The following is a 72089-nucleotide window of genomic DNA, read 5'->3' as shown; positions in this document are numbered from 1 at the left end:
GTTCATGCCTATCTAACTAGGTGTTATGCTTTTTGTTGCTCTCTCTATCCAAGCACTCTTGCTATGCTCATTAGAAATCTATTTTAAAGAAATGCTCACTATGTTTATGCTATTTTCCGCTACACACAAGTTACTAGGCCATTAAATGTCATTGAATTCTACTATCGGCCAAAGACTTCCGCTATCGGCCAAAGACTTTCAACCACCAGCCATTGACCATCGGCCAACTGACTGGCCATTTTTCAATCACTTTTCAGCCAACGTTCAGCCACAATATTGCAACAATCGATTGGTCGGTTGACAATGGACTGGCTATTTTTTGATCACTTTTTGGCCACCGTCCGGCCAAAATATTCCAACAAGAAAGGAATATTTTGGAAAATTTTTGGGTCTCCAGCAAAGCTCTTGATCGGGCATGAATTTTTTTATTTTTTGAGGAGTGATTTTTCTCACGCACGATGGCTTCTCCTCATAACGGGGGCCTTACAAATGTACATTTTTGAGACTAAAAATTACAAGGTGTGAATCAAGCGCCATACTAAATAGAACAATCATGTTAGATGTTTAAAATGAAGAATATCACCTACCATATAGAAAAGATTTTAAATAAAAGTAAACAAAGAAACAACATTTTAAGTTGTCTTAGTATAGATAATAATTATACATGCAGTAGATCCCAAATCAACAAGCCATCCAAAATCTGCCAATGTATTGTGTGCCATCGACGAGCAAGATATCTCCATGTAAGAGAATTCCAAGGCTCTTCCCCTTTTGTTCTTTTTTTTCAAAGAGTATCAATACGTTTTTGAACAGTCTCTGGTAGTGCTCAAAGATAATCTTCATGGTCGGTCGCACAAATATTTGAGCAATTGACCTCATCTCTTAAGTAAGAAGTAACCACAGCATGTGTGTTCATGCCATGAAAATGTATTAAAAACAATTTAACATGTGCCAAAAAATATGGATTCACCAAATAACACACTTGGTTTAGTATTGCACTTACAAGTTCATCCTTTAAAGACTTGTCAAAACAAAGAAATTTTTTATACCTTTGTGGCATCAATGATCATACACAAAACTCTATCATTCTCGTCTTTGTGTTGAAGAGTAATACCCAACAAAAATTTTACTACATATACCTAATCTATGCAGTTATAATCAAGAAATTTGTTCATTTCAATAAAATCTTTAAGCTTTAACACTTGATTCTTGCTAGACTTAACACATGGACCATGCCATCTCTTTATGTGGTCAAATCATGTAAATCTTGTGCCAGGTGCAAACCGATGAGACACTATCCAAAATGTCCAATGTTGATGCGCGACATGTAAGGACGGTGCCAAACCTGAAAGGCTAATTCTATGAACATATACTAAAGATAAAAATAGAATAATGATAATATCAATTGTTGCTTTGCAAATTCAATGAAAAAACATTATTTACCACTAGATATTCTTTCATTATTCTCATGCTTCAACTCCGGGACACTACTCTAAACTATCCCCCATCAACATGGGACAATTTTGAGCAGTGTCCCAAAAGGTTCATTTTATGAAAATGACGCTAAGAATAAATATAGCTTATCAATTTCAAGAAAGATAAGAGAAATTTTCAAAGAGAATTCCCTTCATCATTTGCATAACCCATACTCAAACAAAAATCCCATCCCCAATTCGAATCCATTTTTGGACAACACATTTTTGGGCAATTAGTCTCATGTATAAAAATCAATCTCTCTCTCTCTCTCTCTCTCTCTCTCTCTCTCTCTCTCTCTCTCTCTCTCTCATCTAGCAACAAGAGCCAAGAGATGCACAAAACATCAAAAGTCTCAATGATCCAATTTTTCATGTTAGCCTTAGAGCGTTCATCAAAAGGGCAAAAAAGAAAGACAACTCAAAATCATATTGGCGACTGTAAAAGGAGAGCAAACCTTCACATTCTTGGGAGGGTATAACAGAAGCAATCAATCCCTTGGCACTCGTAGGACCTTCACTAGAGAGAGATCTATCTCAAACTCTCAATAGGGATAGAAGATCACACATGCTCCCTGATCCCTCAGTGTTGCTAGAACCTTCAAAATTACTACTTGGATCTCCGCCTCATGTTTTTGCATTTCCTCTTTGATGTACGCATTCTTTTTTTCTTCCACTTAGCCCTCATTGTCAAACCAAGAGTTGATTGACTACACAACTTCTATCTTGCAACTTGAATCGAGTCTCTCTCTCTCTCTCTCTCTCTCTCTCTCTCTCTCTCTCTCTCTCTCTCTCTCTCTCTCTCTCTCTCTCTCTCTCTCTCTCTCTCTCTCTCTCTCTCTCTAGCATTCCGGATGAGTGTTGAGTCTATTAGTATAGGGTCATTGTACATGTGTTAATCTTCTCAATCCTACCTATCCAAACACGGCCCTTCAGCATACCGCGTAAACGCAGAACAAGCTAATACATGATCCCAATTAACAAAACATGAGCTAATGATTTCATTGTAAATCATTAATTAAATGAACAAAATGGCATAAAAATATTTATTTATTGCTTTATCTACCAGAAACACCATATTAGAGAGTTTAAGACTTTAGAGCTAATTTGGGAATCACCAATGTCTTGAAGATTTGGCCATATGGACAAATATCAAACTATCCTTTTAAGACCAAAGCCTTCCACAAGATAGTACTTTAAAAGCTCTTCCAAGCCATGCTCTCAAAAGTTTAGCTAAGATTTGTCCATGTGGTCAAATCTTAAGCTTGTTTTGAAAGTGGGAATTGGAAAATTCCCAAATTCTCTAATATGATGTTCACATGTAAACCTTTCTTCCTGCTTTGACTCGCTGACCTCTGGAGTTTTGAAAACAAAAGAAGTACATTTTTGAGGCAGGCCCCCTTACCTTGCTTAACACCGTACTCCAATCCTTTTCTACCCTAAAATGGGACTTTACCCTAAGCTCAAAGGCTTTTACTCCCACCTCCTTGGTGCCCATGCCTCCTCCTCCTCCCTCTATTGTGTGTCCGCCACCTCCACATCTTAACGACCCACCTCATAACTTTAGAATATTCACAATGTTTTGGAACACACACACACACACACACACACACACACACACATACACACCGTAAGGTCTCCACCTTTCTAGCTGCAGAGGGATGAACTCAAATTTTTAGGGGAAAGCATTGGACTTAAAAATAGGTAAAGCACTATTTTGAAAGCATTTTAAAAATGGTATTTTTGGAATGTTAAGCACAACAAACCCCGGGCTAGAAATTTTCAAATTTAAATTTGGACAAAAATTGACCCCGTTAGTCCTTTTTCCATCTTCAATTTTCATCTAAAATTAGAATAATTTGACTTAGATAAATATCTATACTACTTTTCTAACCTTGGCATAATTATCACGGCTTCTTTACCCTATAATATAGCTCTGATAAATAGCATGTAATCATATAGCATGATTTACTAATTTCCCTCTTTAGTTTTTAGCTAGAAATAGTATATTTTGACTTAGATAAATATCTATACTACTTTTCTAACCTTGGAATAAATATCACGTCCTTTTTACCGTATAATATAGCTCTGATAAATAGCATGTAATCATATAGCATGATTTACTAATTTCCCTCTTTAGTTTTTAGCTAAAAATAGTGTAATTTGACTTAGATAAATATTTATACTAAATTTCTAACCTTGGCATAATTGTCACGGCCTCTTTACCCTATAATATAGCTCTGATAAATAGCATGTAATTATAGCACATAATTTACTAATTTTCCGTATTTAATTTTCTCTAAAAACAAAGTATTTCTACTAAATTAATTATCTAGATTAGTTATCTGAGCTTCTCCTAATTATCACGGACTCTCTAACACCTAATTAACCACTGATAAATATATCACAGCATTTGAATTCAATTTACTAGTTTCCCCTATTTAAATTACTCAAAAAACAGAGTAATGCTTCTTAAGTAATTAGCTAGATTTATTTCCTAAGCTTCTCCTAATTATCACGGGTTCTTGAACATCTAAGTAACCACTGATAAATATATCACAGCATTTGAAATCCATTTACTAATTTCCCCTATTTAAATTAGTCAAAAAACAAAGTATTTCTTCTAACTTAATTAGCTAGATTACTTTTTTGAGCTTCTCGTAATTATCACAGGTTGTTGAATACTTAATTAACCACTGAAAAATATATCATAACATTTTAAATTATTTTATTAATTTCCCCTATTTAAATTACTCAAAGAACATAGTATTTCTTCTAAATTAATTAGGTAGATTAATTTTATGAGCTTCTCCTAATTATCACGGGTTTTTGAACACCTAATTAACCAATGATAAATATATCACAACATTTGAATTCCATTTACTAATTTTCCCTATATAAATTACTCAAAAAACATAGTATTTCTGCTAAATTAATTAGCTATATTAATTTTTTGAGCTTCTTCTAATTATCACGGGTTTTTGAACACCTAATTAACCACTGATAAATATATCACAACATTTGAATTCCATTTACTAATTTTTCCTATTTAAATTACTCAAAAAAATAGAGTATTTTTGCTAAATTAATTAGCTAGATTAATTTTCTGAGCTTTTACTAATTATCATGGGTTCTTGAACACCTAGTTAACCACTGATTAATATATCACAACATTTGAATTCCATTTACTAATTTCTCCTATTTAAATTACTCAAAAAACAGAGTATTTCTGCTAAATTAATTAGCTAGATTAACTTTTTGAGCTTTTCCGAATTATCACGGCTTCTTGAACACCTAATTAACTACTGATAAATATATCACAACATTTGAAATCCATTTACTAATTTTTCTTATTTAAATTACTTAAAAAACAGAGTATTTCAGCTAAAGTAATTAGCTAGATTAATTTTCTAAGCTTATCCTAATTATCACGGGTTCTTGAACACCTAATGAACCATTGATAAATATATCACATCATTTGAAATTCTTTTACTAATTTTTCCTATTAAATTTCTCAAAAAACAGAGTAATTATGCCTAATTAATTAGGAAAACTTCTTAGAAAATAATAGGATAATTTTTCTAGATTAATAATTGTCTAATGCATCTCTGATAATTACTTTAAATTAATCTAATCTTAATTAATATATTTACCTTAATTCATGGTTAATTTGGCTAATTTCAGCCCTATTATAATAGGATAATTAATTAGCTTAGTATTACTAAGCTTAATTCTAATAATCAGCAGAGATGAATTAATTAAGAGAGGTTTGAAGAGCATACATAGTCCTATTCTTTGATTTATTAACAAAATAGTTTAATCTAACCTTGCTAATTAAGAAAGATTAAACTAATTACCGTTTAGGTTAATCAATTAAAGATTAATCTCTAATGATTTTTGCGTAGTGGTCTCTCTCTAGATGAGAGAGAGTGTGTCAAGGCTCCGAGTTTGTCAAATTAGGAAGCAAGGGGTCCTATTTATAGTTTTCTGGCACTCACAAGCTTTCACAGGCTGTTAAAGGCAATTGCTTGAAGTTCAAGCAGTCCCCAGCAAGTCAAAAAACGCCCCCTGCTACTAAATGAGTCCCTGGCAGGTCAGTGATGACCCTCCCTTTACCTGCTAGCTTTTAAAATATCAATTCTGCTATATTTTGACCTATTTTTGCTTAATTGGTAAATATCTAGGAGGACTTTAATAAAGCCTATGCTTAAATGATTACTGCAACCCTTCAATTTTACCTATTTTACTCAATTCACAGTGTAAACTTTCAGGGGTCATAACTATGCCAGTTTTTATCGGAATTCAATTCTAAAAATTTCTAGCCCGGGGTTTGTTGTGCTTAAGATTCCAAAAATACCAATATTTGCCATGGTCGAATAATTCTACATTGCTTTTTCAATAATCATATCAGTTCGATTAAGCTTTATACGACCTTTAAGGTTTCAGAAACTGGAAACCTTACAGAAGGCTAAGTTTAGCTTTTGGATAATTTACCTAATGATTAGACATCCTTTTTATAAAGATAAGAAGTTATGGCACCTAAAAGGCGTCGAGCTAATCCTACATCTGATTATGAGGGCAGAGCTCTAAAAAGAACTAGAGTGTCGCACGACAATGAAGTTGTTCCTAGTAGTAAGCCTACGAAGGAGAGTCTTCAGGTGCCAGTGCAGAGCAGATGGCCGATTAGTCCCAGGTGGGTTTCCCATTATTCAATTAGGTCTTTAAATAGTTTAAGTTCTTTTATAAGTTAGCATTGCATACGTAAGGAGTGAGTAAGAATCAAAAAAGGAACCATTATTTTAAATGTTAAAACAATGTGATAGTAATTAGAAAACAAAAGAATCATGTATGAGTGCGGGGTGGTAAGTGGGGATTGACTAAGGTTGTCAATCATGGATGGGTGGACCTGATTAGTCAAGTAACCATCCATCCCTATGCACTAAAACTTCTTCACTTGGAAGAGGAGTCCACCAGCGGCTTTGCCCTCACATATGTTAGGGGGGGAAAAGCGTTGGTTGAGGATACCTTAGCCCAATTTGTGGCAGTTATAGGGCCGAAATAGTTTTTTTGGACTTTTAATACGTTGTCCCATTTCCACTGTGAGACAAGACTAGGTCTTCTTATAAGGATATAGACCCAAGACATTGTCAATGGTAAAGGTCTATTCCTTGGATTTTTCTTGTCAAGAGACTCTGATTTTTATCAGACCTAGAGACCTGTCAAGGATCCCATCCCGATCTTGGTATTGGCAGGTTGGGGATCTCACAAGTGGTATCAGAGCATGTGTTAATTAAAGTCTTGGACCTAGGGAAACGTTAAGGTGTTAGATTGAAATAAGTAATCTTGATGAATTCAATTAAAGAGATATTTAATTAAAAAGAGGGAGAGAAAGAAATAGAGAGAATTATCCCCATAAGATTTCCATCAGGCCTACCGCAAATCCATGGATTTCAACATTAGGTTTATGAGGGCTTGCCTATCCCGACACTATTCAATGCAAAAAAGCGTGATGAAATGGCTAGATAAGAGATTTTCTCCTTCCACTTGGAGGATCAGCTGGTCAGGATCTGGTGGAATTTTCTTCATTGATGCGGGAGAGTTAGAAGTTTTAGAACTAAATATGAAGAGACTCAAATGGGCCAAAGATCTTCAAGTGATTGAAGGATACTTTTTCATTGGAACAGAGAATCTAGAGGAAACCATTGTAATATATAATATCCAAGTATCACAAAATTAGTGGGTGTTTGATCAGGTGTCTAAAGTAATCTACCCAGGTAGAATTAGGCCCATAGGAGTAGGCCCTAGTTTTAATGGACCAAAAGATGTTGTATATTTTGATCCTATATCTGATCCACCCAAAGTCCACAAGATTCTAGTATAGGATTGTCGCACCCTTGTACATAGTAGGACCTTCATGGATTGTATTAACTCTTGTACATATTATGGTTCTCATTGGTATGCTATAAGCAGTTTTGTTTATGGCTTGGCAATTGTCTTCATCCTGTGTGAAAATAAGTTAAAAGCGTAAGTAAGAGAGATTTCATTTGGTACTAAGTTCCACTAATTTAATCTCAGAGAAATACTCGTGTAAATAGCCTTTACATTGTTGCTCAAGAGAAAAAAATTACTACTAAAGCAAGTTCAACTCCCTACTTTCAAGGGGGAGGGACCCAATTTAGAGCGAGATGCCGAAGCATGGTAGATGCTATGAACAACTATTTTAAAACTGCAGGAAGTGCTCAAGAAAACCAAACAATGTTGGGTATGTTCCATCTCACCGGAGATGCCAAACTTTGGTGGAAGCAACACTGTAGAGATAATCCCACGAGTAGTCCATCTTGGGAGAAAATGAAGCAGGAAATCAAAGAACGCTATCTCCCTATCAAGATGAACAAATTCTTTGGTCTACGTCAGCTAGGACTTTCACTAGAAGAGTACTATACCAAGTTTGTGTCCTTACAACGCTATGCTCCCCAGATGACAATGGAGCAGTAGATTGCTTGCTTCTGTCAAGGCCTCAATAAACCTTTAAGTACATGTCTCGAAGCCATGAGGCCTACATGAATTCAGGACGCCCTTCTCAGAGCTAAGCCTCTTGCAGCCGAAGGAACCAACTCTACAAGGAACTTTAATGGAATTAATAACTTTAGGGGAAGAGCCAGAGGAACTTTCAACCAAGGATATCAACAACGTGGAGTAGCTACAGCAATGAACTTGGAGAAGACCTTCCCAAACGTTAGGTGCTATGGATGCAATCAAATGGGGCACTATAGAAATAACTGTCAAGAAGAGCAAAACCCTCGAACTATTGCCAGATCCATTCCTCAAAATCAAGGAGATAATCTAAGAAGAGGTAGATATGGAGGACGAGGTAGAGGAAGAGCAAGAGGAGCCAGATCTTATGCAATCATGGGAGAAGCGTTTTTATCCTAGGGGAGACGCCCGGTTGTATGGGCAACTCGTTTGGTGTATGGGCACCCGGAACCTTCGGTGGGTGTTTATCCACTCCGGATTGTGACTAAGAAATGGGTGCCGTTTTTTCACCCTTAGGTGATCTTGAGACAAGAAGAGTACTGGTCATGGTTATTATGGACAATATTTTGATTGATAGTACCATGTCTTAAGTTTTAAGATGTTTGTTTGTTAAAAGAATTCTTTTCAATACTATCTTTAATGCTTGATTGAAGGAATTATTGTGACGGAACGTTAAAAGAAACCATTATTTTAAATGTTAAAACAATGTGATAGTAATTAGAAAACAAAAGATTCATGTGTGAGTGCAGGGTGGTATGGGGGATTGACTAAGGTTGTCAATCATGGAAGGGTGGACCTGATTAGTCAGGTAACTATCCATCCCTACGCACTAAAACATTTAGAAAACTTCTTCACTTGGAAGAGGAGTCCACCAGCGGCTGTGCCCTCACATATGTTAGGGGGTAAAAAGCGTTGGTTGAGGATACCTTTGCCCAATTTGTGGCAGTTATAGGGCCAAAATAGTTTTTTTGGACTTTTAATGCGTTGTCCCATTTCCGCTGCGAGACAGGACTAGGTCTTCTTCTACGGCTATAGCCCCAAGCCATTGTCAATGGTAAAGGTCTATTCCTTGGATTTTTCTTGTTTAGAGACTCTGATTTTTATCAAACCTAGAGACATGTCAAGGATCCCATCCCGATCTTGGTATTGGCGGGTTGGTGATCTCACACACACACACACACAGACTCTATGCTAGTTGCAATATAGGAGTGGTGCGGTTGATCAACCAGAGTTTATTATTGTCACTACACCAATAGCAATCAAAATGCTTCCACCACTCCTAGTATTTGGCCAGAGAAGAAGGTGCCTCGGACAGTTTGGGCAATTTGGTAGAGAGAGCCTAGCAAAAAAATGACGTGTTTTGGTATTGTTCCAAAAGAGAAATTAAGTTGCGGTAGGTTCATAAACTAAAAGTTAGATAACGTGCATAATGGTGTTCTTTCCCCTTGCTTTTGGGGGAGGAGAAAATATCATGTTGTGGGTGCCAAACCAGGAGGAATTGTGAAGGGGTTTGTATGGTTTTGCAACGACAGTAACACTCATGCATGGAATATTGATGAGATGATTATTGGATCTCCTGGGCCAGCCCTGGGGATGTGAGTTGTGGAAGAAGAAACATGTCTGCTTTCATGTGAGGTTGAGATGCTGTGAAAAAACGGATTTGTGCTACAAGGTGACAATGCAGCGGCACATCAGAACCTCTACCCTAGTTGGCAATGTAGAACACTGCCTACTTCTTTCCAAGATATATTTAGGGGTGGAAATCATGTTAGATGGAGGTCGAAATTAACCAAAAACTTCAATGAGAGAGCTTATATTGGTACCTAATGTGTCTCATGTTTTTCATGCAAGCACAACTAGTGACAGAGCTTATATTGGTACCTAATGTGCTGCATGTTTTTCATGTTAGCACTCCTAGGTTTTCTCAAAAGGGGGCTACTTATGTCGTGACCATTGCAGAATTCCCTTGGTGTACTTGTGAGGATTTCCAAAAAAGAGACAACAAGGGCCTCACATACGTGCCTTGCAAACACATGTATTTTGTGTATTTGTGAGTCCTTGGGTTGGACTCTATAGCTCATAAGTTTGTGTATCAAGCAACATTGACAAAAGTAGAGTTGTTATAGGGATTTTGTGGGGCCAAAGTTTCGACATGTCATTGGCTTTTTGAGCTAAGGTTTATGGTCCTCTATGGATTGACCTTTTTTTTTAATTCCCTGCAATTGCCATTATAGGATGGGTGCCTATTATACTTACATTGTTTTGATAGCTTATGTTACTTAATCAATTAGGAATTTGTATTGTTGCAATGATCACCTTCTATTGATTGACCATTTTGTTGGACTATATGCGCTTGAGATTATGGCAAGGCTTAATACAAAAAAGATTCTTGTGTTACAATTCTCTTTACCTTTCCACAAAAATATTTTGCACTCGGATTTTTTCGCTCGGTGTATGGGTTTCTTTGTAAAAGATGAGCATTTTCTTGAAGGGGTCAATACATTAAAAAATGCATATCATATGGATTCAATAGTAGGGATTTATTTATTCTCTATATTTTCTCACATTTTCACATACAGAAGGGTGTTGAAAAATTGATCTTGAAGGAGAAATTCACATATTGAATAGGAAAAAGGTCCCTTTTATTGGTGAGAAATTCATAGCTAAGAGGTTTTATAAATAGTTCTTTAATGCACACGATATATAGGTTTTACCTACAGTGACCCCCCCCCCCCCCCCCCCCCCCCCCCCCCCCCCCCCCCCCCCGCGGAGAAGCTTAACACCATGAGTTGTGATGTAAGAGATGAAAAAGTATTTGAACAACTAAGTCTTAGGCTAATGTATGTGGTAGAAATTTGGTTTTCAAATTCTCTCTCATGCAAGCCATGACCCAAATTAAGAATCTTGAGAATGTGGATTCCCCAAGATAAGTCAGAGACACCTCCATCTCTTTTCATTTCTATTGAGTACTTCTTCAAAAGTTCCACTTTGAAATGTCATCATCAGTTATGGTTTATGGGACACATAGAATGGGTAAGCAAGGAGCACCTCGCTTGGGAGAACGACCAATCGTATGTACCATGCTGGATGAGATCCACTAAAATATTATTCTTGATAATATTTGAATTTCTTTGAGAGAAACAAAATCTTTTTATGTGAAGATTGCACCATTAAGTAAGAAAATGTGCCTTGTAAGACATATGAGGATGGTTGTATGTAAGATAGAGTGTACACACTTCCTGCAGTCCGTGCCCAAGCGTGACGTCCGCAATGTAGCTAACTTGTCGAGTTACCCTCGCACCCAAAGCAGGAACTTGCAACACGTGGCATACTACTAAAACTCAACAAGTTACTGGCAAGTGGATCCAGGTAACTCGTTGAGTGACGTGGTCATGCCACAAAGGCAACATATTATTCCCACGTAGATGCGCACGCGGCATTGCCACGTAGCTCGTCAAGTAACGTGTCAGTGCCAACATAGGTAGGCCACGTAACTCAATGAGTTACATGGAAAATCTAACGAGATTGTCACATAGGAAGGCCACGTAACTTGATGAGTTACACGGACACATCTCTGATTGTTTTCATGCTGTGCAACTTGGTGAGTTACATGGAACTTGGTGAGAGTTACATAGATGATTGAACATGGATCCACATGCGTGCATATACCTTTTGGACCTTGTCTAACTCAGAGAATGTTTGGATCAAATCTCTTTCACTCCTTGTCATTATTGAGACTCTTTTTCCCTCCCTTTCTCTCTCTCCTTATACAATGTATATAAGAGTCCCGCCACCACATGATAAATATCATATCATTTTTTCTAAAATTATATTCAAATTCATATCCAAAAATGCATCTATTTCCAACCTTCGAGGGCATTGTCCCTAAAGTCCCCGGCCAAGGGGGGCTAGATAGCTATGGCCGCCCCCCTTGGATCCCCCTGGTCATAGAAATAAAGAGATGGAGAGAGAGAGAGAGAGAGAGAGAGAGAGAGAGAGAGAGAGAGAGAGAGAGAGAGAGAGAGAGAGTTTTCTTTTTGAATTTTAGTTGATGAAACTCTAGTTGTCCATATAGATGATGAGCTAGTTGCCTAAGTAGACACCAATTTGGTTGACCATATATGCAACAATAAAGATGATGGTATAGAAAATAATCTAAAAGACAATATAGATAACAATCTAGATAACCATACAAAGAACCATTTAAAAGGGCTTGGACCAATCCTATAAGAAACCATATAGATGACCATATAGAGGATCATACCATCAACCATATAGATAACCATATGTATGCCTATATAGAAGATCGTAGAACTAACCATATGGACTAGCATAGAATTAACCATATAGAGTACCATATACATGTGGTCTATGGAAAAAGGATAGCACTATATTAACATGACCAAATGGATGCCAATGTAGAGGACTATATAAATTCCCATGTAGATAGTCATAGAGACAACCATATTATAGACAATCATATGTTGATCCATGTACATGACAATGTAGAAGACCATATAGAGGCTAGTATAGATTTCCATAGAGCCACTATAAAGACGTTGATATCATAATCCATCATAGAAAGATAGCAATGAAGATGACCCTATTGATGAAACTAGCTGATCATATTGATGATCCACATAGACAACCAATCTTTACATAGTTAACTATGTATATGTCCATGCAGACAATTATTTAGATAATCATAGAGAAAACATCATAGATGCACTTGTAGAGGACCATATAAACACCCATATAGAAACTATATAGACAAGCAGGTCATAATCCATTATAAAGGATACCAACATAGATGACCATAAAAAGGTCTACATATATGGACATAAAGCTAAAGGTCCACATATATAAAGGATACCAATGTAGATGACCATATAAAGGTCCACATATATGTCCATAAATATAATCATATAGATGAAAATAGACAACCATATAAAGACCCATGTACATGGCCAAAGAGCCAACAATACCAGATGATCATATCCTAATGCATGATAGAAGAGCTAAAATGGGTTGTATAAGCCATATGTCTCATTTTAGCACAAAGTATGGCCCTCGACCACCCTCTCCATAATTATAACATGTGGGCGTCTGCCTCCAGAACCTACCATTGCTTTGTCCAACACCATTCCTAGGTGCTCACATACACTCATGCAAAGTCTCATGGTCATCCAATATAATTTGGGCGATCCCGACCCATCCTATGCGCTCAAATGGGTTATATGAGCCATATGTCCCATTTTAGTGCATAGTATGGGCCTTGATTACCCATACCATATTGGATTGTTGTGTAACTTTGTAGGGGTGAGAAAGTGGTGCTCACCCCCACCCGTGAAAATTGTCATAGCCACCCATTATGGTTTGGACAGTCCTGAATCATACTATGCATTAAAATGGACTGTATGGCTGATACAACACATTTTAGCACATATTTTAACCGCTCATACCATATTTGATGGATTTGAAACTTTTTAGGGGTGAAGGAAATCCCACCCATGTAAATTCTTGTGGCCACCTATGGTGTGGGCAGTCCCAAACCATACTTGTACTAAAATGGGTCGTATGACCCATTCTAGCACACATAATATGGGCCTTGACCACCCATACTAGTTTGGATGGCTATGAAATTTTGTAGGGGTGGGGGCGAGTATCATTTTTCTCCCCATGAAAATTTTCATACCCATCTGATATGGTATGGATGATGAAGGCTGATACTATGTGCAAAAATGGAATGTATGAACCAAACGGTCCATTTTAGCACATAGTATAGATTGAGACTGCCCAAACCATATTGGATGGCTCTGAGACTTTACATGGGTGGAGATGAGTACCATTCCACCAGCCGTGCAAAGTTGTACATCCATCCAAAGTGGCATAGGCGGTCAAGGCCCATACTATGCGCTAAAATGGGCCACATGGATCATTCAGTAAGGGCCTTCTCCTAGCCTTTACGTGAGGTTGTTGGCGGATATGCCACAAGCGGATGCTAGCATAGCGAGAACAAAACCAAAAACTCTATGTCGGTCGAGGGTGAAACTTAACCCGTAGGCGCATGGAAACAAGAAGATAGGTGGCAACCACCTTCTGGAACTTCTAAGACCATCTCTAATCGAGGAAATCAAGTCTAAGCATTCTTATGCACTAGTGAAAGCATTCCAATCTACAATTCTCATGCTATCCAAAACTAGGCAAAATGCATTCAAAATGTCACGTAACTCACAGGATATATTCTCCTTATCATGAGATCAATACCCTATGGATTGTGACTCGATATTCAACCTCTAACTACCTCTTGCGATAATCGCGTATAAAGACAGACAACCAAATACAGGTTACCACTTTTTGTAGCATATAGTCCTAACGCATAGCTCTACTCCCCGTGAGCTCATAGGTATAAAAAACTCATCAAATGAATACTCGGTTTGCAACAAAACTCACCCAAAATCTCGTAGGACCTTGCTTCACGACGTCGTTGTAATCGCACACTCTTGGTGTTGATGGAAGCCCTTGTTATTGCTAACACATTGACGGTGTCGCTTTTGCTGAAACTTCCGTAGAGCATGTAGGGAAGAGAATAAATCACACACTCTCTCTCTCACTCTCTCTCAGACACAGCAAAGAGTGAAACACGAAATTGATTAATTCAAAAGTTAGGCTTAGGGTTACAAAATTTAGCTTATATACGATTCTTCCCTAGAGGCTTGTTCCCACAAAGTCTAATGGCTGCTCAAATATTACAAAAAATATCATTCGGCTTCAAAATTGATGATACAACAAATTGGGGAAACTTCTTTTGTGATCTGCCGTCAACACTCCCCCCCCTCCATGTCCATGTCATCCGTGACATGACGAGTCTTGCTCTTCTACTTCAATGAAAGCTGTCCTGCCGTCAATGGGAAAGCGTGGTGGCTTTAGAAACTTCAGGTATGATTCGTACCTTATATTCCCCAAAGGGACTATTGGGCCAAATATTTTTCTATCATATGTAAAGAATCCCATGTAGAAAGCTTCCTCAAAATCTTGCATGTGATAGTTGGGCAAAAACATGATTCTTTGATATAGTAAATGTAAGACCTCTGGAGATGACTGTTTTGACAAATCATATGTCATTGCCGTGAGAGTGTCGCTCGTTGATAGGAGTGTTGAGCTCGTAGCTTTGGAAGGTGTTAACATTTCAATGCTAGCCAACAAGGTTTTGCAAAATTTTGATCATTACACACGTCAAGTTTGGAGGTCCATTGAAGATCTTAATGGTGCCCTTCAGGGTTTTCACCATATAAGAGACACTTTTTCTCTCTCCTTCCTTGGGTGGTGGCATAGAGGGGTAGTTAAGCCAGTTTGGATGTTTCTTTAGGATCCTAAAAATATTTGCCCAAGTGAGGATACGAGGGAGGGGGCAGAATAAGAGGTCATCCTGAATGATTTTTGGGGGCTCCACCAAGTATTTCAAAAATCTTGGGTATTTTATGAGCCAGGCTTTCCTCCATCTTGGTTGAGAGTCCACTATTTTTGCTGCATCCTCTGTATTCTTGACGTCTCTTTCATATATTGGCTCCATAGCTTCTGCTTTGACTCTCTTCTTTGTTATTATCACTTCATACTTCAGGAGAGGATATGGGGATCATGGGTTGCATCCATTCCTCCCTAAGCACATATGCAGCCAACCTTTGGACTCCTACAGAATGGAGCATTCTTGATTCCCATTCCAAGGCTGCATTGTGGTCCTCTATTGTGGCCTTTTCTATCAAAAGTTGGAGGCGTGTCTCCTCCTCCGCGGTCAATAATTGTGTTTCTTCTACCTCTGTCTCCAATTGTTCTTCTTGGTGTTGCACATCTTCGACACCCTCAAGAATTTCCATTGGCTCATCTCTGGCTTGTCCCTACTCCATTGGGCCCTGGTTCTGATTCTTGTGTCCTTAATTCTGCTATCTCTCTTTGTAAATTTGTGATCTGTTGTTGGGCCAGTGTATCTTGGTTAGTAGGCTTTGTCTGCCATGTCAATCATCGTCTCTTGCAGTGTTTCCAGATTCTTTTGGAGTTCTTCATATTCTTTCTAAAGAGCTTTGTGTTTGGCTATCACTCTTTCTTCCGTGGCTAGAGACCCTTCTGTCATATGCATTTGCTATCTTTGTTCCAGCTGTAATTATTTTTACAAGTTGGGATTTGTGCTTCCAATCATTGTATAACTTGAGTATCTGCTCTTGCGCCTACCCGCACTGCCCTTGGTGTTGCCCTTAATCTTTTGATTGTCAAATCCTGAAGCTTTAATTTTTCTTTCAACTCCAGCACTTCATCTTTTGCTACCTCTAGCTCATATTCTACCTTCTCTTTTTCCTCTTGGAGAGCCTTCACTACTCCTGAAACCTCTACCATCTCTAGTGTGAAGGTGTCTTGTTTGCTCTCAATCTCCCTTAGTGTTGTAGTGAGAGTTTTGAGCTCCTTTTCTGCTTCTTTAGCTTTTAGGTGGGTATCTTGTACCAAGCTCTAAATGTTTTCATGTTCCATTTGCATATTATCATCCCTGGTACGCAGCATATTGTCTCTTTAGCAATGGTAAGAGACCACGTTCTCTCTGTCTAGGATCTGATAGGCGCGGCTCTTATGTCATCTTCATTTGCTGCTACCATTTCTAGTTGTTGGCCTATTGATAGGGCCAACAAATGGAACCTAATGTCTCGTACTGATCATTACTTCTACTGGTGGTACTCTCCATGGGTTGGCTAATGGTATGTATATAGGCACTTGAGGGGTGTGAACCAACCCTGGCACTCTAGGCAGGTTGTGGGGAGTATCTTTCTAGAGCTACTCTTTGTAATTCTTGATCTGCCTTTGGTTCTTTAGATTTATCAGCCCTATATTGGACCATAGAGAACTCTTGTCTCTCATGTTCCTCTTTTGCAGCCCATGGAGGAATAGGAGTTTCATAAATGACTGTCGAAGCATGTGCCATTGTGTACCCGACTTGAATGAGGTCTTCATATGTGTTTCTTTCGTTTTTCTCCTTATCCCCATGTGCAAGTGTGGCCTCTTCTGTTGCTCTTGGTGGGGATTGTGGTTTGGGTGTAGAGGGTTTTGGACTTGGAGGAGGGGTGGAAGAGCCTAATGGTGAAGGTGGTGGTGTTTCAGCTTTCGTCCGATTGTCCTCCTGTTCCTTCTTCACTGGAGGTTCTAGCATTTCCTTCAGCTTCTTCTTGATGTCTTGAACTTCCTCCATAGTGAAAGGCTCTAAGTTTCATTGTTCCAGCACCCTTTTCATCTCCTCATACACTCGAATGTAGTGATCAAACTGGTCCTCTAGAGGTCTAGAGGAGATTCCTCCAACTTTTGTTGGGTCTGGCACCCAGTACTCTTCAAAATTCCCCTTGAGATCTCTTTACGCTCTTAATTGCTCTATCACCCTCTCGATCCAAGTGACTTTTTGGTTGTCTGTTTCCTTGGATTTTGTTTCCCTAGCCATTGCTACTTTTCCTTTCTTTTTTGGTGGTTCCACAAGCTCTTCCTTAGGCACTGTTTCTGACCTTCTTCTTAGCCTTGTGGTGACTGGTGGAGCCACTGCACTTACTGGCTCATCTTTTGTATCTAGCTTTAGATTGAACCACTTGTTCTATGTTGGTGGCTCTAGCCACTGTCCTCTAGCACTGATGGCTTCATATGCAATCTTTGTCAAGGTTTGCCCTCCTCCAATGTATTTAGGCTGTTCCATGCCCATTCCAACCACTTGTTCATGAAGGTATTGGGCGTAGTTCACTTCTTTGGGCATGATTCTTTTCAATGTCCAGGTTAAGGTTGTTGCCTCTATATGAGGAGGAGTGGTGTATTTTTGGGGCCTCTTGCTGCAAACATGAAAGTATTGGTTGTAGAGCTTGCATATCTTTGCAGCTCTCGGGTCCACCAGGTCTTCAAATGTTTGATTAGGCTTCTTTTGGGTGTAGACCTTTACTTCGTCTCCCATTTCCCAAACTGAGCTTCCCTTACTGTGGAGCCCAAGTGCATCTGCTATGGTTTGAGGGGTGATCAAAGTTTCTATCTTCTAGCTATCCAAGGCCGTGATCACTGCCTTGCCGTCTTTTTGAATTGAGCTGACTAGCTCATAGACTCTCTGAACATCCACACCTTCTTGTGGTGCTGTGAAGAAGTTATGGAGGTTTGCTCTTTCTAGCTGGTTGAGGGTTTCTTCCCGGTTTGCAAATTCAAACATCTCCCATGGATTCATTGGGATATCCACTATGTTGCCTTGTGGGTCTCTGAAAGTGCCCTAGTATACTGCCACTCCTTTCTTTTCTAGAGTGGTCTCATCAACCTAGGCCTTAGCTAGCTTGAGTGTCTCCTCTAGTAGTGTATAGGGATCACTGGCTGCAATGATGTCCTTCATGGACAGTCTTTTCTTCTTTGTTGGTGACTTACTGACCTCCATAGATCCTGCGGGCATTCAAGTGCAAAAGTTAGCTAATCTTGCATTTTCTCAGTTTCCAGCTAACCAAATGCCTTTTAAATTGAGAAATAGGCTAACTAGGGCCTAAGGGTGTAGTGCACATGGTTATGATTGCTTTTAAATGAACATTGATGATGTGAGACATTATACGTGTATAATGTTTTAAGTGCTCAAAACAGAATGATATTTCACAAGTGCATAGCTCTTATCATGTACTTCATGAATATATGCCTGGATTTCAATTTGGATGCTATTTGGACAAGCTCTGACCACTAGAATCCCCTATAGGCTTGAAGCTGGATTCTGGCTTAGTTTTGAGTATATGATGCCCAAATGGGATGAGATGAGGTAGATGCTCTCATAATTATGTTGTGGAGGCTTAGAGGGGTTAAAGTTAGTATCTAGGTTCATTTTCAATTCAGTGAGACGTCATACGCGTATAATGTCTACTGTGTCAAAAGTGCTCAGGCTTGAAGTGTAAGTAGTCATTGGCATGGGATACCCTCCTGTGACATAAGAATTTGATTTGGGCTTCTCCTCCTATTCTTGGAGCCAAATTGAAATCATAGATCTTTGGACTCTGATATTGGGGTTAAGATGGGTATAGAGCCACAGAACTTGATGGGACTTGAGCTTTGGGCTAATAATACTGGGTTAAAGACCTTGGAAGTGAAATTTTTGCCCAAAACTACCATTTGTCTATAGGCAGACATTGTACATGGTAATAAAGTCTAATACGTGTATCACACATTGTATTAGACATTATGCATGTCGATGTGTTACCATATACATGTGGTAGCGATGTGTGTGAACACACTAGGACCGTCGGGGCATTTTTTCCCTCTTTAGGAGGTATTTTCCCCCGAGAATTGTATATATGCCCATCACTCTAGGACTATCTATATTTCCATTGCATACTAAGTAACACACTCTCCATTGTGTGCCTTGAGCTTCCTTCATCTTCTCCAAGCTATGTATGTTTCTCTGCAACCCTAATTCCAACAATTGGTATCATAGCAGGTTGCATCCTCCCGGGCTTAGTCCCCAGCTACTCCAGCACAAACCTGCTCACTTTCTCCGATTTCAGTGAGCTTTGGCAAGCGTTCACAGATTTTAGATTCAGGCTCATTTCGGCCTCAGTTTCCACTACAGGTAGTACTGCACAGGCTATTTCGTCATTTTGTGCAAAATTTCTGTCAGTGTCGTTTTTTGCGTAATAGGTGCCTCATAGTCTTCTACGGTTTGTGATATATAGCACGTGTTGTTCCCGCTTCGTTTCTCCTATTTTCAGGCAGTTTTCACATTAGGTGCAGCATTTACCATGGCTGACAACAACACAGATGTGTTTAAGATGTTTGCTGCTGAGGACAGGTTGGATGGGGACAACTACCCTATGTGGGCTTATATGATGCAACATGTTCTTGTGTCAAAGGGCGTCTAGAACATTGTGCAGGGCATTGATGTACGTCCTGGTTTTGAGGATGTAGGTGATGTTGAGGATGTTGCAGGTCTTGCTGCAAGGATTGCTTCTATTAGAGTTGTTTTGCCTACGGCAGAACAAGCTCGTTGGGATGTAAAGGATGCGCAGGCTCATGCATTGATTGTGTTGTCTCTGAAGCACACCATTGTTCCTCACATTCATTCAACAAAATTTGCAAAATAGGATTGGGATATTCTAGCAGGTCTTTATGCAAGCCGCAATGAGGCTAAAATTGCTTTGCTGCGTAAAGCGCTGGAGTCGAAGATTATGCATGAGGAAGATGATATGGACACTTTTCTTGTTGGTGTCAAGGATATCAATGACCAACTTATTTCTGTAGGTGAAGTCATTTCAGACATTTCCCTTGTGCAGACTGTTCTTGATGCCTTACCAGACTTTTGCTAGTACTTGGAGACTTATGACCCAAGGAAATCCTGAAGTTGTCAAGTTTGATGCATTATGCAAATTGCTATTACAAGAGTCGCTTTCCAGAAAAATAGGACTAGGTAGTGTGCAGTTGAACAGACTTTTATTGCTTCTCAAAGAAAGGGTGGTAACAGCAATGCAGCCACTTCTTATGGTACTGCTGCGAGTGGCAAAAATTTTGTTCCTAATGCTTCTGCTGGCAGCAATTCGTCTGGAAATTGTTGTGATAAGGGCAAAAAGAGGATGCGTTGCCATTATTGTAAAGCTAATGATCACTTGGTCAAGTCTTGTCCTAAGCTGAAGGCCAAAGAGGCTAAGAAGAAAAAGGGTGGTTCCACTGTAAATGTTGGTTCCACTACAAATGCAGCCATTGTTGAGTCTTCTGTGAAAGGAGACTGTGATGCTGATGTTGATGCAGAATGGGCTTTTAGCGCAGAGTGCACTTACAATCCTACTATCCATGATGCATGCTTGTCAGTTGCTGCAGATTCACATGTGTGGTATTTCAATGGTGGTGCTACAAAGCACATTACCTCACATCGTGAATTGTTTACCTCTCTCGAGTTTGTCCCTCATGGGAATTCAGTCACTTGTGCCAACAATGCCTCTTATCCGGTTCAGGGAGTTGGAAAGATTGTGCTTATTGTTGCAAATGGCAGTTCCTTCACACTTGTTGATGCACTTTATGTACCTGGGATCAAGAAGAATCTCTTGTCTGTATCCGGACTTGCTAGACTTGGACTTGTAGTCAAATTTGTGGATGACAGATGTACAGTTCATGATCACAATTTTGGTGATGAAATTGTTGCATCTGGCCTTTTGTGCCGTGGGCTGTATAAGCTCACTTTGTATGACAAGTGTGGACAAAATTTTGCAAATGTTGTTGCAGATTTAAGGGCTATTTCAGATGCAAAACTTTGGCATGCATGTTTTGGTCATCTGAATTTTGCCAATTTGTTGCGTTTGCAAAAATCTCATATGGTTGCTTCTTTGCCGCCTCTTGAAGCACCTGTCAAACATGTTTGTGAAGGCTGTATTTTGGGTAAGATGCAGCCTTCTAATTTTCCAAAGGATGGTTCAATTCGGGTCACATGCAGGTTGCAGCTTGTGCATAGTGATGTTTGTGGGCCCATGCAAACTCCGTCCTTTGGAAATTACCTTTACTTCGTGACTTTCAATGATGATTACTCCAGGCATGCATGGGTATTTCCGCTTAAAGCGAAGTCCGAAGTTTTTATGTGCTTCAAACAATTTCTGGGTATGGCTAAAAATGTCTCGAAATGTACTATGGGCACCCTCCGTTCCGATCGAGGGGGGGAGTATATGTCTCATGAATTTTATGCATTTCTGGCTAGTCGTGGGATAAAACACCGATGTACAGTGCCTTATACACCTCAGCAAAATGGTGTTACTGAGAGGAAAAACAGGTCACTGACAGAAATGGCATGATGTATGGTCAAAAGTCAAGTTTTGTTGCATTCTTTTTGGCTTGAGGCCATCATGTGTGCCACTTATGTACTTAACAGGTGTCCTACGAAAGCTTTGCAGTCTATTACTCCATATGAAGGATGGCATGATAGAAAGCCTTCTATTGAGCACATGCGTGTTTTTGGCTGTTTGGCGTATGCTTTGATGCCACAAACACAGCGCAGAGCATTGGATGATAAGGCTGTCAAATGTATTTTTGTTGGTTATAGTGTTGAAAGTAAAGGTTACAAGTTATATCATCTGCAAACAAAGCATATTCTGGTTTCACGGGATGTAGTGTTTGTGGAAGATTATATTCAGCCCTTGCTGTCATGTACTAGAGACAGTAATGTAAGCTCACAGGACATTTATGACACTTTGTTTCCTCTTTTCAGTGGTGGAAATACGAATGTAATTTCCAATGGGGCAAATGTACAGCGTATGGGGGTTTCTGAAAATGTTACAGATCAGCCTATTACTAATGTAGATGTACATGATGTACTTGATGAGGAAAGGGCTGAAAATGAGCAGGCTAGAGGTATGCCAAAATGGCTGGTGCACACTTTGCGTGACAGTAAATTTGATGCACCTTTGTCTAGTCATACTCGTTCAGCCTCTTTCCAAGCATCTTATGCATCAGATTGTTATGCTTTGGCTGTGTCTAGCTTACATGATGTTGAGGAGCCTCTATCTTTTGATGAAGCACAGAATTCAACAAATTGGATGGCTGCCATGCAATCAGAATATGATGCACTTATAGAAAATGACACATGGACTTTATGTGATTTGCCTCCTGGCAAAAAGGCCATTGGTACGAAGTGGGTTTACAAGTGAAACGCAAGCCAAATGGTGAGATCGATCGCCATAAGGCTCAACTTGTTGCAAAGGTTTATGCACAGCGAAAAGGCATAGATTATGAAGAGACTTTTGCTCCCACTTGTGGTATGACTATTGTGTGTTTTCTATGTGCATTGGCAGGTCATTTTGGTTGGGATGTACATCAATCAGACATTGTTAGTGCTTTCTTGAATGGTGACATATTTGAGGAAGTTTATGTAATGCAGCCTCGCGGTTTTGTCATAAAAGGACAAGAGAACGAAGTGTGCAGATGTAAGAAGGCTTTGTATGGGTTGAAGCAATCTCCTCATGCTTGGTATAAGAAAGATGACACTCATTTGGTTAAACGAGGCTTTCGTAACAGTCCAACAAAAAGCACATTGTATGTAAAGCGTGAGGGTGATGTACTTCTCATTGTGGTTCTTTATGTCGATGATTTGCTGATCACTGGACCAAATGAGAGACATATTGGTCACTACATTATTACTTGGGTATACAGTTGGGATGTTGCATCATTACTTGGGTATACAGTTTAAGTAGTGTGATGGTGGTATTGCCTTGTGTCAGAAAATTTACATAGAGACATTGCTATGTAAGTTTGGACTTGAGGATTGCAAACTTATTGCCAGTCCCATGGAAACAGGTTTGAAGTTGAGTCTACATGATGCTGGCGATCCTAGTGATGTCACTCTTTACCAAACTGCTGTTGGCTGCCTCATTCATGTATGCAAGACGAGGCCAGATATTCAGTTTGCAGTCTCACATGTCAACAAATTTATGCATAGCCCAGGGTCTAAGCATTGGCAGGCTGTCAAGAGGATTTTCCGCTACCTTAGTGGCACTTTACATCTTGGCTTGTTTTATCCCAAGGGGGGATCATTGCCGCCAGACTTACATGCTTTTTCGGACTCAGATTGGGCTGGTTGTTTTGACATGCAAGTGTCCACTAGTGGTTTTTGTTTGATGCTTGGCGGTTCATGTATATCATGGTTGAGCAAGAACCAACCTACTGTGGACACTTTGAGTTGTGAGGCTGAGTACAAGGCAGTCTTCACAGCTACGGTTGAGTGTGTATGGCTCAGACGCCTTATGGCTGATTTGGGTGTTGGACAGGACACTGCCAACACTATCTACACTAACAGTCAGAGCGCATTGGCAATTGCGAGGAACCCAGTTTTTCATGCTCGCACAAAGCACATTGAGGTGCATTACCACTATGTCAGGGAGAGGCTCTCAGCAGGAGAGATCAGCTTGGCTTATGTGCCAACACAGGAAAACCTTGTAGATCTTTTCACAAAGGAATTGTCTCGTGAGAAGCTTGAAGATTTCCGCAAAGCTTTGGGCCTACTCCCCTTTGTGGAATGATCCTGTCCTCAGGGCATGGCACTTCCCTTTACTTGATGATCGATGGGGGAGGAGGCTCACTTGTCTTATAGACATGCTCGAGACATAACTTCTCATGAAGTTTCGCGTCGTTTCGGCAATTCCTTCCTGATCAACCTCTGTCTTTCCCGAAGAGGTTAGGGTTTTTCCGGTTGATCTAAACCCGCATCGGTGGTCATAGAGGTGTTCTTTTAGGTTAAAGTCAACCCCTTGTCAAGTCTTGTAGCTACTAGTTGGGTGGTTGATGCATTACGGCCCCATTTCGGTTTCTTTCTCGCAAAGCCACATTGACATTTTTTGAAGTTTTTCGCGACGAAGAGAGTGTAGAACAAGAAAAGATCATGGTAATGATTCTACATCTTATATATGGCATCCATTGGTGTGTCGTGTGCATCTTACAGAGTCGTAGAAGATCCGAGCGCTCTAGGTCTCCCAGGCTCTCTCTCACTTGTAATAGTGAAAATGAGCTTCTAAGTGGGTCCAAAGAAACTTATATCGGGGTTCCGTGGACCACTTTTTACCACATTTGACATGTGCTCCTATCTAGTTGTGAAATGTACTTTAGGCTCTAAAATTTCTTCATTTGGACTTCAGTTGCTCTGTTTTCAAAAAAATTGCCATTTAGTTCAAAAACCGGCCAAATTGGCTTTCCGCTACATTTCTCATATTTGTACCCCATCTTCACCATAAACTGTCATTCACTTATTGATCACTCCCATATATTTCTTTTGTCCCCATGTCATCATTTCACCTATTTTTTCTATTTGTCTTTGTTTTTTGCTGAAAAAATAATCAAAAATAAATAAAAATATCTAACTTGACACGAAAATATCCAAAAATCAGGTTAATTAGATAATAGCATAATACACCACTATATACATCTATTCGTAGTATTTTTGGCCAGAATGATCCGTTTTCTTTCTTTTTTTGCATAAAAACTACGATTTTTATATATATGCACACACCTAGAGGCTCATCTTGGTGTTTGTCCTCTATCATCTGTTATTATCACACAATAATTAAGGGCATATCTACTCAAGTTTACTAAAATACTCCCAATCAAACGCAAAAACCCGTGAAATCATGGGAATAATGCTTCTTTTTTTACACTTGTAGCGTGTTGATTCCGCATTGAAAATGCCAATGCCTCCCCCCTTCCTAGTCAAAGTCCTCCTGGACAACAGTGTAGTGTCCTCGGGCATGTGCTATGTATGTGACTCAAAAAAGTGCTAATGTTGGCCATGTTATGTGGCCCTATATGCATACTCAACAATGCATGGAAAATTAATGCTATGCAAGAGGAAGGTATAAGCCTAATGCTTATTGGCAGTCGATGTTGAAGCTTCGTATGGAAGTATGCTCCTGGTGAAGTTGTCTAAACAATAAGCTCTCCAGTATTCTTGCTCTTTCTTTGATGGTCAATAGAGTTTGTGAAGCCAGGCTGCCTATTGTCTTTGTATCTCTTATTTTTCTTTGCTTAGGTTTCCAAATATAAAGTTTGGGTATTAATTGACTGGAACTTGCCGTTGTTTGTTTGTGGAAGTTTTGTATTGATAGTTCTTGAGGTTGTTGCTTTCGAATCTAAATTTGTGTATGGTGGCTTTGAGGCCTGAGTAACTTCTTTGGTACCCATATCTGTTTTTGGCAAGAGTATGGTTCCAGCTTCTTGTTTGTAGTAAATGTCGTTGGAGAGCTATCTGCAATTTCTTTTTGCTCGTCCCTGGTAGCTTGATCCTTCCTGATCCAAGTCTGCTTGATAGCTTTGTTGTGCGAAATATGTGGGTTTTGTTGGGGTGCACTTTGGTGACTTTTGTCCTTTGGCTTATGATTCATCAAACTCCCATTGTGGACAAAAGTATTTGCTCTAATGACTTGCTCTTCCTGCCTTGAATTGCTCTTTGGAATCCATTGTTGGACAATGGGTGCTAGTAAGGGCTGCTTTCCTTTGTCTACCGGTTGTAGTACTATTTGTTTGTTTGCAGATTTTGTAGCGAAAGGAACTTGCCTTTTTTTAAAATCAGATTGTATACTCACAGTATTCTGACTCTAGTCCAGTTGTACATTATATCTTTTCTGCCAAGGTTGCCCTAGCAATAAGGCATGTTGTGTGTGCGTATCTTTTACCGCATAAAATTTATGCGGATAGAACTGTTGGTTGACCTGTACTATGATCACCATCCATCCCAGTACCTTAATCAAATTTTCTGAATAACTATGGATTTTTTGTTTTGTCTCCTGTAATTGGTTGTCAAGTTGCCTTGAGCTCCCGAATCAAGCATTGTTGTGGCCTTCACTTGATTGTGTCTTATTTTGACATCGATTTTGGGCTCCCGTATGGTCTCATTGTCAAAGTCTCTTACTTGAATGGCATTTATATTATTTTGAGGTGGTCCATGTTGTTGTCGCTGTCAAAGAATCTTCCTTTTTGCTATCCTTTTCTTGGCATGTGGTTGAGCTTCTGCAATAATTTTTTGTTTTGCATGCGTCCATTTTTTTGCATGATGGATTTGTTGGAGCATATTTGGGGTTAGTGGTAGATGAAATCTTTTTAGTCGGAAACCACTAATCCAACTGGGCATATCTTCCCCATCCAATGTGGCAAGCTCAATGGCCCCAATTTGTGCTAATTCTTTGATCACAAAGGGTTCGGTCCCTTGCTTAACATGTAAACCAAAACATAATGGCCTGTTTTGAATTTTTTGGAGCATACATGCTTATCAAAAATTTCTTTTTGCCTTCATTTTTGTGCATAGACAAAACTAACTGCTTTCAAGTGAAGCTATCTAGCTTTTCAAGGTCATCTATTCGTGAAGACATTTCATGACCTATCCACTCTAGACATTTTGCTACTCTTAGTGTTGGGATTAAGAATTCCATTGGCAGTATAGCATTAAGTCCAAACCATGTTGTACGGTGTTGTTCCTATCGAGGTTTTGTAAGAAATCCTATACGCCCATAGTATCTTATGATCCCAATCCGTTCTAAACTTTGATACTGTCTTAGTTAAGATTACGCATAGAGTCTTATTTGTAGCTTTGCTTGTCCATTAGCCTGTGGGTGGTAAGGAGTAGACTTCTTATGAACTGTCATGAAGTCTTGAAGAATATTTTTTATTATCTCAGTTATGAAATGTGTGCCTCAATCACTGAAAATTTCTATAGGTAGACCATATCTAACAAAGTCATTTTTGTATAGAATTTATGCAGTAGTCCTGGCATTGGCCTTTTATGTAGCTTTAGCTTCTACCCATTTGGTGAGATAGCATGTGGCCATGATGATATACTGGGCATGTGTTTTTTAAGCAAGGGGCGAAATTGGTCCTACAAAGTCTATTCCCCACTTGGCAAAAATATTGGCTCCCATCATTGGCCGTAAGGGCATCTCATCCCACTTTATTGGTATGTTGGTTCTTTGACAAGACTCACATAGGTTTGTATATTTTTTTGCGTCCATACGTAATGTTGGCCACCATATTCTAGAGGTGAGGATAATTTTTATGCCTTTTCCCCTGAGAAATGGCCTCCACTAATCCCTCCATGTGCTTGTTCCAAGATTGGAATGTACATGTTCTCTGTTGCACACAGCCTAAGTTGGTTATCCTTTCCCATTTTATAGAGCTGATTTTCAAATAGAGTGAAATCCCGAGCTTCTATTTCTATCGTTCTCTGTCGTGCTTTGGTGATATTTTCAAAAAACGTCTGTTTCTCCAAGAAGTCAATAATGTATTGACTCCATTCTGACGTAAGTGTTATTTGAAACAATGTCGCATGTTTGATGAGTGGGCTTGATCTGCATTTGACGCAACTAGTTACATAATCATGAACATCAATGTGCATAGCCTGCCAATACACTCCTAATTGTCACAGTCGTTGGAAAGTCCTTGTGACCGAACAATGAAACGTTAAAGCCTGATTATGCGTTTCCACCAAATATCTTTTGTATTCCTCGGGGTTTATGCACACTCTTAGGATACCATCGGAGCCTAAATTATATAAACATCCTCCAATCAACTAAAAGTTTTTAGCTTGGCAAATTGTTCCTCATTTAAGGTCTAGGTCTATTTTGTTGAATTCCCCGCCCTGTGATAGTAGCTTTACGATCTCTTAGGACCACTTAGGTACCATTTCTATATTGAAGAGATAGGCATCCGGGAGATCATCATCCACACCCTCTGGAGCTTTTGCATTTGGTAATCGAGAGAGGTGGTCTGCTCTAAGATGCATCTTCCCTTTTTTAACCACTACTATAAAGTCAAACTCCTGCAATATGATGAACCATCTTACGATCCACCCGGTGTTGCATGGTTTGTTGACAAGGTATGAAAGGTCTTGATGGTCTGTGAAAAACACAAACTTATTTGAGAGGAGATAATGCCGAAATTTCTTAATGGCATAAATCATTCCAAGCCCTTCTCTCTCAGTGGTTGTGTAATTCTTTTCAGCACTATTTAGTTGTCGGTTGGAATAACTGACTGGCAAAACCATGGTTCCCTCTCCTGGTTGAGCCAGAATACATCCTATAGCAAATGCAGATGCATCTATATGAACGTGAAATATTTTTTTCCCAATCAGGTGCTTGTAGCACCGGAGCGGATACGAGGGCATCTTTTAATTTCTTAAATGATTCCTCACACTCATCTATCCATTCAAAGATCACTATTAGTCTATACAAGGATTGGACGATAATTGCATACATGTGTATGGACCTCCTATAATAACCACATTGTCCCATAAAGCATTGTACTTGCTTTGCATTGATTGGCTTAGGCATTTCAACAATCACCTTAATCTTATCCAAATATGTGGATATGCCATTCTCTGATACAGTATGCCCCAAGGTTTGTCCTTGTCTTACCATGAAAACGTATTTTTTTTGGATTAACATAAATTCTATATCTCCTGAATTTCTCGAATACCCTTTTGAGGTGTTCCGTATGTTCCTATCTTCACAAAGAGTGTACACATAGGTCATCCATATAGATTTCCAAAACATTCCTCAAGTACTCCTTGAAGGCATGGGCCATCAATCTTGAAATGTTGCATGTGCATTTGTTAACCCAAATGGCATGACCCGATATGCAAATATACCCCATTCTATGGAAAATGCAATTGCGAGTTTATTGTAACCAGAGAATCCATCCAAGAAGAAATATGCATGCTTTCCTGCCACTCCTTCAAGGATGTGGTCCATAATTGGTAAGATATAGTTATCCCTTATTGTGGTTGCATTGACCTTTTTGAGGTTGACACACACTTGGAGTTTACCATTCTTTTTGGGTACTACAACAATTGGAGATACCCAATTAGTGTGTTCTATCTCATATATAAACTCCACTTCTTTTAGTTTATCAATCTCTTCCTTGATACGCTTAGCAAAGGTATCATTGTACATGTATGGCCTTTGTCTGCTAGATTTCGCATCCGGTTTTAAAGGGATAGTGTGCTGACATATTGTTGAATTCACTCCCTTTAAATCCTTGTAAGACCATGCAAACATATTCCTGAAGAAGGCTGAGAAGCTCCCCTTTCTCTTGTTGGCTCAAGTCGGTGGCTATGCTCATATGGTTTTTGCTATTGTATTTCTCAACCTCTCCATTGTCAGTTTCAGTTGTCCATACTTCCCTCAGAGTTTTGAGCTCTTGGTACCTTTTCTTATGTTCAACTTTCGTTAATTTTGGTTGTTCTATCTTGTTCAATTTTGTTTCCATTCCTTTAGATTTAGTTTCTGCATTCCACTTCTGAGTTGGTTTTTTTACATCCCTAGGATTGTCTTTTGTCCTGGGGTCTCTATCTTGAGAGAACTAGCGTGATATTTTGTTTTTAATGCAGTCTTCTACCTTTACCAGAGATAAGAATTTCGTTCTGTTTTTATGTTGGGCAATAGGTTATCTCTTGCCTTGTGATCTCCCTTCCTTTTTTGTAATGTACTTGATGTTTGGGGTTTTGATTTGGAAAATCGTAAAACCTTACATCATGTATTATTTCCTCTATCTCACTCGGATTGTCAGAACATTCATTATCCGCATCTTCATCTCGTTCAAGATGATCTGTAGAATCGTGGAACCGCTCCCCATCTACTTCTTACTTATTTTTTATTTTTTTGGATTGTCTAGAGATTTGGTCATCACCTTCTATTAACTCATCACCTTCTATTAACTCAACCAATGTAGTATGGAACCACATCATAACCATCCTAGTCACAAAACTTCGTCGTCGGTTCCTCCACAATAGCGCACACATCTAAGGTGGCTAGAATATGTGTCCATTCTAAAGGTTCGAAGGACTCTTCTAAAAAAGGTTTTGGAATGTATTCTGTATCCTCGATCGCTCTATCTAAAATACATTCTTCTCCTTTTAGGCTTCCACAATTGGATGTCCCACACATCCATAACTCCTTTGGTTTACCTAGCCAGTCTGGGATTTCTAACCCTACTATCCTAGCAGATTCAAACTCCTCTATCGGGGTTCTGTCCACATCTTTGTATCTATGGTCTTTAAGGTTTATTCTCGTAGTAGTCTCCATGTGTCTGAGGTATATGTGATTGTAGCCCCAATCTTGGACCATCTTTAATTGTCACATGAAGGGTCGTCCAAGTATTATGTCATAGTTATTTTTCTTGCCAAAATCACGATTGCAAAGGTATGCGTGTACTTGATTCTACAAGGCGTAACAAGTACTTTTTCCAAAAGCCCTATGGGCCTCTCCATATAACCATCAGCCAGTTGCAGCTTCATCCGAGTGGTTTTCAAAGCTGGTTTTTCCCATTTCTTCCATACATCCTTTGTTGTGATGGCTACACCAGCTCCACTATCAAGAATTTCCATGGTGATGACACTTTCTAATTCAACTGGGAGCGTGGTATTGCCATCTTCCCCTTCACAATATTCTCCTACCTTGTTTAAGGGCACTGGTTGCATGTTTACTTGAGGTTTCTTTAATTCCTTGATTCCTTCCCGCATTTGTGAATTCGGATCCCTTACTCCAAATTTTTTGAGACATTTTTCTACCATATTCCACATATTAGGTCTTATTCTGAGAAGCTCGGCAAGAGTAATGGTACAAGTCACTGGAGTTGATAAGATGGTTATCAACCCTTGCGAGTCTATACCATTCCTTGTAGATAGTTTTTGTGATGGAACAACCTTCACATCCAACTTTGCTTCATACTCTCCCATATAAAAGGGCAAATTTCTCAGAAATATAGGATGATTATCCCAAGACTTCACAGAACCCTTGTCTCCCCAATACAAGTGCATTTCTAGATCTGCTTGAGGTCCTGCCTCAAATTCTTCAATAGGAGGAAGGAAGGCATCTTCTCCCATAATAGTTTTGTTAACCCTTTGGCTTAGTTCATTAGCTTCATTTGATTCCCTTATCTGTCTCCAAAGATCATTCAAGCCCTCATCTCCTTTATACAATTCCGGTATGATAGGTTGAAAGACCTTTTGAATTTCGATTTGTTGAGTTCAGCACTATCCCAGGTTTTTCAATTGAATGTTCAGGTTCTAATTCAATTTCCGGGTCAACAATTATTCTTTCAGATCCATGTTTTGGAGGGTTCCTTGGTATTGATACTGGAAGTTTTACCTCCTCCACGTGTTTCCTTGCAGTTGGCTCTAGTAAGGTTTGCGATCATCTTTTGACAAATTTCCAGTCTTTGTTTTTCTAACTCAGCATAGGGATATGTAATCCATTTTTGTTCCTGAGTTTGGTCGAGTTACCTCTTTTTGTAGCATATATTCCTAATGTGTATCTCTACTCCCCGTGAACTCATAGGTACAAATAACTCATCAAACGGATACTCCCTTTGCAAAAACTCACTCGGAAGCTCATAGGAGCTCACTTTGCAACATCATTGGTATCACATACTCTTGGTGTTGGATAGATGCCCTCGCTATTGCTAACATGTTGATGGTGTCACTTTCACAATGGACCTTCCGTAGAGCGCATAGGGAAGAGAAGAAACCACACACTCTCTCTCTCTCTCTCTCTCTCTCTCTCTCTCTCTCTCTCTCACTCACTCTCAGACATAGTGCACAGTGAAACACGAAACTGATTAATTTCAAAAATTAGGCTTAGGGTTACAAAATTTAGCTCATATACAACTCTTCCCTAGAGGCTTGTTCCCACAAAGTCTAATGGCTGCTCAAATATTACAAAAAATATCATTCCGCTTCAAAAATAATGATACAACAAATTGGGGAAACTTCTTCTGTGTTCCACCGTCAACAGAGGCCAACACATCTAAGACATTGATTTAAAAGATGAAAAAGAAACAAAAAATATATATAAAGAAAAAATGTTCGAGAAAATTCAGGCTCAATTAAGCAGCAGAGTATACTCACAAGACACTTCCGGCTTATGCCATGGGAACATGGACATAACCAATGCATAGGAAATTAGATTTTCATTTTGAGAAAAATTAGCATAAAGGAAAAGATAAGATAAGGGAAAAGGAAAAAGAAAAAAATAAAGAAAGAAAAGAGAAGATAAGGATAAGGTGAGTAAGTAACTTGTTGAAAAAGTTTGATAAGTAAAATAAGTAAGATAAGTTATCAAGATAAATTATCACAGAAAGATAAGTTATCAAGATAAGGAAGATAAGCTATCAAGATAAGGGAAAGCACTTATCAAACTTGTGCATAAAAAGAGGGCTTCTCTTCTCATTCTTCACTTCTCTCCTCCATTTTTAGGATGCAACTAGAGAATTAGTTGTAGAGAAGCTTGAGGAAGCCATAGCCAAGCCTCTTGAAATACACACACACCTCCTCTCCAAGAAAAGCCACGGCCAAAAACCATAACCATGCTTCCTATAACTTGATCTTCTTCCCATTACACTCTCTCATAACCCCTAAGCTTTTCATAGCTTGAATCTCTCTTGCCTCTTTCCATTCGCTCCTTCCAAGTAGCAAAATTGGTGGTCTTGAAGAGAGGGAGAGTCGACTACATCAACAAGCTTCTTCAATCACCCAAAGCAAGGAGAAGACTCTTAACATACACACACCAAGGTAATGTTTTCTTGTCATCTTCATGCCATTGCACACCTTAAATATTGGGTTACTCTTCATTCTACATTAATTCATGCTTAATCTCTCACATTTACATAAGTAAACTTCCCTCTTTCTTAGAAGGACAAACTACTAATTTTCTCTTGTCAACTAACAACGTTGCTAACCACTAACTACAATTTTATTTCAAAATCCGATGTTTCAAGTTCTTTAGATTACCAGACTCATATGGCATAGAGAGAGTAGAAAGCACTCTCTTTAACCATAGGTGACTAAAGATCATACTTATATTTCAAGTTTCATTCTCTAGATTACCAGACTAATATGGCATAGAGAGAGTAGAAATCACTCTCTTTAACCATCGGTGACTAGAGATCATACTTATATGTCAAGTTCTGTTCTCTAGATTACCATACTAATATGGCATAGAGAGAGTAGAAAGCACTCTTTTTAACCATAGGTGAGTGGAGAGCATACTAAAATAGCATGCATGTTGGATGATGACTAATATCTATGCATATCCTTAAACCTCGTCAAAAATATATTTTTCTATTTTTAAGATGCACAAGATAATTGCCACATAATCACGGCAATTAAGTATTGAATTTTTTTGGAATTAACCATTCTATTCAAAATGATATTATAATTTAATCTAAAAAGAATGCTCTTATGAAAGGTTCACAAGTTTTTTTATTTATTTAAGAAATATGATTTTTCTTCTTTCAAAGAGAAAAAGAGCATGTGTGTAAGATTTTTATAGTGATACAAATAAGCTCAAGGAGAGTTAAGTTTTCAAGGGTAGCTCTATCTTAATCAAAAGATTTTTTCCTTGGAAGTGGGAATTTCCTTTCAATGAAGGTATCCCCCCTCCCTCTTATCAATTGGAGAGTCCCAAATACATAAGCCTCTTCTAGCTACATAATTAATCCTAAATCCCGTATTTAAAAAAAAATATTAATCATGCATACACTATTACATGAGCATTTTTCACTACACTAGCATGTCCACTCTTAGGAACATCACATTTTGTTTCATGCTTACACTACCATGCATGGCAGGGTTTCACTCTTGCATAAGCACTCAAAGGAAGTTTCTTGATTATTTGTCTCAAGATTGCAAGTTAGTCCATTCCAAAGTTTTATGTTTACCACGCATGGATCACATCAAAGAAAAACTCATTGTATAAAACATATGCATTGTTCATTTCAAGTTTGTCTACTTTCAAGTTTGTTTTGCAAATTCGAAGGGGGGAGTAAGGGGATAGCTTCATGGATGTTGTGACCGTGTTGCTTGAACATAAAACTCCCATCACTTTCATGGAGATGCCCCCTGGATGGAAAATAATGCAAAGGGAGAAAAATGGGATTCGTCAAAGTCGGGTTTAGCTTGAAACTTACGTTGAGACAAAACCTTAAACACCCAAGAGACTCGTTGTATTTCTTAAGGTCTTGTTTGATTAAAGATTAAAATGAACTAGGAACTAAGAGATTACAACTCAAGGAACTTAATCTAAATTAAACTAGGATCAAAACTTTATCGAGAAGATTTGATGTGGATAGCCCTAGCATAACATAGAAGATTTAAGTGTGAACTTTGTCTTACATGCTTGGAAAAGGCCGGCACAGGTGTTTACCTATGGGATGCAATGGGGGATGGTCCTTTTTGGCTATGATTGATAACCGTTGGTTTATGGTTTAATCTTGGGCTCATTCACTTTCCTAGAAATGGAATAAAATGGGAGTGAGTCCTGGCTGGGTGATAGGGACCCGCGGATACATCTGAAAATCGGCCTAGTCCAGGTAGACCTGATGCCGATGGGAAAAGGAGGATGGAAAATGGATCCATGAAGGGATTGGGATAAGGAAGGAGGATGTAAATTAATGAATAAACTCATCTGATTATTTGGTAAAAAGGCACCTTGGAAAGGCTAGGAACCTAAATGGGCTATTCCACAATTGTCCTCATAAGTCGGACCTTTACTCCGCTTCTCAGATTATTGATTTAGGAAGAATCTAGAGGAAATTATTTTTATAAGCCTTTCCCACACAAGATAAATAAAAATAAGAATTGGAAATTGTGTCAAGGTGCCACCTCCACCGTGGTGGAGGAGACAGGATACCCAAGTCCTAGGACAAGGATAGGGATATGCCTGGAGAAGTATATGTGATTGCTTGAAAGATAGTTAGATAATTTTACTAATAGTAAATTAAAAAGGAAGTAAAATATTCTATAAAGGAAAAAAGTGAAAACAATCTGATAAATGCACACTTGCAAAGGTATGCAGTAGTTTGTATGTTTCTTTTAAATGCTTGAAATGTATTCTTGGTTTGACATGATTGGAATATTGTTTTCTAGTATCATAGTACTACCTTGGGAAGGTGCATTTACCAAATGGTTTGGTGGGAGGGTGGATTATGAAGGGTTAACTTGTTGGCTGAAAAGTTGAACCCAATTTTATGTTGTTCATTTAGTTCAATTGAAAACGGGATAAAGGATTCCGATCTACGGAGTGGGAATCAAACTTGGGAACGAGGGCTTTGTGTAGCTATTAAATACACTCATCTTACGGGAATGCTCTGACTGCTGTGTACTCGGCAATAACTAAGAAAAAAGCATTAGTGGCCTTGAACCAAGGGTGAACTAATGAGCTTGACCCTGGAAGGTTGAGTTTGAATTTAGTCTAATGACTTCGACTGGAAATTTCAAAGCGATAAGGAAACATATTTCAGGGTTAAGGGTTCCGTAAGAGAAAAGTAAATGTTATCACTCCTTCAGTTAGCATCAAAGAGCGGGAAGATTTCTGTCTTGCTTTTGGTCTTAAGCAAGATGTTGCCAGAAATTGTGGTGTATCCATTTGGAAATGTTGCAGCCGACGGTCCCTGGCATGGCCCTCACACATACGATCCATTTCAACACATATTATGGGTCGAGACCGCCCAAACCCTATTAGATGGCTGTGAAAAAAATTTACGGTTAAGAGTGAGCAGTGTTCCTCCACATGTGCAAAGTTTCACATCCATCTGATATGGTATGGGTGGTCAAGACCCATACTATGCGCTAAAATAGGCAAGAGATATACGACCCATTTTAGCACATAGTATGGGTTGGGAATTCCCAAACCATATTAGATGGCTGTGAGACTTTACATGGATGGGGTGAGCACTATTCTCCCACTTGTGCTACATTTCACGGCCATCCAAAGTGGTCTGGGTGATCAAGGCCCATAGTATGCGCTAAAATAGATCGTACGACTCATATGGACCATTTTAGCGTATAGTATGGGCCTTGACCATGCATATCAATTTGGATGGCTTTGCAAATTTTCACAGGTAGGGGAATAGTACTTAACCCACTTGTGCAAAGTCTCATGGCCATCTGATATGGTTTGAGCAATTTCAACCCATATTATATGCTAAAATGGGTTGTATGAGCCATATGTTTCATTTTAGCACATATTATGGTCCTTGACCACCCAAACCATATTGCATGGCTATTAAACTTTTCAATAGTGGGTGAATGGTTCTCAACACCACTCATGAAAATTCTCATAGCCACCTAATATAGTTTGGACAGTCCGGTCCCATACTATGCACTAAAATGGGTTGTATCAGCCATATGTCCATTTTAGCACATAGTATGGATCTTGACTGTCCATACCATATTGGGTAGTTGTTCAATATTGCAGGGTTAAATTAATGGTGCTCAAATCCACCCTTGAAAAGTCTTGTGGGGACATCCGATATGGTTTGGGTGGTCTTGAACCATACTATGTGCTAAAATGAGATGTATGGCTCATACGACCCATTTAGCACATATTATGGGCTTTGATTCCCCATACCATATTGGATGTCTATGAAACTTTGCAGGGATGGGAGAATAGTTCTTAACCCCACACATTCAAATTATTGTGTCCATCCAATATGGTTTGGGTGGTCACGAACCATACGATACGTAGAATGGATTGTATGGCTCATACGGTCCATTTTAGCACCTAGTATGGGCCTTGACCGCCTAGACCATATCGGATGGTTGTGAGACTTTGCAAGGGTGAGATAATAGCATCACCCCCACTCATACAAATTCTTGTGGCCATCCAATATGATTTAGGCAGTCCCAACCCATACTATGCGCTAAAATGGGTCGTATGGCTCATATGTCCCATTTTAGAGCATAATAAGGGCCTTGAGTGCCCATACCAATTTGGATGGTTGTGTAACTTTGCGCAGATAGAAGAATGGTACTCACTTCCACCTGTGCAAAGTCTCATGGCTATTCGATATGGTTTGGGCGGTCTCGAACCATACTATGTGCTAAAATGGGTTGCATGGCTCATATGACCCATTTTAGCGCATAGTATGGGCCTTGACCGCCCAAACCATATTAGATGGATGTGATACTTTGCACGGATGGAGGTAAGAATCTCCCCCCCCCCCCCCCCCACAAATTTTCACATCCATCCAAACATGTATGGGTGGTCAAGGCTTATACTATGCGCTAAAATGGGTCGTCTGAGCCATACGATCCATTTTTTCGTATAGTACAAGTCGGGACCGCCCAAACCATGTTGGATGGACATGATAATTTTTATGGGTGGAAGTGAGAACCATTATTCTACCCGTGCAAAGTTACACAGCCGTCCAAATTGGTATGGGAGATCAAGGCCCATACTATGTGCTTAAATGGGTCGTATAGCTCTTATGGTCCATTTTAGCGCATAGTCTGGGTCGGGACTGCCAAAACCATACTTGATGGTTGTGAAAATTTACACAAATAAGAACAAGATCCATTCCTCCACCTGTGAAAAGTTGCACAGCCATCCGATATGGTATGGGCGGTCAAGGCCCATATTATGCGCTAAAATGGGTCGTATGAGACATAGCGCATAGTATGGGTCGGGACTGCCCAAACCAGATGGCTGTGAAAATTTGCATGGGTGGGATTGAGAACTAATCTCCCACCCATGAAAAGTTTTACAGCTATCCGTTATGGGTAGTCAAGGCCCATATTATGTGCTAAAATGGGCCATATGGCTCATACGGCCCATTTTAGCCCATGGTATGGGTTGGGACCACCCAAACCATATCAAATAGCTTTAAAAATTTTCATTGTTGGGGGTGAGTATCATTCCCTCACTTGTACAAATTTGCATAGCTATCCAAATTAGTATGGACGGTCAAGACCGATGCTATGTGCTAAAATAGGTCGTATGAGCCATACGGTCCATTTTAGCATATAGTATGGGTCTTGACCGCCCAAACCATATCGGATGTCCACAAGACTTTTCACGGGTGGAAGTGGTGTAGTATTTCTCCTCTCTTGAAAAGTTTCAAAACCATCATAAGTGCTATAGACGATCAAGGCCCATACTATGCGCTAAAATGGGCCACATGAGCCATACAATCCATTTTAGCACATAGTATGGGTTGGGATAGCCCAAGAAATATTGGATGACCATGAGAATTTACAAGGTGGTACTGCATAATATTTCCTCACATGTGCAACATTGCAAAGCCATCCAAACTGGTATGGGTGGTCAAGGCCCATACTATGTGCTAAAATGGGTCGTACGGATCATACTGACCATTTTAGAGCATAGTATGGGACTTGACCGTCCATACCAATTTGGATGGCTCTATTAAATTATGCATGGGTACAGTAATAGTACTTATCTCCATCCATGAAAAGTCTCGTGGCCATCTGATATGGTTTGGGTGATCTCAACCCATAAAATAGGTTGTTTGGCTCATACGGCCCATTTTAGCGCATAGTATGAGCCTTGACCGCCCATACCATATTGGATGGCTATTTATCTTTTTGAGAGTAAGTGAATGGTTCTCCCTGCCGCTCATGAACAATCTCATAGCCATCCACTATGGTTTGGGCGGTCCAAACCCATACTATGTGCTAAAATGGGTTGTAGAGCCATATGTCCACATAGTATGGGCCTTGACTGCCCATACCATATTAGATGGATGTGCAACATGAAAAGAGTAAAGGAATGATTCTCATCTCCACCTATATAAATTCTTGTGGCCATACAATATGGTCTGCGCGGTTCCGAGCCATACTATGCGCTAAAATGGATCGTATGGCTCATACAACCCATTTAAGCACATATCATGGGCTTTGACCACCCAAACCATATCGGATGGCCACAAGAAATTTCATGGGTGGTGGAAAAGTACTCACTCCCACACATAAAAATTTGCATAGCCATACATTATGGTTTAGGTGGTTTCGACCCATACTAAGCACTAAAATGTGTTGTATCAGTCATATGTCCCATTTTAGCACATAGTATGGACCTTGACTACCCATACCATATTGGATGGCTTTGCAACTTTGCAAGGGTGGGGGAATGGTACTCGTCTTCACTCATGTAAATTCTTATGGACATCCAATATGGTTTGGGTGGTCGCGATCCATACTATGCGCTAAAATGGGTCATCGGCGGGCTCATACGGCCCATTTTAGCACATATTATGGGCCTTGATCACTTATACCATATTGGATGGCTGTGAAACTTTGTAGGGGTGGGGGAAGAGTCCCTACCTCCACTCATGCAAAGTTTTGTGGCCATCCAATATCGTTTGGGCGGTCCGAAACCATACTTTGTGCTAAAACGGGTCGTCGGCGGGCTCATATGGCCTATTTTAGGCCATATGAGCCCAAACCATAGTATTAGCTTTGACTGCCCAAACCATATGAGATAGCTATGAGACATTTCACGGGTGGTTTTGAGCACCATTTTTTCCTTTTTACAAAGTTTTATAACCAGCCAAACTAGTATGGGTGGTCAAGGCTCATTATATGTGCTAAAATGGGTCGTATGAGTCATATGGCCCATTTTTGCACATAGTATGGATCGAGACTGCCCAAACCATATAGGATGGCCATGATACTTTTCATGGGTGGAGTTTAGAACCATTCTTCCACCCGTGAAATGTTACACACCCATCTAAACTGGTATGAAGGACCATACTATGCGCTAAAATGAGACGTATGAACCATATGACCCATTTTAGAGCACAGTATGGGTCGGAACTACCCAAACCATATTGGATGGCTGTGAAACATTGCATGGGTGGGGGTGAGTACCATTTCTCCACCCATGCAAATTTTCACAGCCATCAGATATGATATGGGCGGTCAAGGCCCATACTAAGCGCTAAAATGGATCGTATGAGCCATACATTCCATTTTAGGGCATAGTATGGGTCGAAACCGCCCAAACCATATCGGTGGATGGATGTGAAACTTTGCATGAGTGGGGGTGAGTACCATTTCTCCACCCGTGCAAAGTTCCACAGTCATCCAAGTTTAGGGTTTAGGGGTTAGGGTTTAAGGTTCATAGGGTTTAGGGTATAGGGTAGCCATACGGTCCATTTAGCGCATAGTATGGGTGGGGACTGTCCAAACCATATTAGATGGCTATGAAGCACCTTTCCCCCACGGGTCCAAAGTTGCACAGTCATCTGTGTTTAGGATTTATAGGTTAGGGTTTAGAGTTTTGGGGTTCAAAGGGTACAAGGCTTAGGGTTTAGGGTACACGGTTTAGGATTTAGGGTTTATGGTTCAAGGTTTAAGGTTTATAGTTTAGGGATTATGGGTTAGGGTCTAGGGTTTAGGGCTTAGAGTATAGGGTTTAGGGTTTGTGATTCAAGGTTTAAGTTTTATGCTTTAGGGTTTAGGATTTTGTGTCTAGGATTAGGGTTTAGGATTAGGGTTTAGGACTAAGGGTTTAGGTTCAGAGTTCAAGGTTTAAGGTTTGAGGTTTTGGGTTTATGGTTTAGGGATTACAGTTCAAAGTCCAAGGTTTAGAGTTTATAATGCATAGAACGGATCGGGACCGCCCAAACCATATTGGATGGCGACGAGACTTTGCACAGGTGGAGATGAGCACCATTTATCCACTCATGCAAAGTTTCACAGTTACTTGATCTGGTTTGGGTGGTCAAGGTCGATACTATGCGCTAAAATGGACCATATGACTCATACGGCCCATTTTAGCGCATAGTAGGGTTTGGGACCGCAAAAACCATATTATCGGATGAACAAAAGACTTTGTACGGGTGAGGGTAAGCACCATTCCTCCACCCATACAAAGTTTCACAGCCATCCGATATGGTATGGACAGTCAAGACTCATACTATGCGCCAAAATGGGTCGTATGAGACATAGACCCATTTTAGCACATAGTATATCGAAACTGCCCAAACCATATCGGATGGCTCCGAAAATTTTCATGGGTGGAATTGAGTACAAATCTCCCATGCATGAAAAGTTTCACATCCATACAATATGGCATGGGCGGTCAAGGCCCAAACTATGCGATAAAATGGGCCATATGGCTCATATGACCATTTTTAGGGCATAGTGATATAAGATGGCCACAAAAAATTTCACGAGTGGAGGTGAACACTATTTTCCCACCCGTGCATAGTTGCATATCCATCTGAGCTACTATGGGTGGTCAAGGCCCATACTATGCAGTAAAATGGATCATATGGCTCATATGATCCATTTTAGCATATAGTATGGTTCGAGACCACCCACATATGGGATGGCCACATGACTTTGCAAGGCTAGGTTTGAGCTCCATTTCTCCACCCCTACAAAGTCTCTTGGGCATTCTTCTAGTTATAACATAGGCGGCCTTGTCGACGCTACGGACCCCGTCATGGTGTCATCGACCATGGCGTTGTCCGCTTTGTTCTTCATGCACCCATTGACACACCTTCCTTGTTGGCTCACCCGTCCCTCCATGCCACCCCATCAACACACCCATGCATGGCCCGAAGGACTTGTCGATGCTACCGACCTCGTCATGATGGAGTCAGCGGTGGCATCATCCGCTCTGTCCTTGACACACCCCACCCGTCGACCCTTTGCTGACACACCCATCATGTTGGCTCACCCGTCGACCACCCCGCCCTATCATCATAGCCGTGCATGATCTATCAGCTCCGTTGGTGCTACCGGACTTGATTGACCCTATCATGGTGCAGTCAATGGTGGAGTCATCCGCTTCATGCTTCAAGCACTTGTTCGCCTGCCCACTCCCATCGGCACACTCTGTTCCATCATTGAAGTGTTGCCCCGATGACCCCTTGATTGTTCTTCCTCGATGTAGTCTTCCCCGTCGGTACACTCGGCCTTGATCAGTCATATCACATTGTCATTGATCGTGACGTCGTTCGCTTCGTGCTTCAAGTACTCATCAGCCCTCACCGACATACTCAGAGCGTCGTCCAAACCATCCTGTCAACACGTCTATGCCCTTGGTTGTCCTCCGTTGACGAAGTCGGCCACATCACGATGGAGTCATCGGTGGCTCTGTCAAGCACCTGTCGACCACGTCACGGTGGAGTTGTTGGTGGCTCGATCAAGCACCTATCGGCCCTGGTTTGTGTGCTCAGCTCGTCGCCCCACCATGGCCGCCACCCCATCATCGCGTTGGGTGTCATCAACAGACACGTCGTTTGTGCCATCAGCCATCACATCCTCTCATGGAAAACCTTCTCTTGGCCTTCCTCCAGCAAGGGGGTTTTTGCATCTATCGACCTGTGGGGTCCAAACGCACCCTGGGGTTTTTTGGGACCATGGGGTTCATGCCTAAAAATGGGGTTCATGTGCCTTGAACCGTGGGGTTGCCATGGTGCTTAAGGCGTTTGCCGGCCCGTGCCAAATTGTTTGTAGCTATAAGGGTAGTGGTTCTCAGTTGAGACGGGAAACGGACCACGGAGCGAAGAACGGGTGAGGTGAGGCGATGAGTTCCTCTTGTGACGTTGAGATGCAATCCCCTCTCTTGGGTGAGTGCCAAGGCTACCTTTTGCCGAGGGGCTTGGCTACTTTCGGGCGATTTTTTGGGTCTCGTGGGGCTCGACGCGCTCAGGGTGGGCGACGGAGCTTGGTAGGCGATGAGTGACCAAGCCCCGGGGCGTCGACTACGGTGAGCTCCTACCCGGGCCGCGGTGTGATCAAGGAATGAAACGCACGTTTTCCCCACCGCAAGCTACATGCGGCTTGTATCGATATGGAAGGTCCCAAACTCGCGTGCATAAGTAAACCAAAATCTATTTATAAAAAGTCAAAAAAAATTGTGATCCAATGATATTTCAAATAAATAGACTTTTATTATTGATTTACACTTTTAAAAGATAAAAAATACATAAAACTATATATTTTTTGCTTAAATTGCCATGTAGATAATTAGGTTGAGGTATCTTGATTTTAGATTTTTTTTTTATTTTATTAAAAAAATAATGACATGGCTATTGAGGTGGCCATGCATAAATGACATGTGGCAAGCTAGTGTGGAATGCATAGATGGAAAGATGAGGTGGTGGATGAGATCCCCTCATCTACCATGTCACATGATGATGTGTCAAATGGTGACATGTAATGATTAGGTGGAAAAAAGGAGGTGATGAGTTGGTGAGGTGGCGATGTGGCATGCTTAGTGGCTCATGAGGTGGTGAGTGATGTGGCAAGCCATACAAGCAATACTTACACATGGCATGTGAGGTGGTGAATGACATGGCACTTAAGGTGAAGTGGCATGCAAGGTGACAATGGAGGGTGTTGGATGAGTTGGCAATTAGAATTACATGGCAAGCCAAGTGTTACAGTCAAAGTGTTGACTCTGGTGATGTGGAAGGTGATATGGGTGATGAAATGGACGCCTCCTTGTATGAGGTGGACTAGCCAACTAGGATTTGGAGAGTAGGACCAAGCCAAAGTTGGTTGACAAGTGTCAAAATTTCTAGGTTTGGTATTTTACCAAACCTAGTGAAGCACACCTCAAGTGAATGGTGCAAATCAAAACAATGAAAAAATGTCTTACCCTTACTCAAATTGACTCAAAATTTTTTTATGAGGACACACTAAGAGTTATGACATATATGAAAATCAAAATGAGTGCCAATGTACATTATTTGTTAGATTTTTTTAAAAAAACTATATCAAGGTCCTTTAAGCAGTCTTTGTTATTTTCTAAGGTAGATCTTCGCATGGTCACATTCCTTGGGTCATAATCCATCAAATGACTGTGGATCTTGCAAAATAAATTCTACGTCATTAGATATCTGGTGTAAAAAAATTAGGTTTTTGTAAATAGAATTCTGACAAAGAAAAGAATTATTAATTTTGCAGAGATCCAAAAACTTATCAATAAATCAACTTAAATTCAAGTGAAAATTTGATGTGTAAAAGGGTAAGTGAAGAAGAAAAGCCCATAAAAAGATATAAGTATTTCTTCGTCAAGGACACAATGTTGTGACAAGGTGTGACAGGTTGAACCAGATTAGTCATTGCACCATAAAATTGCCATTTATATGTGAAAAAAATGAAGATCAAAGATTTCCATTGTGTTTGCAACTATGTGCTTTGTGTGGTTACCAAATCTTGCCTCTTCAAAGTAAGTGCAAGCAAGTCAAACGTACATAAGAGTGGTAAAAAAAGAGGTTGTTCTTTGGTTGTCTTGGTGGGGGCAACTGCTAAAAGTGGGTACACTTTATCATGCATACACTCGGATAGGAATACAGAAAATAGGGACATGTCTTATGAAGAAAATAAGCCTGAGGAGGAGGCAAGTCCCTCAAGAAAATATAAACATGTTATCTATGAGACGGAAAAACAATTGAAAGTATTCTTTTTGAATTGCAATGGATACCCATGGAATGAAGGGATTTGCAAAGATGAATGTTAGCAGGTCATCGTGATAGATGTTGGAAAGGGGGAAATTGGAAACCACCCAGCACACAACTTGAATGCCTCTCTATAGCCAAGTGATTTCACAGCACCCTATCCCCTAATAATCACACACCTAGACTCTCAATCTGCAAACCACAACTACCCTTGCCCATACCCAACTAACCGGGACTACACACACTCAGTAGCAAAGCATATCTGCATGGCTTCCATCTGTAATCTTTCAAGGTATCCTCTCTCAAATATAATAATTCAAAACTGACTGACCACCACACGCTCTTGCAGGATCTCTAGCATGTACCCACTTTTCATGCCTGACATCCCAATAGGAAACTCACACATACCCAATAGATCATACACTCACATACACAAGACAAGATAGAAATATTTAGGTTGATGTCAAGATCACAAAATTTATAGCTATCTAATCACTATAAGAGAGTGTAGAATGATGGATCCCGTTTGTCCTAGTGTGTGCCACCCTTCAAAAACAATTCAAGGCGGTCCCTTGATCTCTTCTCGCTTTATGGTTTCTACTGTAGCCACGTGAGATCTTTACTGCTGCTTTTCTTGTCATAAATTGTGCCACGCACCTTCTTTACCCTTCTCACAATAATTCTATAGCTCTTCTCTGCCTCTTTTATGTTTATGGAAAGACCCTTGGTGGCCTCCCTTCCCTTAGAGCTCTCGTCTTCATGTGCAACTGGCCGCTCTACTCCAAAGCCAACCCTTGGTGTCTCTCGACCTTCTTTGCTCCTGCACACCTTATTTGCCCTGCTCATAATGATTTTCAAGTAGCTCTTCTCTGCCTCGTTTATGTTTATGACAAGACCCTTGGTGCCTTCCTTCCCTTAGAGCCCTTGTCTTTATGTGCAATTGGACGCTCTACTCCAAATCCAACCCTTGGCGTCTCTTGACCAACCCAACAACTGCATATGACCACTCTCCTCAGAGAGTAGCACCATCATCTTCTTTCTTCTAGCCTTGCATCCAACCCAGCTACCTGGAACGTCCCCACCTTTCTCATGGCCAACCGCCTGCACCCTCTAAGGCTGCCCTTCAACTGATCCTCATGGCCTTTCTTTCACTCATGGTGAGCTCACTGGCAGCTTTGCACCCACCAGCACTACCAAACCAAGCGGCTTCTTTACTTTGTCTGCTCCTCAACCAGCCAAGGCCAGCCCCTTTGTAGCCTCCTCTGTCCTTCTCAACGGCAACTTGGCCCCGTCCTTGATTCCCAGCAGCAACCTTCCAATCCAAACGTCTTTTGGCCAACCCTCATTGCTTCTGCAACGTCCTTCATCTTGCACCATTCATGGTGCCCCTTCCTCTACAACCTCGAGGCAACTCACGGCAAACCTCTCGCGACCCTGCACATCTGCCTCCACTCTATTTTTAGCACTCGATGCCCTCTTTGTAGCCCTCTGCAAACGACCATCAACCCCCTATTCTGTTGTGTAGGTGTCCGTCCTCACAATTGGGCTCCCCTTGCTCCTCTCTGGCCATTCCTTCGTGGCCTTGCTTACCTTTTTAGCCCACAATATCTGCAAGCCCAAAAAAAACTCCCAGAAGTGGCACCCTTGCTCTTGTGAATTGTAGCTCCCTTCATGCATCAACTTCCTCGCCTTTCATTTTCACCCTTTGCAGATATCGATTCCCCCCTCTTTTAGCTTCTAGCTAGTTTTAACTCCTCTTCGTAAAAAAGAGAGTCAGTTTGGTCCTCTTTCCCATACCATCAGCTGTCAATATCGTTGGTTGCCGAAAGAACTTCCTTTGACCTCTTCTCTTGCACACCCTTTGACTCATCACCAAATTGTGTTTAGCTTCCCTTCACAACACTTGCCTCAATGTCCGTCTCGAGCGTGACTCATAAATGAAAAAACATGAGCAAAGTTAAGGCACGGTTGCTACGAACACAAACTTGCACTGCAATTGCCTCTTTCTGCTATCCACCAGTCTCCAAGCATCAAAACTTGCCCAAATAGTGCAAGCACCCATGGTACCATCCCGTGCAAGAATATCCAACCTCTTTAGGAGACCCGATTGACTGAGCTTGAAAATCCTCTCTGGTTTGCTAAAAGCAACATTTGGCGTATACATCATGATTGAACATGTTGAACACTACATCAAGAATAGCTTCAACCACCCCCGCCTACGAGCTTCCATGTACCTGCTTCAGGTTTCTCCCCGGGCCGACCAAATCTGGGTGCACCAACGTCTATAGCATAGCTATCTGGCACTAACATAATGTCAATACTCAGGGAAGTGACTTGGATGTGGCACGGCCACTCTTTGAGGTTGGCAATCCTCAAGAAGTACACCTAATAAGAAAACACATCAACTCAATAAGAAAACCACCACTTAATGGTCAAAAAATCGGCATATTTTCTTTCTCATCGATCCAGGTCATCACGCCATTTCGTTGACTAAATGGACTTGGATTTCCACAAAACTTTAAGGGAAGCTTCACTAGACCTAAAGGAACAATTGTAAAATTATGGGCGCATTTTGACAAGATACACGGATCTGTCATGACCCAAGTCACGGAAACTGCAACAAAACTATCCAAAAAGGTCGTTGTATGGTCTAGAAACACTCTACTATGGTCAAAAAGTCAAAAATAGTAGTTTAAGCAATCAAATATGCAATTAAGGCTCAGAAATGTGTAGTCACAAACCACAGCAAAACTGACAATGCTTATACTTAATTGAAAGAGGAAAAGAAGAGGAACAATAATGCAAGTTTCAAAATTGAAAACGAACTACCCAATCATTGGTGTTGGAATTAGGATTGCAGGAAAACACACAGCTTGGAGAAGAAAAAGGAAACTCAAGGCATACAATAGAGAGTGTATTAATTAGGGTGTGATGGAAAGATAGATATCCCTAGAATGATGGGTGTATATACAATGCACAGGGGGAAAAACGTCCTAGTGAGGGAAACAATGCCCCGACGGTCCTAAGTGTGTTCACACACATCACTACCACATGTATATGGTAACAAATCCCCCCTGGAGTGATGTAGTGAACGAGAGGTGGCACATAGAGTAAAGGGAAGTGCCATGCCCTGAGGACATGATCAGTCCACAAAGGGGAGTAAGCCCAAAGATTTGCAGAAAGCTTCGAACTTCTCACGAGACAATGCCTTTGTGAAAAGATCTGCAAGGTTGTCCTGTGTTGGCACATAAGCCAAGCTGATCTCTCATGCTGAGAGCTTCTCCTTGACATAGTGGTAATGCACCTCGATGTGCTTTGTGCTGCGAGCATAAAAAATTGGGCTCTTTGCAACTGCCAATGCACTGTGACTATTAATGTAGATAGTGTTGGCAGTGTCTTGTCTAACACCCAAATCATCCATAAGGCATCTGAGGCATACACACTCAATTGTAGTTGTAAAGACTTCCTTGTACTTAGTCTCACAACTAGAAATGGCCACATTAGGTTGCTTGTTTCTCAACCATGATATACATGAACTGCCAAGCATGAAACAAAAACCACTTGTGGACACTCGCGTGTCCAAAAAACTAGCCCAATCTGAGTCCAAAAAAGCATGTAAGTCGGCGGCAATGATCCCCCCTTGGGATAAAACAAGCCAAGATGTAAAGTGCCACTCAAGTAGTGAAAATTCCTCTTGACAGTCTGCCAATGCTTAGACCCTGAGCTATGCATAAATCTGTTGATCGGTGAGACTGCAAACTGAATATCCGGCCCCGTGTTGCATACATAAATGAGGAAGCAATTTGGTAAAGAGTGACATATGCAAGATCACCATCATCATGAAGACTCAATTTCAAACCTTTTTCCATGGGAGTGGCAATAGGTTTGCAATCCGTCCAAACTTACATAGTAATGTCTCTATGTAACTTTTCTGACACAAGGTAATACCACCATCACACTACTTGAACTAAATACACAATTAATGATGCAAAAGCCCCAAATCTTTCATCTTGAAAGTAGCATTCAAATCAACATTAAATTCAGCAATATATTACTCATTTGGTCCAGTGATCATCAAACCATCCACATAAAGAACCACAATGAGAAGTACATCACCCTCACGCTTTACATACAATGTGCTATTTGTTGAACTGTTACAAAAGCCTCGTTTGACCAATGAGTGTCAGTCTTCTCATACCAAGCACAAGGAGATTTCTTCAACCCATACAAAGCTTTGTTACATTTGCACACCTTATCCTCTTGTCCTTTCTTGACAAATTCGTGAGGCTGTGTTACATAAACTTCCTCAAATATGTCATCATACAAGAAAGCAGTAACAATGTCTAATTAATATACATCCCAAGAAAAATGAGATGCCAATGCACATAGAAAACGCAAAATAGTCATACAACAAGTGGGAGCAAAAGTCTCTTCATAATTTATTCCTTTCTAATGTGCATAGCCCTTTGCAACAAGTCAAGCCTTATAGCAATCAATCTCACCATCCGGCTTGCATTTCAACTTGTCAACCCACTTCGTACCAATGGCCTTTTTGCCAAGAGGCAAATCACATAAAGTCCATGTGTCATTTTCTATAAGTGCATCATATTCTGATTGCATGGCAACCATCCAAGTTTTTAGATTTTGTTCTTCATGAAAAGATAGAGGTCCATCAACATCATGTAATCTAGACACATCCAAAGCATAACAAACTAATGCATAAGATGCATGGTGAGAACCTGAACGAGTATGACTAGACAAAGGTGCATCCAATTTATTGTCACGTATACACCATCCATTTAAGCATACCTCTAGCCTGCTCATTCTCAGCCCTTTTCTCATCAAGTATATCTTGTACATCTGCATCAGTAATAGGCTAATTTGTAACATTGTTAGAAACCCCATAGGCTGTACATTTGCCTCATTGGAATTTACATTCGAACTTCCACCATTGAAAAGAGGCAACAAAGTGTCATATACGTCCTATGAGCTTAGATTATTGTCTTGCTAGCAGCAAGCTAACCCATGTAACATTTTTCGGGAGCTTTTATTGTAAAAACACTTATTATTTTGATAAATCGGGAATATTGTAACTCCTATTTCCCAGATGGATATTTTAATCGATGATCCGAGACTATAAGCTTCCAAATTGTATCAACTTATCCTTAGTTAGAGCTCCCAGATTATTAGTTTTTGACCAAAGAAACCTTGGCTAAGGTATAAAGGCCAATTTTTATAAGTTATTTCAAGTTTTGGATAATTGAAACACAGCGTGAGCTAACGGTGCTCACTTCTCTCCTTCTTGCGCTTCCTACTTCCTTTCCAATTGTCACATTGCAATGCCGTCTGTTGTGTTGCAACCACAGGTAAGAGCTCTACTCATTGACGTGAACATATCATGGTAATCCGTAGCTTTTGATGTTGCCGATAATTTTTATCATAAGTAGGAAGTTAAGCTAGGAAATCACAAAGTAAGCATAGGTGGGGTATTGGGACATCATTGCTAAGCATTTAGATGCATTCGGGTTCGGAAACGACTAGGTCAAAAACTCACGGCTGTTAATAATCATAATTTTTGCACTTCATCAAAAGTGAGATTTGAGACCATAAGCATGTGTGCTTAGGTCTATACTTGTCCTAAAGGTTTCGTAACATTTGGATGTTGTTTGATGTTGTAACGGTCATGTTTTGTTTGTCGATTAGCGACTAGGTTTTGATGACTTTGGTCATTTGAGTGTAGCTTGTGTTATATGCAAGTTGTCTATTGTTTTCCAAGAGATTGACACCCTCTTGTAGCCTATATGCACTTGTCGAGTCAGCTTCGTCCCATGGATTGACAATTATGTTCGTAGTTCTCACTATATCTGCAATAAGATAGGAGTGAGGTTAGAAACCCATCCCACATTTGGCGCTGCTGTTGAGGATCAAATAGACCTAAACTAGGAAAAACATGAGCGTCTTGTGTTGTTGTCCTTTAACTTCCTCTAGGATCACCTAGAGTTAAAAATTTCTCTTTAAAACTGCATAGCTTAATATTGTTATCTTTTGTTATGTAGAGGTAGCTTGGAAGTAGATTGTACTTGCTAAGTACCTTGTAGGGTTGTAGGATTAGATTAGGATTTCGAGAATGATTGATGGACAAGACAAGTCTTAAGATCAAGGCTCAAAAAACCTTAAAAAACAAGAAGACTAGTGTTTGTGGACACTTTTCACAACCCCATTGCAGTAGAACCTAGGAGTAAGATAAGTAGAATTCGAGGTGGGATCTTAGAACATTGCTCACTCCAAACGAATCAATTGTGAGTTGTTTATGTGAAGTTGCAAAATTTTAGGTCTACGGCTTAAACAGCACCAAAAGACTGTTAACCACTTAATCCGGCTGGAGATTATGCTCTGTAAGTTGTATGAACCAGTGGGTAAGCTTAAGGATGCAATTGAGGTAAATTTTCAAGAGTTTGCAAAAACTAAGATTATTCACTTTTTCTTGAGATTTTAGGCCAAATTAAGTTTTGACTTGACTCACATGCTTAAAACAAGCCATAAAAAAGACTATCCATTGAAAAATTTGCAAAAAGTGTTCATTTTAGACCAAAAGTAAATAATCACGATTATTTACTTTCAGCTCAAAATTGACCAAGGTTGATACCAAAGACTCTGTGCATGATTGTAAACATCTTTTGTAAAGGCACATAGAATTTGGATCACAAAACAGACCAAAACGTTGAGAAAAACTAAAATTTGTACTGATTGTCGAGAACTTGAGTGTGACTTGGTAAATCTTGCTCAAAGTTAGTGAAACTTGACTCGGAGGCTTAGATTGAAGTGTTAAACATGTGTATATGCTCAGATGATCAAAAAGATGCAAAAATTTGCTAGAAGTAAATAATCACGATTATTTACTTTTGTCCTATTTTTCACTTTCTTTTTTTATCAACCAAGCATACCACTAGTTCTATTATATTGTATTGAGCACGCAAATCAAACTTGGTAAGATTTGGATCTCAAAAGTAAAAATTGTGGCCAGATTTGTAAAGTCAGTCTGCAGACACAAAATTGTCGACTAATTGAGCAAGGATTATTCAAACTTAGTGAAACTTGGCTAAGGAGCTTAAGTTGAGTTGCTTAACTAGTTTGCATCAACATTTTGACAAAAAGTTACAAAAAATTCTAGCTATAAATAATCACGATTATTTACATCTGCTTCAAAATTGAACATTTCTACACAATTGAGTATACCACAAGGTCAAACATATCAAGCAAACTACACAAATCAAATTTGGTGAAATTTGGATCACAAAAGTGAGACCTAAGCCAGATTCTTAAAATCAGAGTCTGCGGACACTAAACAATTGATAACTTGGACAAATCTTGTTCAAATTCAGTGAAACTTGTCCAGAGACCATAACAAGGTGATAACCTGGCAAAAAAAGCCTAAAAAGTGTAAAAACTAAGAAAAGTAAATAATCACAATTATTTACTATTGAGACCTAGAGACAAGATTTTGGACTTTTGATCTCGTATAGTGTTACAACAATATAATACAAGGCCATTGGTCAATTTTGGGTTCCATCGGATCCAAATCAGTGCATGTTCAATCAGTTTCCAGGTTGCAGATTAGTCCTTTGGCTCTTTGCAAGGGTAAAATCTAGAAGTCTCATTTGCTGACTCACTTAGGTCAGATTGAAGTGATATACATAGACCAATCTCAATAGTTAGCAAAAATTGTACAGTCCTTGTGAAAGAATAGCTAACTTGGTTAAAAGTGACACAAAAATCAGGTTACAGGCAAAGAATTGAGAGCCTGACAAGATTTGCATTCAAGTCAAGTGGAAGAAACGGATAACAAATCAATCCAACAGTAAGTACTCTTTCCAAGGCTTACATTAAGAAGAGGATGGGATGTGGGAGGGCCTCTTTATTTGCCATGGTCTTTTGGAGGCGATTAACATGTTAACGAATAAGTGTATGCCATGTGTGCAAGAATGGTGGGTGTGTAAGAGATGTGTAAGAGTGGTCAAAGGATGAACTTTTTCCCTCAAAAGGAGGTGACAAATTTTATGATTTTCGACCTTCCATAACTCCCGCATATGATCTCCGATCTTAGCGGACATCATAGATCTGCAATCTACCCGTTGAGCTCTTTTCATAGATATGCTAGATGATATGGTTTTACCTGCTAGAGTTTAAATTCCATTTTGGGGGGAAACTTTGAATTCAAATAAACTAGCCATTTTGCATGTTTGAATTCAAAAGATATCCTTTGATTACTTTCTTAACTAAAGGTTTGACTTCCTTAAACTGCCAAATAAAGAGGCCCTCCTAGACCCCATTCTCTTCCTAATGAACAAGTCTATATGAACCTTAGAACTGGTCGTATACTAGCAAATCAAGGCATATTTGGAGAGACCGCTAGTAGGGTATCCACCGAAGACAGTGTGAATCAAGGTGATCACTTGGGAACTATTTTTAAAGAAGTCTCAGACACCTATTCAGACTCAACATCTGAAATGTCTTCCTATTCAACTCATTCAAAAACCGGGACGACAGTGCGATATAAGCATATACTCACCTTTTATAAGATAAATGGCCATGGAGCTCAGGTTTCCCTGGATTCTAATGAGGAGTATGCCATGCGCATTGATGACCATGACATAGAGTTTGAAGAGAAAATAATGGCAAAAAAACACGGGAAAATGTATATGGATACAAAACAGGACTCAGTATTTAAAAGTTGAAGACCCTGATGCGATAGACAAATGGGGATTAGAGGCGAATACAATCATTTTGGATATGGCAGCCAAAGAAGGTCCACCAACTTTAGAATTCGAGGGATACGAGCAAGTTGATCTGAAATCTTTGAAACGGCTTAGCACTAATAATCCTAGGATCTAAGTCTATCATTGGGAGGATAGGAATGTCAAGGATCTTTTATGGACTTGTCATGCCAAATCAGGGTAGTTAACACCCATGAAAATCATCTATATCTTCAAAATCAAAGACAAGGGTTCAGCAGATCTACCAACCTACCTATTTAGGGATTGTTATTAACAATAACTTTCTTATGATGAGTCCTGAGGAGGTAGAACAACCCAAATACCAAGGGTACTCTACAAGAGATTGGATATTGGTCCAAGGACCAGAAACTATTCCAAGAGAGAAACTCCACGAGAGATCTTTTGGGAGCAATGTTAAAAAACCCAAACCTACCTCATCACAAAGAAAATGGAGTGACATTAAAGCCAGTCCAGGGCTACATGAGTCACTATTTCCAATAGATTGGTTTGAAGGACTTGAGACAAGACCACTGCTAGAAGAACTGGAGTTGAACCAAACAGACGTGTCAGACCGGCTGATTTTCAAAAGTGAGTCAGAAAATACAATGGATTGAGGGATCCATATGACCACTTAGCAAGCTTTAAGGAAGTACTAAGATCAAAACGCATATTTGATTTCCACACTCAATTTGAGGGATTTGAAATGACTTTAGAAGGAAAAGCATTGACATGGTTCCAAAACATTCACCAAGGTCAATCATGGACTTAAATACATTAGCTCATGGATTTGTAGCTGCATGTTCCAAAACTGGAATTAAACATAATACGGTAGCTCAAATCTATAAGTTCAAACAAAAACAAGGTGAATCTGTTAGGGATTGTGCAACTAGGATGAAGCAATACATTGCAAGGTGCCCATAACTAGAAATACCTACAGAAGAAAGGTTAGTGTCATTGTTTCTAGAAGGATTTCTAAACAGAGAACTTTATACTATATTGTATAGCAAGAAGCATAATGACCCTAGAAGAGTGTGTATCAGATGCTATTGACTTGGGAGACAATTGTGATATTTTCAAAAGAAGATGTCCCTAAGGATACTCATAGTGACAAAATAGCATCCTCAAACTCAACACGTGGGAATGGCTGTTGCATCACCACTTACAGCCATAGAAGACATGCTCAAAAGGATGAACAAAATGATGAATAACATGCAAAAAGAACCTATGAGAGGACCAGGGCAAGGGATACCTCAACAGGGACAACCAATTAGGCCACAGAAATGGTGTGCTATCGAGGGCAAATGGACCAACCATGAGACGAATGAGTGCTATTACCGACCAAAGTACAATGGAAGTGTTCAATATGTGCCTATGAGGCCACAAGGACAACCCATGTACAGATATCAACCTAATATGGCCTCAACACAAAGACCACCAATGGGTATGGAAAGAACACAAACAATGTTGGGTCAACAACCTCCATATCCTAGACATAATGCAGTGCCTATAAAGTACATGCATTTAGAAGGAGTCATAGATGAACAAGCACTAGTGCCTGTTACACCTTATGTGGAGCCTAGTCCATCTACATTAATGGTAGAAGGAGAGTGGTATAATTCACATTTACCTTCAATTAAAGAACCTGTGACTTATGCTACACCTGAGCTTACACAGATGTACTATGTAGCTAATTAAGGTGTTAGACCTCCTATGGTAAGACCCACGATTAAGCCAAGGACTGGAAACTATGGTGTAGATGATCATTGGAAAAATGAATGTCTAGAACCTGATAAGAACATTAAGCCAGTTGAAGTTTTTTGTACACAATGCTGCAAAAAAGGTGGACACTTCCCTGAACATTGTCCAAAATATCCGTTAAACAAAGGAAAAGCAGTGGTGAATGTAGTCCAAGTGATGCCTAATAGCTCTTGAACCTAATTTTCCAATCAAGGTGATCACTAGAGCTCGGGCTAAGAAAAAGAAACATAACTCCTCTAATGAATCAAGGAATACTAAAATTTCCTCTCAAAGACCAAAAAAAGAAGAAGTCAATGATATGAGATGAGAAAACAGAAACAAAAGAATGAAATTGAAGAAAAATCCAAGAAACTATTCCAGGAAAAACTGAAAGAAACGGAAAGTGAAATCAAAGAAACCACAATGAAATTTGGAGGATCAATTTTGGTAGATAATTTTTTTTAGCCAATCAATGCAGCCTTGGAAGCTTACCAAGCAGGAAATTAAAGCAAGCCAAAACATGAAAAACAAATGGAAAAACTATCCTTCTCCAGATATGGAAGCAGCTAAGCTTGAAGCTTATCAAAATTTGGTAAGAATTACTCAAGAAATGCTGGAAAAACAAAAACCCAAGCTTGAGTGTATAGCAAAACCGGAGGAGCTTGTGGTGGAAACCAATAAAGAGAAACCGCAAGTGGTGGTATAACCCCACCTTGAAACTAAAGAGCCAAAACTCATATTGCCTGACATTGAAAATGCATTAGATGGAATTCCATTTGTGGACGAAGACTGGCCATGACATTTATGGAAAAAAGTAAGAGAGATTAATGATGGGAGCATAACTTTGAAGTCATCCCCTATAGAGGAAGTTTGGTTAGACAATTTATCTCTTGATATGGATAATGTTGTAAAATCCTTGTATGGGGATTGTGGATCTGAAACATCAAGAATGTCTAAACCATTGACTCTAAAAACACTACCCTCTTACTTAGGAGACAACGAAGATGAATCCATAGTGTGTAAAACCACTCAAGTAAAAAGAGTGTAACATATCCTAGAGGTAGACAACGTCCATTCAATCATGTCTACACCCATTCAATGCACTCTTACTTTAGGATAACAATTAAAAATCAGACCATATTTATGGAATGATTTACAAAAAACTCTAGAGAAGGTGGGAATAACAGGGATGATCTCAAAAAAATTGGGAAAATTGAAACATGAACTGGATAGCAAGGAGATTAGATCCATCCCAATGAACAAAGTTGAAGAATATTACAAAGGGAAAGAAAGAAACACAACCCTTTCGGTGAGATATAATGATGTAGAGACCATAGCAGTACTGGACAGTGGAACAAGCATAGCTAGAGCCACAAGAGCAGTATGGGAATCATAGGGAAAATCGACCATTAGACAAACGCGAATGAAATTACAATTGGCAGATGGACACATCAAAAAAACCTTAGGATTGCTTGAAAGATTGATAGTTAGTTCCTGTGGAATTGATTATCAACATACTTTTTCAATAGTGGACTTTGGAAAGAAACTTAACTATGAAATCATCTTGGGAAGACCATTCATGTGGCAAGTACATCCAAGACTGGGGAAACAATTACCTGTATTTGAAGCAAGTGGGATCAATCACAAGGGTTAAACTAAATTTAAAGATCTCACTTATAGAGATGTCATGAAAATGCCCACACAAGAATTTAACTCAGTCTCTTCAGCTGAATCAAAGCTTTTGTCTTGGTTAAACAAAGACATGCCTATTTGGATGTGTGAACCCTCAGAAAACAGGAGTTTAAAATGAGAAGAATGTATCATAGAAAGGGATTGCACAGATGAAGCATATATACCAGAACCCTTTCCGGAGCATTTGTTTGAGCCATTTGAATCAACTCAAATTTCGACAACGATGGATGTGTGTGTGAATACATCTATGCCAAGTCAATTTTGCAATGAGGATGGCTATGACATAATTCCCATATAAATTTTCGACCATTCACATTGAAGATGAAGTTCAGGAACCCAAGGACTTACTAAAAGCTCAACAAGAACATTCAGCTACATTTGATGATTCTGGATCAAAAAAAGAACATGTGAGAGCCAAATTACTCATAAAAGGAGGGGAGGAAAAGTTTTTTGACTTTCCAAACCAAAAATCTAGGAAGCAAAAATGGTATAGAAGAAAAAGAGAGACCAAAAACTTGCAATCTAGACCTATGCCATTAGTTTCTAGCAGAATGCATTTTTTGATGCAGATAGATGCACACGATTGTGTCAAAGAGAAAATCACGGTTAGATATCCTTTAGAAAACAAACTAGGGACATCAAAGACATCAAGGAAAATGAGAAAGGAAACTCATTCCAAACCTAAACACCTAGATGATGATTCATCCATAACACGACATGATTGAAAGAAGAAATATCAAGAGTTGAAGAAAGCTCTAAAGGAGATGTATACCACTGAAATGAAAACAATCGAGGAAGAGATTAAAGATGTAATGAGTGTTCCATCCCATTACAAGAAATATACTCTCCAAGATCAAAAGATCATAGTCGAACAACTTGTAAGGGAACTAAGAAAATAGGGTGAGTCCTATGAAGGATCTGAAAATGCAAAGAAGATAGATCTAGCCAAATCCAGGAGAAGAACCTAGACCTTCCTACATTGCAAATGACTTGACAGAAGAAGAAGAAGAGATTCTGCTAAGCTTACTAAAAGAATACCGAGATATTTTTGCTTGGTCTTATAAGGATTTTAAGGGTGTTGATCTAAAAATCGGTCAACATGCCATACCTATGAGAGATGATGTGAAGCCAAGTAGACAAAGGCCATATACTTATAATGAAACATTTGCCAGAAAGATCAAAGAAGAGATAGAAAAGCTCAAGGAATCCGAATTCATATATGAAATTGAACACACAGCCTGGGTGTCTCCAATTGTGGTAGTATCCAAGAAAAATAGAAAATTAAGAGTGTGTGTCAATCTCAAAAAAGTGAATGCAACCACCATTAGAGACAACTATCCTCTTCCAATCACCCGAGCATGTTTTTAGAACGAGTTGCAGGATTACAGCTTTTTAGATAGATTTTCAGGGTACAATCAACTTTTGGTTGATCCCAAAGATCACCATAAAACTGTCTTTGCAACGGAATGGGGTATTTTTGTCTATAGGGTTATGCCTTTTGGGTTAACTAATGCTCCTACCACCTTCCAAAGGTTGATGAGCAAAGAATATCTTAGGAATTTCTTAGACGTATATATGGATGATCTATGTGTACATTCATCAATCCAAGTTGATCATTTTGAACACCTCAAAAAGGTATTTGAGAAATGTAGACTTTACAGGATTCACTTAAATCTTGAAAAGAGCACCTTTATAGGCAAACAAGGAAAAATTATTGGACATATAGCGTCTAAAAATCGCATATCGATCGATATGGATAAAATTCATGTTACTGAATTGCCCAGATCGACAACAATCAAAGGGGTTCAAGCTTTCATGGGACATTGTGGATATTACAAATGATTCATTTACATGTATGCTATAATTACAAAACCCATGTATGGCCTGATTACACTCTTTGTATGGACTGATGAGTGTGAAGAATCCTTCATGAAGCTTAAACAAGCTCTCACTCCAGCCACAATATTGAAAGCGCCATATTGGAATAAGATATTTCATATACATATAGATGCTTCCAATTTTGCCATTGGGTGTATATTAGCTCAACCAAGAGACCAAAAAATTGATTTTCCTATTTCTTATGCTAGTAGACAATTGAATGTGGCAAAGAAAAACTATACAATCATCAAAGAGAAGGACTAGGGATGATCTATGCCATAAAAAAGTATAGACATTATCTATTAGCCAACAAATTTGTATTCTTTGTGGACCACCAAGCTTTATTGTACTTGGTCAACAACCCATGCAACAAAGGACGAATAGTGAGATGGTTCATCATTCTTTTGGAAATTGATTTCACTGTAGTTGTAAAAAAAAGGGACACCACACACCAAAGAGCGGATCATTTATTGAGGATTATTTTAGGAGAATCACCAAAAGGGGTAGACGACGATCTACCAAATGCATATCTGTTCTTCATGGAGATGATATCCCATTGGTCAAAAAATATGGTTTCACTGATGACCATAGATCAAGTGGATTCCCAAATACCACTTCTTATTCCACCAAGATTAATTGGGCAATTAGCTATGTATCAATTACTAGTTGGAAGGTTATACAAAAGAAATTGAGATGGAATATTACTTTTTTGTATTAATCCTAAGGAGAAAACCCAATACCTAAATCAAGCACACATTACCATAGTAGGACTTCACTTTGCGGAAGACCAACCTATGCAACGGATCTTGAGACTTGGAGTATTTTGGCCAACCATGAGAAGTGATGTTCACTCATTTGTAAAAAACTATCTTCAATTCCAGAAGCAAGCACCCATACCTCACATGACATTATTTCAAGTTTCACTTGTTCCTAAGTGGAGTAACTATCTAGTTGCTTACTTATCAAATAGAACAGTTCTAGAGGATATGAGTAAACGCCGCCAAAGAGCTAGAACCAGGAGACTATGCTCTTATTGGGAACCAATTATATCAAAGAGGAAAGGATCAACATTTGCATCTCTACGCAAATGAAGACGAATATATCCCCACCCTAGAACAAGCACATGTTGGATTAGCTGGAGGTCACTTTTCTAGTGAAACCACCGCTAGAGCAATTTTAATGGCAGGCATATGGTAGCCAACACTTTTGTAAACACCAAAGAATATGTTCAAAGGTGTGATGCATGCCAACAGGAAAAAATGCCAACCAAGGTAAATAACATGCCTTTAAGACCAATGATAGGGGCTAGAGCTTTTGCAAAATGGGGCATAGATTTTGTTGGGCCAATACAACCACCTGCTTATAGAACTCAAGCTCAATATATCATTGTAGCTACGGACTATTTGACCAAGTGGGTAGAGGCTAAGGAAACTAGAAAGAATGATGCTAGAACCACAGTTGCATTCTTGTATGAGAATGTATTCACAAGATATGGACTTCCAATAGAAATTATCAGTGATAGGGGATCTCATTTCCTCAATAAGGTAATTGAGTATTTGCTGAATGAATCTATGGTCATCCATAACAAATCCGCTCCATATCATCCACAAGAAAATGGACAAGGTGAGTACACGAATAAAATTCTTAGCTTGGTATTGACGAAATAGGACGAACTGATTGGAAAATGAATCTGCATGCCACTCTGTGGGCTTATAGAGTTTCATTCAAGACAGCTTTGAATGTTACACCCTTTAATCTTGTTTATGGTCTTGATGACATACTACCGATAGAATTTCTATTGCCGACACTAAGGGTAGCTAAAGATCTTGAAGGGACCGGACATAAAATGCTAGAGAGGCTTGAAGATTTAGAAAAGCTTGATGAGCAAAGGCTAACAATTGTAGCTCACATCTATGCACAAAAATGAAAGAAAAAACAATTCTTTGATTCACATCTAGTCACAAAAATCTTCAAAAAAGGGGACCTAGTTTTAGTTCATTCCCTTAAGGAACACATTCCCAAGTTCAAGAAAAAGGAAAACGAACCGTTTATCATTGAAGATGTATCCCCAAGTGGATTAGTTAAGTTTTCCACTCTAGATGGTGAACCAATGGCTAACTGGATTAGTGGATGTCGCTTAAAGAAGTACCATTGGTGGCAACCACTAACCAATGATTTGCTAGAAAAGATGCATGCAAAAAAGCAGAGAAAGCTGAAACAACAACAGGTTATTGATGAAGCCCAAGAGGAAGCTCAACTTCGGATACTTAAGAGAAAAGCTACTTTCAAAAATCAACAAACTCCTATTCCCATCAACACTTTAGAACCAAATGAAAGACTATGGGAATTGAAGAATGATGTAGTGTCAACAGATGATGAATGGCTACATGGAATGGACCTTCGCATCAAAGTACAACTGAACAATCATAGCACAAATGCACTCGTAGATACCGGAGCTTGAATGAATGCAGTCAAATATTCCAGGTACAAGAAAGCAACGAATCAGTCTTTAGCATTGGGAATATTGGCTATCAAAGGATGCAACAAAAACCCGACATCGGCATTGGGAGTAGTCAACTTGAATGTGATAGTACATGGATGTTCATGCCCTCATCAATTTGTATGCATACCAGATGAACATATGAATGAAACAATGATTCTTGGAATCTCATGGATGTGAACATACAAGGCAATACCATACTGGAACACCAATCAACTCAAGCTATCACCTAAAGGAGGACAAGTCATCGTTCCAATTGCACCGAGAAAAGAGGAATTGAAAAGAGGTCACCCACAGAAGAAACAAGGGAGTCATCAATCTAAGTCAACCTCTAGACAAAGCAACTGCTACAAGTAGCATCCAAGGAGTCAGGTAAATTTGGGTACCAAAAGCACAACTCAAGGACAAGCCGTCTCAAATTTGGGTGCCTAAAAACTCATCTACCATACCGAAGAAAGTTTCACATCTGACAACTCAATGAAAAACATATTTCAGAAGAGAAACTAAAACTAGCTGGGTTTGGAGGAAAAATGAGCATTTATCTTCTCCAAAAGTTGCAAAGCCGATGAAGTAGTGGAAAGTTAAGTCTCAAAACACTCAACCACAATTGTTCATCAACGAGAAACCAAGATACCAATGGAGAGTTAAATCTCAACAACCATCATCATTGATACCTACAGCTTGGAAAATCAGTGTGCCAAAGCATCTAGATGGTACAATCGGACAAAGAGCACAAAAATTACAGAATTTGCTATTTAAAAAACATCAACAAGAAACCTCGACCACGGAAACCCTTGAGTTAACTACTCAAGATCCAACTCTTCCACCACATACTAGTTTAAATTGCATTGATCTTCAGAGCATGGTAGAGCCAACCATGGCTATGCATAGACACAATTGTTCAACCCATGCACACAGTCATCCCGGAGTACTCCATCCAGGAGGGGTGGAAGGGAACTTTACTAATTAAGGGCAATGTTTGATGAGGGAGGAAAAAAGTTGGATGTTAACGTGTGGTTTTCTAAAAAATTACCTAATAATTCCCTTAAAAATCATCAACAGGAGAATTTTATCTCATAACATCTCCCCGATGAGTGTAAATAGTGTATATACTATCAAAAAATACATCAAAAAGTTGGATGTTAACGTGTGGTTTTCTGAAAAATTACGTAATAATTCCCTTGAAAATCATCAACAGGAGAATTTTATCTGATAACATCTCCCCGATGAGTGTAAATAGTGTATATACTATCAAAAAATACATCAAAAATAGCCTTCTTTGCTCATTTATCACTTTTCTTGATATTGGAACTCAAAAATGAAGAAATCCACAAAAAAGTAAAAAGTAGTGTTTTTCAATGGATTTTCTTAATCATTGATTTTTCACTTTTTTGTTTTAGTGCGTTTTATTATTTTCTTTGATTTTTTCAATAAACAATCAAAAATTAATAATAAATAGCAAATGAGCTCAAATGGAGAAACTGAAGAGACGCTAATGATCAGAAAAACAAGGTGGACAAGCACAAAAAACTTTCAATCAAAACGACAGATGGAAGCGGGAAGCCTAAATTAGGCCGCCAAGGCCTACTTTTGCAAATTCTTGCAGAATGAGCTAACTGAGTCCGATTGAAGAAATTTTTGAGTGTAACATAGATTTCACGGCCTAATAGGACTAACAGGGAAATCTGGGGAAAAATAGTTTGGGAAGTCCAAGTATAGATATCCAAGGTAACCCAAAATCACCTCATTTTCACTAGTCACTCTTGGAGGAGAGAACTTTCTACCTTCTTCACGCGCAATTTTTGGAGTCCACAGTCACCCATTTTTGGTGCCGTCTCATACGAGACATGAGGGGTAAGTTCTAAACTTATCAAAGAACATTTATATATGGTCCAGTAGCAAGTCTAGGCCCAGGGAAAAAACGGTAGAATCTCAGCTATGTACGATGCCTACGATACAAAAATGACCATAGCAGCGTGTCAGCTCAACCGAATTGGACGAGACTTGAACTGTAGCATGCCCCTAGATAATAGAGTACTTCCATATCATTAGATGACTATTTGGCAAGGGTCGAGGGCTCCCCAAGTAAATAATCTAGGTTTTTGCCACATGCTAGAATTTGATTCTGACTCCATGGGTAGGGACAAGGTCTATACACAATGTACCTAAAAGGTTTCAAGAAAAATAGTCAAGGCAAGCTAACAACAGGAAACACACTCAAAGGCTACAAAGTGTCAAATTTGATATATGAAGTCAAACTGACTCCAAATGAGCCCAAACTAGATTAGCAGCATCAAGACTATATAATGGACAAGTCCATGGCTTCAAAAGTGACCGACCAACTCTACACACCAAGTAGTAACACAAACCAGTGATTTCAGAGTCGACAAGAGTAGGAAGTGATGCCGACTCGACCAAACCTTACCAAATTCATTTTAGGACTTGTTTTAGATGTATTAAAGATGTTTAGGTCATCAAATTATCTTTTCATGCAAAAAAGGTGACTGTTGTAATAATCGCGATTATTTACTTTTGTGCATATTTGGCTTGAAAATTATCTTGTCACTTCACCTATCACTTTTACACATCTATCACATGTTATATGTGAAGTATGAGCCCAAAAGATCAACAGAATCTCAGATTTTGTCAAAAAGTGCACTAAAGGATTTTCTGTCCAAATTTTGAGTTAACTCTCACATTTTTTGATCCAAATCACCCCATATCTCACATAGAGGCTAGCCTGTCATGTCTAGAACCATCTGGCACCAAAAAATGTCTAATTTGTTGAAAAAGTTAATAATCGTGATTATTTACTTTTTCACCAAGATGAGCTCAAATTTCAACTTTGACCTTATGGGACCAAAGTACATGATGTTCCAAGCCTACCAATTAAGTTTGATCACATTTGGATCACAAAAACCCAAAATTCCTTTATATCTATTGTTTCAGAGTCCGAAGCCTAAATCTAACGCCATTTTCACCCTGTGCACTCAAATGAGCCCACACTTCACTCAGAGTATCTAAATGCCACATGTCTCAAGCCTATGATGTCAAAAATGGAAAAAGTTGAAAAAAATCCCCAGCTCTAAATAATCATGATTATTTACTTTAGTTACAAATTTTGCCTGGATTTTCTGCTTTTTATCTTTACATGTTTTTGTGCATCTGTGCATGCTCCAAAATTGATTTGAAGCAAAATGGACATCATTTGCCAGCAATTCAGACTCGGGGCATTTCAGTATGTGTTCTTTTATGCCCAGCATCATTTAACCATGCACAATTATCCACTGAAACTTGTTTATTGCATGGTATCCCTAAAAATCAACTTTTCAGAGATCATAAATGCAAACAAGCATACAAGAAAAAATTTATGTGATGGATAGCTCTAGATCATAATCAACATATCATATCTACAACTACTCCTACACATCATATGGGGTGTTGTACTTATGATTAGAAAACCGCTTCACTGGCTCACACAGAGTAGCTATCTTTTTTTTCACCTCGCAAATCACTCGCATTCCATCTACTTTAAAACACTAAAACATGACTAATAGTACCTATGGTGGAAAATCTAGGCGAGTCACACGCTCCTTAGCACCTCTTCTAGATCTTGAGAGACCAACTCCTAGATCCTACCTTAAAAATCAAAATACAAGACTCTGACGAACAAGAGGGATTTTTGCCTCGTAGGACTAGTCTAAAGGTCACCTGCCTAGGGTTCTCATCCCCAGCAGTAGACCCAATGGTGACGGTGTTGCTGCAAACATACAGCTAGTATAGCAAGAACAAGACCAACAAACAAAATGTCATCCAAGGACGAAGTTCGACCCATAGGTGCATGGAAACAAGTGGTTGGTTGTCAATCACCTACTTGACCTTCTAAGTCAATCACTACTCAAGGAAATTAAACCTGGACATCCTATGTGCTCATGAATGTAACTCAACCTACAACACTCACACTCTCCGAATCAATACCAAATGTGCTAGAATCAGCACAAAATTCATAGGACACACTCTACTTACCCAGAGATCACTACCCTGTGGACTCTAACACTATACCTTGCATATAACCACTCCGTGCAGCAAATGCATATGAAGACATACAATGTATTACAGGTCACCATTTTTTTTCATGTATGGTCCTAACATGCAGCTCTACTCATCGTGAATCCATCGGTTTAAATTACTTGTGAAACAGACACACAGTTTGCAAGATAACTCACTCGGAAGCTTGTGGGAGCTCACCTTGTGAGAGAGCCGAAACTTTGCAAGCTTGGCGTTGGAGCATAGCCCTTGTTGTTGCTAATTTGTTGGTGGTGATTGATTTTCAATAGCTCTTCCCTAGCGCATGTAGCAAAGAGATAAGACCTCTCTCTCTCTCTCTCTCTCTCTCTCTCACACACACACACACACACACACACACACACACACACACACACACACACACAGACATGACACAATGAACACAATAGTTTGATTAATTCTAAAGTTGTTTTAGGGTTACAAAAATTGGCTCTTATACAATCCTCCTTAGAGACTCATTCCCACCAAAAATGATCTCTTAACCCTTATGAAATATCCCTGCTACTCATCAAAATTAAATAACACAAAACTGGTGTAGCTTTCTTGTGTTCATTTGTCAGCAGACAGCTAAGACCTTGTTGGTGGCACCGAAGGCACCATTGTAGATGAGGAAAGTGATGTTCTTTCCTCCCTCTTTGAACTTCTTGAGCTTGTCAGGGAGGATGTTTGATGTCCTCTCCTCTTAGGCTCCTAGGAGTAGCCGCTACTTTCAATGGGAGAGAAGAGTGATGAAGATGGAGAAGAGGGTGACCTCCTTCTCTCCTTTTTCTTCTTGGTTAGTTATTTCTTCTCTCTTGGAATCGAGATGAGAAGAGTTATTGGATGATCTTTTCCTCTTTGGAGGAGTTGGAGATATTTGAAATCATTGTCTTCTTGGAGCCACATTTTCAATAATATTATTTGGATACTCACTTCTATTTCTCTCCATTGGTGGGGGAGGCTCTTTATTTGAAGCATGACATCTCTTTTTTGGAGGAGATGCATCCCCAACTTGATGTTGGAGCTCTTCAAGCAGATTGTTCGCATCACCCATAGAGACTCCTCTTTTGGAGATATCACCAAGAGTCTTCCTAGGAGCTCTCTCTTCTTGGGCAAATGGAAGAATACCATGTGTGTGAAGTTGTTGTTGAATTTCTCCTTGAAGAGCAAGATTTCCCATGGCTTGTTGAAGCCTAGAGATAAGATAATTCACAAACAAACGACCATCATTAGTAGAACCATCATGTGCAAAATCAAAGGCATCAACATTAATCATACTCTCTTTATTATTTTCAACCATGCTAAACAAAAATTATGTGTGTTCTTGAAAGAGATAATTCCAACCTATGTAGTCTAACCTAGGACCTCTCTTCTTAAGCAAGAAAAGAGTAGCCTATGCTCTGATGCCAATGTAACAAAATTGTGTTAATATCATAAACCGTAGCAAAATTATATTGATAATAGAAATCATTTCATTAAGGAGATTCCTAATGAAGAAAGAGAGAGTGCTTGGCTGGAGTCTACAACAAGAAACAACATAACTAGCTAGCTTGGCATGAACAATAACTTGAAAGAGAGAGAGGAATTGAGATTGACAACAACTGAGGATCGGATTTCCCCCTCCAAAAGAACTTTGTATTGTAGATTCTTCCACAAAGAGAGACTTGTATACAATAAAATCTTTGTGTTCCTTAAGACCATTTGCTGCCATGAAGATGGAAAGCTTCATGCACCAGAATTATGCTTCACGCATGCAGTAAAACTTAGCTTGGACTCAATCCCAAGACCTCAAACACTTTCAAAGGAGGAGAGATCTAGCAAGGAGTGAGGATAGAGAAGAAGAAGGATTATTCATTTGTATTCCTCTCACATTAGTCCACTCATAGAGCATAGCATAGCTTAGTAATGGAGATGGTGAAGAAGATGAGCATGCTTGGAGCTTGGCACTTGCTTGGATTTGCATTCTATGGTCAAGTGTTGTTGGTGTAGCCTTCTCGACTTCTCCCACACATGAGAAGGAGACTCTAACCTCATGAGTATTCTTGTGTGAGGTGCAAGATTGAGTTTTCATTGAATTTCCAAGAATTCATTAGGTTGAAGGCTATTGGTCCATACTAGGGGCTAGCCATTGAATGGCTTTCTTCATATCAAGCCAGAGGGTTAGTCTTGTGACAAGTGTCCTTTATTCCCTCTTTGGAAAGAAAGCTTAATTCTTTAATTAAATCAAGCTAAATTCTTTTGGCTCTCAAGGTAGGCTAGCGAATAGGATTTAAGCTTGCTCGTGGGTTGCTTAATTCTCATTGGTCCCCCTTGGTAGATTGTCCAATAGGATCTAAGCTAGCTCATGTAGGGCTCAATTCTTATTGCTTCTCTTTGTGGGAAATCCCAATGAGGTTCACGCTTGATTTTATAAATCTTAATTCTCATTGGTCCTTCATATTAGCTACCCAATAGGGTTCGGAATTAATTGTGGGCAACCTAGCTAGGAGCATGACATGTGTCCTTTATGCTTTAAGTGAAAAGGTGATCTCCCTAGTGTGTGCGTGTGTGTGTGTGTGTGTGTGTGTGTGTGTGTGTGTGTGTGTGTGTGTGTGTGTGTGTGTTATCTCTCATCTCCGTACACACTATTTGACTTCATCTTCAAGTTTCATCAAACCTGTTTTTTGCATCTCAAATGTACTCTTCGGATGCTCATTATCAACAATAAGAACCCTTAGCATGCTATTCTCCATTGCAAGTGCTCATAAGTCTTCACCTTGCTTATTTATGGTCTCTTGCAGTAATACCAAGTATGCCATGATCATGGTTTTTGTCATAAAAACTAATATCTAATTCTCCCAAATGATTTTCTCATGTTAAACTGATCATTTAATATTGGGAAGTACCAGGGGAGTCAAAGCTAGAATATTGGTAAGGCTGCTAGACCAGTCTCAACAGGGATCCAAAGGAGGGAAAATAGGGATCCAAAAGGGGACAGTCTGCAAAAGAGCAATGTGCTTCAATGGGGCTTAAAAGACCTAAGGTTCAGTTCCATTAAGACTTCCATAGGCTAAAGCTCCAAAAACTAATTAAAAGTCCAATGGCCAAAGGTGGGGGAAAATTGGATGGTTATGGGAAGACTAAAAAGTCTTCCCACGTCCCTAGGAAGGAGGGGGCGAGCCCTATAGGAGAAGAGAGAGAAACACACACACACACACACACACACTCTTCCAAGCTCTCCCCAAAGGGAAGAATGGACACATGGTAGGCTCTTAGGCCAGTTGCCCCCAATCTCCCCTCAAATCCTATTGGAGCCATAGAGGTGGACCAATGAGAATTAGGCTAGAGTAAAATTAGTTTAATCAATTTAAAAATTCTTGATAAAAGAACCTATAGAAATTAAACTCCGTAGAAGACTATTGGACAGTCTATCAAGGGGTCCAATGAGCATCCAGCAACCCAATGGCTTGCTTGATTCCTATTGGCCAGAAGACAAAAAGGTCCAATGAGATTTTAAATAAATTATTTAAATACCTAAAGCTCTCACAAAAGGGGAAAAGGGGACACATGTCATAAGGCTATCTATTATGCTTCTTATTTGTTATTGGCTAAGCCTTGCAGGAACCAATGGGAAGCCAGCAAGATCAGAAAGCAAGAGGGGTCGACCAAGTAGAGAGAGAGTTGGCATTTTTAGTCTAACTCACTTTGCTACACGCACACACACACAGACAACTTATTTGTTGAGCAAGAACTCCATCTCCTTCTCCTTCTCCTTCTCCAAACATTGAGAAGTAGAGGCCTACACCAACAACTCTTGGCTATGGAATGCAAATCCAACCAACAGCTGAGCTTCAATGGCATGCTCATCTCCTCTACCATGCTAATTACTAAGCTAATTAATCTATTCTATTAGAGTGATTATGTGAGGAGAATACTTCTTTCTTGTAAGATACATCTTCTTCCTCTCAATCTTTCCTCATTCCCTGCTAGCTCTCACTATTTTTGAAGGTGTGTGAGGTCTTCGGACTGAGGCTAGGGACACTAGGTGTGTTTTTCAAGCATAATTTGGTGCATGAAGCTTCCATCTTCATTGCACCAACGAGTTTTGTCTAGGAGCACAAAGATTATATTGTACAAAAGTCTCCTTTGATGGGAGAAGCTATAATACAAAGCCTTTTTGGAGGGGGGGCCGACTCCATGTAAATCCGGTCCTCAACTATTGTCAATTGTTCTATTTCTCTCTCTTTTCAAGTATTGTCTATGCTAGACTAGCTAGGTGTAAATTTCTATGTTGCTTTCTCAAATTAAACACTCTCTCTATGCTCATTAGGAACTTGTCCTTAATGAAATGCTTACTATGTTATCAATTTCCGCTACACACAAGTTATTAGTGCATTAATTGATACATCGGTATCAGAGCTATTGGTTTCTCTTTCTTTCTCAAGAAGGGAGGTCCTCAAGCTTGCCACAAATGGTTGGTGTTATTAATTGCAAAAGAGTAAGTAGAATATAATATAAAGTTTATTCTCTCGTAAAACTTAAAATATTACCTGGAGGTGTTGATTGTGTTTGTCTAATGAATTAGAGTAGATGATTATATCATCAAAGAACACTCCAATAAGGGTTTGGTGAGGCCTGAATAGCTTCTCCATCAAGCGGTTAAATGTGGCTGGTGCACTGGTCAAGCCAAAAGGCATGACAATGTACTCGTAAAGACCAAACATAGTGCAAAATGCAATCTTTACAATGTCTTGATCAACTATCCTTATTTGATGGTAGCCACTTTTTAGGTCAATCCTATTGAAGTAGGTTGACCCCTGTAGCTTATCAAATAGGTCTTCTACCCATGGAACGATAAACCTATTATTGATAGTGATCCTATTTAGTGCTCTATAGTCGACACACATACGATATGTGCCATCTTTCTTTTGCACTAATAACACTGGTGAACAAAATGGAGATGAGCTAGGCCTAACCATGCCTTTCTCAACCGACTCATGCAGTTGCTGCATAATCTCCTCTTGTTGAGCTTGAGAAACTCTGTAAGGAGGTTTATTAGGTGGTGAGCTTCCTGGAAGAAGTTCAATTGCATGGTCTTCATCCCCTTGGTTGAGAGGTAGCTCACAAGGGATGTCGTCAATAAAAACATCTTGGAATCCCTTGAGAAAATTGGATAACTCTAATTCCTTTTGATTGTTTATATCTTCTTTTGCGACTAAAACATTAGGTTCATTTTGAGAATCTTTAACAAAAATCATGTACATAGAAATAGAGCTCTTTATTGACTTATTAAAAGCTTGCTTATGTACAATGGGTATGGTACTACCCAACTCCTTAGCATCTATGTACATTTTTTTTTCCCTATACCTAAAGTAGATTTATCTTTCAGGGAATTTAACATTGGCATCCATGCGATCAACCATGGTGCCCCTAGGATTACATCCTCGTGTTTGAGAGGAGAGATGAATAAATCCTCCTTGTCCACATAGCTTTGGACATAGAGCCTCAATTTCTCAATTAAGGGAGTGACTGAGGCTTCTTGCCCCTTGAAAGCACCATTGGCAGGTAGGACATCTCCCATCTCATAGGCTTGGATGCCTAGCTTGGTGGCCAACTGTGTGAATATGAAATTGTGATTAGAACCAGGGTCAAAGAGAATGAAGGCATCATGTTCTCTTACCTTTCCCCAAGCATGACATAGAGGAGATCCTTTGTGATGAGCATCTTCTTCTTGAATTTCAACCAAGGTAGGTCTAGGAGACTCATTACGTGTATTTTTTTGGGGGCAAGCACAATAGCCATGCCCTTTTCTCCCCTCAGTTGAAACAACGGTTATATTTTTTATAATGCTCTAGCTCTTCAGGAGAGAGTTTATTTTTTCCTTTATAGACTCCCTTCTCCTTAGCTTTTTTGTTGTTGGCGTTGCCTTTGGGAGACTTTTGGACATTGTCCTTCCCCTTAGGCTCATTACGGTCCTGGCTTAAAATTTCTCTTAGCCCCTTGTTGGAAGTTGATTCTTGAAGTGTATGACTACAGATATGGTGCTTGGCCTTTGGAAACATACTCCGCCATATCCTCAGATAAACCCGCACAAAATTGTTGTTTTTGCTCTCCAAAATCCATCTTTTTGTAGACAGTGGATTTGAGATGTAAATCCCAAAACTTGTCTACATATTTATGAATAGTGTTATGAGACAGACCGAACGGGCACCCAATTGGTCAGACATGTAGCCGAAAACCACATTTGTACTCTATTAGTTTTTTGAGCTAGTGTAGTAATTCTGTGTAAATCGTGATTCCAGAGTAGCAGGTTAATTCCCCGAGTTGTAATGCTATCATGACATTTGTAAAAGTCCATGTGAATCGGCCATTGGCCATTTATCACACGGACTTTTACAAATGTCATGATAGCATTACAACTCAGAGAATGGACCTGCTACTATGGAATCAGGATTTACACAGAGTATTACTACACTAGCTTGAAAAACTAAAGAGTACAAATGTGGTGTCCAGCTACGTGTCGACCAATTGGGCACTCGTTTGGTCTTTCTCGTAACATTCCCCCCTTCCTAAATTGTGTCGCCCCTGACACGACCTTGTGCAGTCTTGTCATAGGGTTGTCTTCAGCTTTGTCTTCAAGGTTGATCCTCAACTTGGGAAGTGCGTTGTCGTTGACGAAGCTCCCCCCTTCCTTGAGTGATGCATAGCTGCCATGTTGTTGATCTTTGATTTTTGAGGCAACTTTCCTTCTTGTTGTGTATT

This window comes from Adiantum capillus-veneris, chromosome 8 (assembly GCF_014529385.1).
Source record: "Adiantum capillus-veneris isolate H3 chromosome 8, ASM1452938v2, whole genome shotgun sequence".
In the NCBI taxonomy this organism is placed as follows: Eukaryota; Viridiplantae; Streptophyta; class Polypodiopsida; order Polypodiales; family Pteridaceae; genus Adiantum; species Adiantum capillus-veneris.
This window is presented reverse-complemented; position numbering follows the sequence as displayed.